General features: G+C 25.1%; 6 protein-coding genes across 6 annotated transcripts in view; 1 reads left to right on the forward strand and 5 right to left on the reverse strand.

Annotated features, from left to right (window-relative positions):
* LOC145841875 (peptidyl-prolyl cis-trans isomerase sig-7-like) overlaps window positions 1–476 on the reverse strand; it is a 10440-nt gene extending 9964 nt beyond the window's left edge. Inside the window, exons 1-2 of the mRNA XM_082949166.1 lie at window positions 293–476; window positions 89–190 (exon numbers count right to left, since the gene is read on the reverse strand). Coding sequence (XP_082805292.1) covers window positions 89–190; window positions 293–464 — 274 coding nt within the window. The 5' untranslated portion in view covers window positions 465–476. The remainder of the gene's footprint in view (window positions 1–88; window positions 191–292) is intronic.
* A 7374-nt stretch (window positions 477–7850) lies between these two features.
* Window positions 7851–9368, forward strand: LOC145842162 (BRISC and BRCA1-A complex member 2-like). Its single transcript, XM_082949559.1, has one exon. It carries the CDS (start codon window positions 7851–7853, stop codon window positions 8982–8984), a length of 1134 nt encoding a protein of 377 aa, XP_082805685.1. The 3' UTR covers window positions 8985–9368.
* Window positions 9369–18803: 9435 nt separating this feature from the next.
* LOC145841858 (E3 ubiquitin-protein ligase PHF7-like) lies at window positions 18804–34054 on the reverse strand. The gene is made up of 9 exons (XM_082949143.1): window positions 33965–34054; window positions 31161–31302; window positions 29781–29909; window positions 29173–29255; window positions 25360–25480; window positions 23609–23658; window positions 23287–23397; window positions 20622–20821; window positions 18804–20424 (listed from the first exon to the last, which is right to left on the reverse strand). The coding sequence occupies exons 1-9, from the start codon at window positions 34001–34003 to the stop codon at window positions 19995–19997; spliced, it is 1305 nt and encodes a 434-aa protein (XP_082805269.1). The 5' UTR covers window positions 34004–34054; the 3' UTR covers window positions 18804–19994.
* LOC145841859 (peroxisomal biogenesis factor 19-like) lies at window positions 34053–35811 on the reverse strand. Its single transcript, XM_082949144.1, has one exon. It carries the CDS (start codon window positions 35807–35809, stop codon window positions 34904–34906), a length of 906 nt encoding a protein of 301 aa, XP_082805270.1. The 5' UTR covers window positions 35810–35811; the 3' UTR covers window positions 34053–34903.
* A 15505-nt stretch (window positions 35812–51316) lies between these two features.
* LOC145843360 (beta-1,3-galactosyltransferase 6-like) lies at window positions 51317–53508 on the reverse strand. Its single transcript, XM_082950826.1, has 2 exons — window positions 52697–53508; window positions 51317–52466 (listed from the first exon to the last, which is right to left on the reverse strand). Exons 1-2 carry the CDS (start codon window positions 53271–53273, stop codon window positions 52063–52065), a joined length of 981 nt encoding a protein of 326 aa, XP_082806952.1. The 5' UTR covers window positions 53274–53508; the 3' UTR covers window positions 51317–52062.
* A 217-nt stretch (window positions 53509–53725) lies between these two features.
* On the reverse strand, window positions 53726–54825 carry LOC145843361 (gamma-secretase subunit Aph-1-like). Its single transcript, XM_082950827.1, has one exon. The coding sequence runs from the start codon at window positions 54814–54816 to the stop codon at window positions 54067–54069; it is 750 nt and encodes a 249-aa protein (XP_082806953.1). The 5' UTR covers window positions 54817–54825; the 3' UTR covers window positions 53726–54066.
* Window positions 54826–60340: the final 5515 nt, after the last annotated feature.

A 60340-nucleotide genomic window follows, 5' to 3' on the forward strand; every position in this document is an offset into this window, starting at 1 on the left:
TCTTAAACCATTATTTCATTTTATCTTATCTAACTTTTATATTTAACTAAAAATTATATAGTACTAAAAAAAATTAAACAAAACTAACCAATCATTTCATGTTTGATTTTTGGTTGTATTTGTGGTTGAAAAAACTTATAATCATCTCCCTGTAAGGATTGAAAAATTGATCTTCCTCCTTTTCCAGTACCTGCAATTAACTTTAATATCTAATATACTTAACTAAATAGTTAATTTGTTTTGAATAAAAAACATCTGTAAAGTTTTATTTAAAGGAATTAAAAGTTTTTACCTGTTGGGTCCCCAGTTTGTACAACAAAATTTCTTTGCACGAAATGAAAGAGATTCATATTGAAGTATTTGGTTTTACATAACTTAAGAAAATTGAGAGCACATCTTGGTCTTTCCTTGACAAAAATATCAATAACTATATCTCCCAAAGTTGTTTCAATTAAAACTGACATTTGTTAAAACAATCTAAAATAACTTTGATATGAAAATTAAAACAACGTTATCAAATCAAATAAGAACTAAATATATAAATATTGAAACAAAATAGAAGAAAATTTGTTATTTATAAACTATCAAAATAAGTCTATTAACTCTAACTCATTTTTAAATCCATTCAATAACTAGCAAACTTTTTCAAAAACGAAACTAGCTAACCTGAATTAGGCTTACTAACGCTTAGATTTTCAAAACTTAAAACTATCTGAGTAGCCTGAGTGTTAAAAAACACTATTATTAATACATAATTTGAACTTTTATAAAAAATAAAGTTTTTATATTTTTAATAATCATAAACTGTTACTAATATACTTTAATACTTTATTCACTTTTTTTATGCTGCAACTAAACTAGTTTAGTATAATAACTAATATAGTATATTAACTACAATATATTTAAGAAAGCTTTTAACAGCTTTTATTTTTATAACAAAAAAAGTTGCACCTTTAAAAAACTAATCATTTTGTTTTAAACTTATAAAAACATCTACTTTACTTCATTTCACTTAGCTTTTAACATAAACAAATTTTTACAGTGTATTGTAACTTTGTTAAACTTTTGAGATATAGTTACATTTTTTAGAACAAAAAAATATTATACTAAGTATTTAATTTACTATTAATATTCTATACAACTATTTTTTTTCTTTAATAGAGTCATGTAGTGCTTGTATACAGTCTATGACACTATTAAACCTAAAAATGAAAATTCATATTCTAAAATCTTCAATTTAGTTATTCTGTAAAAACTTAAATTGATTAACTATTTCTAAAATTATTAAACAAACATTTTTTCTCAATAAAATGTACTACACATAATTTCTAACAGACCTTTTAAGTTGCAAATTTATTATTTATATAACATATTTAAATTATTTTGTTATAACTAACAATTAATTTTTTTATTTTAAATATTATATAATTGATCAGTACACTGCTTATTCACTTATCTGGACTTCACTTATCCAGACAGTTTTAGTCAAGAAAAAATTCAAAAAATTTTAATATTAAATACAAACATTTTTGTTAATACAAATTTTTAAGCTTTTGTGCTGTAACAAAAAATAAAGTGAATTTATAAGTTCTGCAATTTAGTTCATTATTATGACATAATAATACTACTAAAGCTTACATTCAAACTTTGTTTAAAACTAGTTTAGTCAATAAAAACCTTGTATGTAAAGTAAGACAGTTTTCCTTTTTAAAGAATGTTGTTATTTAAAGTATGAGATAAAGCTTTTATTTAAACTTTTAAAGTTTTTCTGATATTTCATAAAATCAAAGTTTTTTTTATAAATGTATAACAGTCCTTTTATATTTGTTTATTAAGGCCATAGGGGGGGGGTAGAAGCCATTTTTTGACCAAAAATAACATATAGACTTATATTATAGTAAATTTCATAATCTTTCAGATGCTTTTTTTAGATTTTAAAAATATTAAGTAACTTTTTTTTTATGACCGGTTATATAAAGGGTTGTCTTTATAAAGGGTATATAAAGGGTAACTTTAAAGCCGTTTTTCTCGAGTTTTTAAAAACGGGCTTTAAAATCTATCTTCTCCTTCATTTTTCAAGCAATCTACTTCAAATTTTCAGGAAATGTTCCTTACATTATGAGAAAAAAACGTTATTTGTGAATTTTAATAATTTTAAAAAATAAAAATTTTATGACAAAAAAAAAAATAAAAAAGTGATTTTTTATCAAAAAATTTTTTTTTTTTTCAAAAAAAAGGTATTTTTTACTTGAAATTTTTTAAAGTCACAAATAACGTTTTTTTGTTATTGTATAAAGAATAGACTGTGAAAGTTTGAAGAAGATTGCTTAAAAAATGAAGGAGGAGATAGATTTTGAATGCATTAGTCTTTTTTTGCCGTTTTAGTTTTTCCTTCCCCATAAGGAACCTGTTATGCGGCCTGACTTTGGCCGGTCATATCTCAAAAACTAATTTGAATTTTTAAAAACGGTAAAAAGCAACTTGAAGCTTAGTAAAAACTCTATAAAATAAGATCAACTTGTAAAAAACATGGCCTACCCCCCCCTATGGCCGTAATTCAGACTATATTTCAAAAATTGTTAGTTTCAACAATTTTTGTTTGTGATGAGGTGCATGTTAAATTTCAAAATTTTTATTTATAAGTTATATAAGTTTGACACACTCAACATATTAGATTTAAGAAATAAATAAGACATCTTAAAAAGAAAAAAAGGAAATGAGTTGCACTAACTATTGAAAATGAACTAAAAGTTTGTAAAATTGTAAAAACCACTAAAATCAAGCAGTTAAACGTGGGCATATAGACTTTGTATGACATTTTGAAAAAATTTAAAAGGTTAGAGCAGAGAAAGCCCAAAATTATAGTTATAATAGACCGAGAATAAAAAATAATTTCAGTTTGATATTGGTGCAACATCATGCTAGGTTATTAATTACCAACATCAAGTAAAAAACATCAAGTTAATTACCAAAAGTCTTTCCTAACATGTTTGTATAAGTTAATAAGCACTGTGTTAGTGTTATTGTTATTAAGGTAATCTTTTTTTCTATTTTTCTATTAATCTATTATTGAAATTCAAACCCCATTTCAAAAAAGTATGCTGCTGTTTTTAAAAGTTAAATTAAAATCAAACTTAAGTATTAATGTTAAATATACATTACTAGTTTTACAAAAGTTAACTACACTTTTATAGTATACTACCGCTTAAGTATGCACTTTTTTTGGTACGCATCACGCCTTAAGTACGCACTTATCCAGAAAGACAAAGTAAAGGATGTTATACTGGAACTTCAAGAAATTCCAGTTTTTTTGCCTAAATTTTCAATCATCAAGTTTCTCCAGATTATTTTATGTTTCCAGGTAGAATGGCCAACCTGCTGAGTTAGCCTGAAACTTTGTTAACTTTTAAACTAGGGTGAGTAATCCTGAGTAGGCCAAGTGGCCTGAGATTGAGACAGTCCTGTTATTAAATGTTAACAAACTAAATACTTATGTAGTGGTTGCAGAAAAGTGAAAAGAATAATGATATTTGAGCTGTAATGCTATAAAATAAATAAATCTAGATGACAAAGTTAAAAAAACCTACATATACAAAATAGTTAAGTCATAATTTAATTTAAATGTACATACATTGATGTTTTGAAAATGTTTGGTAAACACAAAGTAGTTTTGTACTTTCCCTCTAACAAAACAAAATGTAGCTTAATATTTTTTTAAAATCATTGACTGACATTGACTTTCTATATTAAATGTATGTATTAATTATGTAGAAGCTTTTTATAGAAAAAATAAATCATTTTAAAATCTATTAAAAAATTTGCAAATTAGAATTATGTTTTAAATGTTATTTAAAATAAATGACTTGTTTATTTGGCTTAATTATTTGGTGGCTAGTTGTAAGAAAGAAAACAAACAACTAAATTTCATATTATACTATATCGTCAAAAAGTACGCACTACCCGTGCTAAGTACGCACTTTTTGGTCGGGTTCAATTTGCGTACTTAAGCGGTAGTGTACTGTATTTAAAACTTTATATGTACTAGTATGTTAAATGAAAATTGTAAATTACTTAAAATTACTTGTAATTCTTGTAGTAAAAATTTATACTTATTATTGTACTTTGTTATGCAGCTTAATTTTTGTATGATTAACTGGTCTTGAAGCGAAACTTTGAAACGGGAATAGAGTTTAAACAAGTTATATTATCAAGTCACATCAGTAAAAATTTCTTCATTAAAATTTTACACCACATTCTCATTTTTCATCTTATTAAGTTAAAATTTGAAAAGAGATTTTTCAATGGTATCAAAAGTCCCAAATGTGAAAGCAAATTTTTCAGTTTTTAGGTTATCTTACCAGAGTTTAAAAACTTCTAACTTAGGAATAGAGTAAAACAACAAACGTTTATCTTGTTTTATTTTTTCTTAAATTAATTAAAAATAAATGTTTTTTGTTCTATTGAATGGATTACTTTGATTTTCTGAGATTTTTTAAAATAAAAACTTAAGTTAGTGTTGTAATAGCTATATTACTAAAACTGTTGAATTTAATTTCAAGATAAAGTATACTGTTTTATTTTTTTTAATAAATATTCATTTTATAACATTTCTGTTGTTGATGCCGTCTAATCCTCAGGATTTTTATAGAGCTAAAAGAAAAAAGTATTTTTTTAAACATAATCAACTCTATTTATGTTTCTGATATTTACTGGGTTGCCACATACTCAGGAAACTATGGTTATTTTTAAATTAGATAAAATTTCAGAAAAATTCTGAGAATCTCAAGGTATTTTGAGTATTATAAATTCAGGGTGACTCAAAACAGTTTTAATGTTATTTAAAAATCTTAGGTAATTTTATTTATTTAAGCCCAGGTTTTTTTAGATTTAAATTATTTTCAGCTGACTTAATTTCAGTTTTTTTATTATTTATGGCTAATTGTGTTGAAAAACTATGTTTTTATTAAATTTAAAATGTTTCTAAGTTTTTTCTTAGCTTTGAAAAAAATCATAATGACTTGGGCAGCTTTTTTTTTCAATCAGAGTAGTTTTTTTGACCTATGAGTGGCAACCCTATAAAAAATATACCTATCGAAATTTATACGTTTATATCCAATTATCACAAAAATTCAAAAAAGTTTTATCTTTTTCTACAAATCTAAGCAATTTATTTCAAATTTTCAAAGTATTTTATTTATTTTAGTACAAAAGATTAGGGCCTGAATCATGTAAGAACTAAATTTCCTTTAAAAGTAACTTAAGTGTTAAGCTACAGAAAAAAAAATTAACACATTTTTTAGTTAAAATATATGCATAGCTTAAAAAACCTGAAATTCTACAAATGCTGAGACAGCAAAATAAATAAAAATGTCCATTTTTTTATTTCTTTTTATCTATACCACTACCCCTTACTCACCGTACCTGAAAATAAAAAAAAAAGAATATGTTTCTATGATTTTGATAAAAAATAATGTGAAAAATATTTTATAAACCTTGCTGATGCTGACTCACCAAATATGCAAACTGTAGGCTTTTCTAAACTACCCCAAAATATTGTTTTAGTAAGAGTTTCGTTATAGGGGAACTTACTATTAAATTTTTTTATTACCAGTGATTTTCTTAAAATAGAGAAACTTATGGTTAAAATATGATTAAAGAAGACATCAAAAATTACATATTTTTAGTTTGATATTGGTGCAACATCATCCTAGGCAATTACCCAACTTAGCACCTAAATACCTGAAGTAATTTAGGCCAAGCTCTGTTATATATTCTTCATTCTCAAAATCTCATATAGGACAAAAGTTTTTTGAAGTTTAACAAGTGAGTGACATCATATGTAATTCTTCTACTTATTTTAAAAGTTTACATAAATAGTCATAAAAAAACTAACAATCTAATAAAAAACCTTGGTTACCTGTCTCTGAAAAACATTCACAAAGTTAAAATCTCAACATTAAAAACAAATAAGTGTGAGATAGTTGTAAGGCTAAAGTAAATATTTGTTTAATGCTGTACAAAAAAAAATATAGTTATACGATTGCTGAAACCAAAGTAAACTTACAATAACCTTTTGCTAATTTCAGGGTTGCCACACACTCAGGGAATTTTGATTCTTTTTTAAACTCAGGGAAGTTTCTGGTCACTTAGGGAATATTTTTTGACTCAAAGAGTGGCAACCCTGTAATTTTAAATAAACAAAAATCAAGTTTTTTAAGTGAAGTTTTGATTGAATATTAGTTATGAAACTCATTCTTATTCAGCATAACTTATTACAAGTAAATAGTTGTTTTTTTGAACTCAAGTACCAAACTAAATTATTAATTTCTATAACAATATTTAAAAACTAAACTACTAAAAACAAAAAACACTATGCTAAACATTTGCCAGTTACTTTTTATAGGGTGGCTATCTAATCAGAAGTCCTTTATAATGCCTAGAATTAATGAAAAAAAAACTGAAAATTTTAATAAGTTTACGTATAAAATAAAGAACTTCTTTATAGATAAAAAATAAACAAAACACATATAGTATATAAAATTTTATTCATTGTAAAACAAATTTAAAATAGCATTACAGTGTGTAAATATTAATTTAAATTCTATTTATTACCTTGACTTTATTTTTTACTATTAAAAACTAGAAAACTTATTTTTTGAAAACCTGAAGGAAAATTAGATAACTTTAAAGATTTTTTTCTAATCAGTGCTACCCTGAAATGAATATAAAAGTTTATAAAACACTACTTCTGCTACTATCTTAAACTAGTATTAAAAAACTATTTTATCCAAAATGCAAACTGTTATTTGAAATAAGTACAGGGTTTTTGAAATTATCTGGTGTTTGACAATTTAGGCAAAAAATATAGAACTTGCATCAAAAATCACTAAAAAACTTGGAACTTTAAACCTTTTTTCACACAAAAACAACCCAACTTAGAGTATACACAAAAAATCTATTACATAATAAACTTGTACTATTTATATACATTTACTACAGAACACATTTAAAGTAGCATTACAGTATCTTTGGAATACTTATATACCATTTAAGACTTTAAATTTAACTTTATACTAAAAATAGACTAAAAACTTGTTATTTCAAAAACCTAGAAGAAATTTAGAAAGCCTGAAAAAAATTTCAAAAAACCTTAAAGAACCTTGGGGACTGAATAAATTTTGAACAGGATATTTTGAAGTTTTCCAAAATCTCAGGACAACTCAGAAAAACTCAGGATGTTTTGAACCTTATTTTTAAACTCAAGGTAGTTATTTATTTAATGAAAAACTCAGGAAAGTTTAAAGTTTTCTACTTTATCTTAAATAAAACTTCTGTTGTTTTTAATAACAGTTACTTGCAGTTTGATACGCATTTTTTAGAAAAAAAGAGGTGTTTAAAATGTGTTTTTTTTTAATTAATAAAAAACCTATAAGTACATTATACTATATTTGATTAAAACTTAAAAAACAAACAGAAAAAATGTTTTGAATTTACAAATTGTATATAAAGTATAATATTTAAAACAAACATATTACAGTTTATTAATTAAACAAAAAACTAACAGTGTAATTTGAATATGTATGCCTTAAAACATAGAAATAAAATATATTTAAAAGGTCATACAATTTTTTATAAACAAAAATAACAACAGTGTAATTAACATTTACATACCCCATGATTGAAACATAAATGTAAAAATTGTAAAAATAAATGTAAAAATTTACAACAGTAACCTTTGTTTAAGAATTTTTTTCAAGATGTGTTGCCGTTTTTAGAATATTTGCTCAATAATCTTATCATTTCTCTGCTCTCTAACAAATGCATTACATTTTTTACGCTTTATAGATATAATGTTTGATGAAAAACCAGATTACTTTACTATACAAACACAGCTTAATGGTCTAAAGCAGGGAATTGAAAACTTATGTGTACAAAACATTCACATTGATAAGAGGTGTTTTGGTGGTGCTGCAGACATCAAGGAAAAACAATGTGACAATTTTGAAATTTCCCTAAATATTGCAACTAGTATTGTGAAATGGAACCTGATTTTCGACAGTTTTGATCTAGATTCTGGTCCTGATTTTGTTTTTCCTCAAAATGAACTGAGTGAAGACTTCGATCCTGACTTTGAGCAAATTAAAAGCTTACTTAACTGGAACAAAAATGAGCCTAATGCATTAATTAATGTTTTAAAAGACCTTGTTGAAGAGTATAAAAATTACCAGCTTATAGAACTTAAAAAACTTGATTCACAGTTATACAACCAAGTGTTAGAGCTTATGAAGAGTTTTAGTAAAGTTGAAGTGTTTTGTTCAAAACAATACCATCAAAATAAGCAAATAACTATTCTTGTTGAATTTCCTATGGACATTGTTGAGAACACAATATCAGATTCAAACAAAAATTGGAACTATTCTAATCCAATGCTACAAATTAATTTTGAACTAAAGGGACCAACTGTAACTAACAATGTTTACATACACTTACCACCACATATTGAAAAAGTTGTAAGCATGAGCTTAATAACACCTGCAACTATGCAAGGAAGTAATGATAAAGTTGCCATATATGTATCAAACATGCAAGAAAAATGTTACTCTTACTTGAAACTTCTCTGTGAGAGCAAAATCAGGCGTAAAAAGTTTCTTAAAGCTGTACATGAACTTATGAAAACTAAAGTTATTGAGTATGATTCTACAAACTTTTTCAAGATGAGCCTGCTTTATAGTTTTGATGATTTTAGTTTTATTGTGCATCTAAGTATGTACAAAACATTTCCTAAAGATGCACCACTTCTTACTTTTGAGTCTACGTACTATTGCAAGGAAGGTGGTAAATTGTTTCAGATGGTTTGTAAAAAATACTCTTATGACATGAAATGGTCAGCTGGTGATATAGCTAGGAAAGTTAAACAAGTCATTGAAGAAAAAGCACCAGTTTTTAAGAACAATTGCAATACAAATGGTATGATCTGTATGTGAAACATGTATTTAATTGCTGCTCAATAATATAAATCTATTGACTATAAAATAATTACTTACACATGCAAAAGTATAAATGATAAAGTTCAAATGAAACACATAAGTAGCTTTGTCACTTATTAACTCGGTTTAAAAACTTTTTATTGTAACTACTTACAGTTTTTAAAGAAATAAATGAAATAACTACTAGTTTAATAGAAGATTAAATTTTAAACGTTTAAATAAAGTTTTGCTAGTTTTAACAGTATTTTAAAATTTTTAAAAATTATATTTACATTAAAAACAATTTTTCATAGATATACTTTATGAATGTTAAGTTGTTTAATTAAATAGAAAATTTTTACAGTTTAAAGTTATTGTTTTGCTTGTACTACTTTCTGTGTTTTTTACTACGAGTGCTATAATAGTTGCCTCAAAATACTTAAACTTAATGAGTGAATACTATTAAACTATTTTCTAAAAAAAATAATTGTTCAGCAATTTTTCTATCAAAAAGTTTACATAATTAGCCAAACTGTAAACTGTTACTTTAATGTTTTTAATAAATAATTTTAGTTTTTTATTTTGTTTGGCTAACTAAGTCTAATTTACGTATTTAATTTTTTTTTTTTTAATGTGATATGACATTATCTTATGTTTTTTTGTAAATGAAGTGATTTCATAAACAAAATACAGCCAATCATATACTATAAAAAAATACTGTTTTTATCAAAGTAAATCAGTTTTGTGAAAAACATAATATAGCATTTTGTTATCAAAATAATATAATGTATAACAATTACAACTATTGAATCAAACAATATCTGAATTTATATAATCTAGTTAAAATATAAGTAAAATTTAATTTTTACTTTGTATAATTCAATCTACCATTTATTAAATCATAAATATATAGTTAAACCTTTTACTTATTCATATATACCTTGTATCAGGGTTCGTGCGCATCTGGCTAAATCAGTTTTTTGAAAAAAATGTAAATTATCAGTTTTTTTGCTTGAAAATTTAGAATTTCAGTTCATGTCATTTAAATGCTTGAAAACTTCTGAGTTTAATAAAATTGATAATAATTTTTATTGAGAAAATCTATTAAGATATGAATTTTTTTCTTAATATAAATTTAGTTATTAAAGGCAAAATCCGTCAGTATCTGTAAAACCAAATGCTTGAAAACTTTTTGTTAAATCTCTTAAAGAATTTTAAGAATCTTCTGTATTTTGTTTTGATTAGGTTATATACGTCATAATTATGAAAATTCATAAATAAAAAAGAGTTTAAACATTACAGTTAAATTCAACAACTTAGCTGTTTGTTTGAATTAGTTTACATCAGCAATGTTTTTTAGAGCTTAGTTGGTTTAACTGTTTTAATTTCAAATTTAGAAGCTTTATACCAAATACTTTTTAAATTAAAACTCTTAGCATTTCATTCATATAGTTTACTGTTTGTTTATTTAAAGTTATTAGAGATGTTCACAAGACTAAAACATAGCTTAGATATATAACTATAAGTACTAATTCTTATGGGAGTAAAAATTTCAGGTAAAATTCATAAATTTACTTTATATAAAAAAAATCGCGCACGAACCCTGTTGTGTATTTAGTGTCAAATTATGTTTACAAGATAAATTATTGTACAGAAGTTGTTAAATTTTTGATAATTTACAAGTAACCAAGTTCATTTGCTTTACTATCATTGCTTGTTTAATGAAACTTTTTTATTTATTAATAAAATTACATTTTATTAGTCAATAATAAATTTGTACATTTGTGAGTTTTATAGTTCAGCTAAAGGAAATTAAAGATACTATAAAAACTCAAATTACAGCGAAACTATTAGCTGTATGCTAGTTATAGTTTTCACAATCAACTTTAAAAAATATTTCTAACTTAAGTTAAATCAATTATGTATTAGAAAAAAAAAAGTTATTCTTTATTTATAAGTACAGCATAATTTTTAAAACCAACATAATTGCAGTTCTGTATGTTTGGTTTATACGAAAAGTTTCTGAAAAGTTTATTGGTATATAATAAAAAAGATTATTTATTGTTATACCCATGTTTATAATTCGTACAGTTTCAATCATTTATGTAGTATGCTTGTAATGTTTTACAAGCTCAATATGCCGTACAACGTAGTAGTTATGTGTTGTAGAATGTATTTTAGTGTGTTTAAGTTTTTATTTTACAAGTAAGTCAGTAGTAACTTTGAAATTATTCATATTTTATAACAGTTTATCATTAAAAGCTAAGGTTTCTGATGATTTAAATTATTAAACAAAACAGGATCAGCCCACAGTCTTTAGAAAGAAGAATGAGTTACCTAGACTGCCTATTTGTACTGCTGACTAGAGAGATCTAGCAAAATTAGTTGAAAGTAATTCCATACTTTTCGTTTGAACCCTATACTACCGTTATTTTTTTCTTACTTTATAACCAGAACTAACGACTAATAAGAAAGATTACTTTATGGCAAAAACAACAGTAAATGACATGAGTGTTCTTAACGACGTGTTAAATTGTGCAGACTAGGATTTAAACGAAAATCATGGAATTAATTTTAACATGGTGTTAAAATGTGCAGCAATTTTTTTAAGAAATGGAGACATGTTTTAAAATAATCTTCAAACTATTGAAAAGCATAGGAAAAAGATCCAGACCTCGGAACAAAGCAAAGTTCAAGAACCAAACAATTTCATCAATTTGTTTCATTTTGTTTTTAATAAAAATATAAACTCCCAACGATTGCCTTTGCTTAAGGTACTTATTGAGGTATACTAAATTTTCCCACCCGATCAATTACTATTCGATTAATTCCCACCCAAGTTGTTCGTCACTTTTGCAAGGATTTTTTCTTTTTGCATGGCGTTATTTTTATACGGGCTTCGTTTTTTCACAAAGCGTCACTTTTGAACGAGTATCCACCTTTGCATGACGTCACATTTGAACAAGTTGTCACTTTTATATAGATGACATTTTTGCACCGTTTAAAACTTTACTTAAAATAAATTAAACTAAGCTGCATATAAATTTCATAAACTTTAAAAAAATAAATCTAAGACTATATTTTAATTTCATAACATTGAGATAAACAGTTTATCATAAGTTCACTGAAGACGGACTTTTGTCTAAAAGCGTTTTGAACTAAATTAGTATGCAATAAACTTGAAGATTTTTCAAACCATCGTTTGGATTTTTTCTTATTAATACAAGTTTTCCTGATACTTCTACTAAAATTAAAACACTAATATTTCCAGACAAATATTCGGGAAAATAGAAGTTACCTGCTAAGCCACACGATTTAAAAATAAATTCTTTACTATACCTATATAATTTTACAACGTTATGGTAAAATCTATGCGACGTAAATTGCGTATTTTATGTCACTTTAATTTGATGAGCGATCGATAATACTTAATTATATAATAATAATGATGATCTATATATATATATAATTAATAATAATTCTAAATACTTTATTTAGAAACATTGTTTTAAATTTGAGACTAAATTTGTAGCTATAAATAAATGTTTACAAGATTAAAAATGTTTCTTGTTTTTCAAAAACAAATTTACGTTTAACATTTTTTATAATTAAAAAATAAACATAAAAATTTACTCAGTTCGCTATTTTAACCTACACTCTTTGAATTATTTAAGAGACGTCTTATTAGTTCAACAAATTCACTCGTAAATCAGTAATATTTATTACTTATTAGTAAATAAAAAAAAAACTATCAACTTAAAAATGTACATACGTTAATTAAGTTATTGAATGTTACATACAATTGTTCACACTTTTTTTCATGAAAGGTGTAATAAAACAACAGAAGTCTATATTTAAATATGATTAGGTTTTTAATTAGAGAAGCTAAACTTGCTGAAACGCAGCAGTGAAAATCTAAAAAAAAGCAGCAAGCATAAATAAAAAAATCAGCTTTTTATATACTTTACAGAACTTCATTAGATACAGAAAAAGATTTATAAAATAAATTTACAACTTAAATAACTCTCATTAGCTTAAATTTTGACTTAAAACTCATTTCAGTTATAAAAATTTTAAGCTGTGTTAAAATTATAACTTTTTATGATGAAAAAAGTATATAGTCTCTTTTTTTTAAACACAAAAATCCAGTGTTTTAATGAAAACGATTATAAATCCAAGTTTTTTTAAAACAGAATAAACTTTGAAAGCAGTATGAAAATATACTTCAGGTGAAAAATATCTGCGACTCTTGAATTTCTAGAAAGTTGAATTCTTCTTATTCTGTTTATTGTTTTAAGTATTTATGAATTATATAAACTTAAAACAGCTTGTTGTACAACAATATAAATTTAAGGCAATAAAACTTTTAAAATTTTCTATCATTCAACTGTTAAACAGCTACATATGTTAAAATTACTTGACATGAAATAATATAAAAAATCATTGTTCTTTTTTTTATCTTTAGAAGAAGTAGGTTTTTATTTTAGTTAAATAGTTTTAGTTTAGTTATTTTTTCAACTATTCTAAATTTAGAAATATCACTTTTTTAGTTTAAATTGTAAAAGCATATTTAACAGTAACTATAATAAAACTAAAATTTCAATAAATTTTATAAAATCAACTTACAAAAAAGCTTTATGAATTGTTTCTATCCTTATAAAAAATAAGTTTGTCTGTCTAAACCAAATAAACTCCATACATATATTTCAAAACAATTTTATAGTCTGTCTAATCATTTTAAATTTAAAGCGAAAGTATTTTAAATACTGATTTTAAACCCAAATAAATTGTTCAATACACTTTTGTTTTAAACTTATATTGATATTTATTACAAGAAACTTTTCGCAAAACTCAGTTAAAAATTGAAAAAAGTAAGTGTTCAAATTTTTGTGTAACTTTTATAGTATGCTAAAGATTTAAATCAAGCTTTATTCTTTTAGTACACAACAAAAATAAATTAAAAAAATCCTAAAAAAAAAAATTATTAAAAATAAACAATAAAGAAGTTGTGTACGAAGACAAAATGCTATCATGAATAACTGCTATAAGGTAATTGCAAATAAACTAAGTTTTGCTTTTGCACCAGGTCCTTAGACCAAACTTTTTGAGCGCTTTTTTATCGTTCAATAAACAATATATTTTACGCCATATACACTATTTGTTTGATTTCATTATTTTTGCAATGAAAGAACAGTTTTGAATGATTTCATTTTGTATTATACTTTAAAATCAAAATAAAACAGTTGGAACTAATAAATTGATATCATATCCCTTAGTTTTTTGTCGTTATAAAACTTATTTTAAAACTATTTAGTACCAAACAGTGTGTTAAATTACATTTTTAAGTTTAAAAGAGTACATTTAAATTAATTTAATATCATAATTTTGTATAACACCTTCCATACTGAAAAATCTTTATTTTGAATCCATTTTGTATACAAATAATTTTCGGTTTCTTTTTGATAAAATTGCTTTTAAAAGTATTTTTTGAAGTTATTTAAAACTAAAACTGTTTACTAAATTAACTTCGGAGCGCGTCAAAAAATTATCATATTTTGTTTAACAAATATTTTCATGTCGTTAAATAACAGTGCATAAGTTATGATATAAATTTCAAACATTATATTAGAAAAAAGAACGATTTTAAGCACAAAAACAACTTGATTAAAATTGTAGTAGATCTTAAAAGTCATAAAACTTTCCAATTTTAATTTATTGACCGATCTTTAACTATTAGATTTTAATCGATAGTCATTCCAATTAAACCTTGAAACCGTAAAATAAAATACGGCCCATTTATTTGTTTAAATTAAAATGATTAAAGGTATAAGTATGCTTGAAAGGAAATAATTATAATCATTTTTAAATATTTATTTACTTTTTTTTCTACTCTAAGTTTTTAAGCACAAAACAAACTAACAAAATACATACTTAGTCTTCGTCAGATGAAATTAATATTACGTCATCTTCATCAGAAATAACTATAACTTCAGAACAAGAATCACTTTTTTTACGGACGGATGTTGTAGAAATGTTTTTTGTATTTCTTTTGAATCTGGTGACGAACCTGCTTTTGTGAGGAGTGGTAGCGACATTAGACCGTGAAAGTACAGAAGAAAGTTTGTTGTTGGAATAAGTCGATTTGACTAGTTTTTTGTCAATGTTTATTTTTCTCACATCGTCCAAAACGCGCGTTATTGCAATTGGAGTGGCTGTTACTTGTGTGGTAAATTTGTCTGAAAAATATCGAAATATTATTCTAAAATACTCGTAACGTTATTTTTTACTACTATAACTTAAAAAAAACATTACTATTTTTTGCAAACGTATTTTTAAAATACATCTTTAGTAACAATAATTTAATTATTATATAATTAAACTGTTTTAAAACTCCATAAACCATATTCTAGTTTTGTATTAAACTGTAACAACGTTTTTTTTTCATGTCCAGCTTAAGTTTAAAATTGATTCAGCAACACTATTTAAAAATATACCTGATTCAGATTCTGAAGAACTAGATAGAAATGGTTGGTAAAATCGCTTCCTTCTTCTCTGTACTTTTTCTAGAAAATTCATAGTATAGATTTATTAGTATATAGTTTGTAGATTTATTGTAAATTTTAAACACAAGTTGCTTATAACTTAATATATTTATTTTTATGAAATTTAAAGCATTTGTTATAAATAAATACAATTGGAATATACTATTGTTTTTAATTAAATGCAAGTTTGTAAAGATAATGTTATCACAGCACTATTTTTTGTATGTGTTTTAGACTTAATCTAAAACAGTAATATTTTTTTATTTTATCATTTAAATATAATGAAAAGCTCTATTTTTTTAGTCTCATGCAGTGGCAAACTTATATTACTAGTTCATAAAATATATTAGTTAATAGTACATTAAAGCTAGGGTGTCAAATTAAAAAAATATTTTATTTCCAATGTCTTCAATGCTATAGACTTGAAACTATATTAGATTACAGACAATAACTAGATTAAAACTAATGTAAATTAACATAGTAAAATATTAAGATTTAAACTTGTTTGTTATAAAATTAGTTTATTTTTCTTACTAAAAAGAAAAGTATATTGAGAGATATAAATTACTAAAGTTTCTGAAAGTTGACTTTAAGTAATAATGTTGGCTAATAAATTAAATTTTTGTCAATACAAACAAAATAAAAAGTCTTAACATTTAGTCGAATTAAACTTTTATTAGTTTTTATTTAGCTGTACATGGATTTCCATTTTTAAATATATTAATAGTGACGTAACACAATAACTAAATTTGTATAATTTTGTATTATTTTTTGTAAGTTTAAAGAATAAAATTTTTGTTGAGAACGCGTGTTGTACGCAAAAACAGCTGTCCAAGTTGAAAATTTGTTTTTGTGTTAATAAATTTAAAATGTTATATATACAAAAAATCACAAAAAGAATGCATTTATAGATATTCCTACATACTTTTGCAATTATAAGGTATATGTACTATAATTATTACAGACTCTCTTAAAATGTTTATGTGCAGAAAACTCGTCAGTCGAAAAAAAAAATACTATAAAAGTCATGTCTGTTTAATACTATTAAACATCTAGAAACGACTAAACTTGCTAAAGACTTTCTTAACAACGTGTGAATAAATACAATATTGAAAAAACTTACTTGAGTAAAATTTATGCCACAAAAATTTATTATAAATGTTCATATTTAAGTTAAAAAAAGCAACAAGGTAGACATAGGTGCTTTGAATTTTATTTCTAGGTTTTCTAAATTTCTTCCAGATTTTTGAATTACAAGTTTTTTAGTTTATATGTAGTATAAAATTAAATTTATGGTATAAAAGTATCGGAAAGATACTAAAATGCTAGTCTATAATAAAAATATCTAAATAAAACAAAAAATATATTCTATATGGTAGATTTTTTGTATCTAGTCTAAGTTTCACTTTTTTTCTTTTAAAAATTATTTGAAACTCCAGGTTTTCAATAAAAATTTTTAAATTCCAGTTTTTTGCCAACTGTATGTTTTCTGGCAACCTTTTAGCAAGAAAAAAACATTATAGTCTTATTTTGTTTTTGCTATAAGGTTATATGGCAACCTAAAGAATAAGTCACAATAACTAAAAAAAAACTTTCTTAAATTAAGTAACATTAAAACACTTAACTTTTTTTTTAATAAAATTACTAGAATATTACATTAAAAAAATAGACTGCTTTAAGAATATAATAAATCTTAAATAAATAACTATTTTCAACTTAATAGTTATGCTAGATTGAAAATCAAAGATGAATGTTGTTTTTTAATAAACCGTAGAGCAATGTATGACTATAATAACTAAATGGTAATTTTAATATACTTATTTAACTCATTTAATAAAAATTATTATGAAGCATCATAACAAAGTTTGGTCAGAAATATTATTTTCTACTTAAAGGCTAAAGACTCAAGGAAAAACTGTTTTGCCCTTTTGGATTAGAGGATTTTTTAAAAACTTTTATCTAAGTATCAATTACAACATTTAATACTAGGATCAGTTTTTCTTGAAGTCTAAAAATGTCGAATAAAATAATTATCCCTTAACAGAAAGCTTGTTTAATAATTTTGTTTGTATTAGATTAGTATTATTTATATACTTTATTTTGATTATATTTTTTAAATATTGCCTGATTTTTGTTAATCAGTTTAGCACATTATGTATCAGAAGAAGCATATAAGTACAAGAAGAGTAGCTTTTGTTAAAATATATATACGTTAAATAATATAGCATATTTTTCGTACTTATGATGTTTTTTTAAAGACTGTGGGCCACTAAACTAAATTATTTATAAAAAAATAGCGGACATTTTTCAGATGAAATACATTGAAAAATAATCCAACTGGTAATACTTTACAACAAAGCATATTTTATACAGATTTAAATCAATATATGTTTATCTCATTAAACTTCTGTTTTAATCCACAATTATAAAGCGATACATAGATTTCATTAAGTAACGTTTTTTTGGATTGTCACAGTCCTTCTTTGTAATTTGTTGTTACAAAGCTAAATATTTTATTTGACATACATTTGGTCCAAGATTTCAAGTTTATTTTTCTCAAAAAATATTAAATTCCAAGTATTTGTGATTAACATTTTTCAAGATTTGATATCAAATGGACTCGTTGATAACTTCCTGGAGGTTTAAAATGTGCTAAGAAATAACTGTTTAATTTTTGCTAATTTAAGTAAAAAAATAATCAATTTAAAGTAAAAAATTATCAAAAGTATTTTATTTACAATGTAAAAATGAATTTTAAAACTTACTTCTAACGTTTCTACATTTTTGTTTTTAACTTAAAACAAAATAAATTTTAACTGAAATCTCTTGGGGGTATATATCAATATTTGCATATACTGTTTTACTTTTGGTATAATTTAAATTCAAAACGAAAAGGGCAAAACAGATTGTATTATGTAATAAGTTATGGTTAAAAATCAGCTTACTAGTGAATTAAAATTCTTCATTAGAAAGATATTTTAAGTCTTTAACTACCAAGCATAAAGTTATAAAACAATTGTTCATTCTTAAAAACTATACTTCCACGTTCAGTAGTTAGCAATCAAACTAGTTTCGTGTATTGAATTCACTTAAAAATAAAGTTAATTTATTCGGTGTTTAATTTGCAAAACCTAATGTGGATAACTTAAATTGAAAAAAAGTTTAAAATTGTTAGCAAACCATTTAAGCACAACTAACATAAATTCAAAAATTAGTCAAAATCAACAATATAAATACATTTTTGACAGTAGTGTGTATCAAAGGTGACGCGTGGTATTTTTGTTAGGGGGTGGAAAATTTATTTTTTTTTTTAAAAACCCTTAATTTGGTATTTTTCAAAACTAATTTAGTAAGATAAAAAAAACTAAAACTACAACAAAATTGTTTTTCAACAAACATTATTTAGAAAATAACAATTTTAATATTACATTATTGTAATTTTTTTAATTTTTTTAGGCGGAGCATCTGCTCCAATGCTCTGCCCCACGCTAATTTATATATGTACCTTTCAGTAAACATATTTAAAATGCTATATTTCCAAACACCTAGCAAATAATAAATTTTAGAAAGAGATAAAATAAATTTTAAAGTCTGTTGTATATAGCAAAACCTCGACTGATTATTGGTGCTAAATTGATATAGAAGTAAGAAAAGTTTGACTAGTTAAATAAAATTAAGTACTTGATTTCATCTTCGCTAACAACGTTTGATTAAAAAATACTATTTTGGTTTTCTTGTTACATCTTAAATTCATCAATTTCTTATTAAAGTAAAACTATTTTAAAACATTAGTTTGTCATACCTATTTCTCAAGGTGCATACGTTAACGAAAAACTACAATACTTGATGAAGTAAGCAGTCAAACGTTGCGATTCATGTGAGGTATTACAATACAATAGTAAGTTTTTATATTAAGTTGTAAGTAGGTTTTTTTTATTTATACAAAAAAGATACATTTGTCTTGAAATGCGTTTTATTTGTAAAACCAAACTTGTATCTCAACGATTGACTAAAAGAAACAATTTAAACAACGAAAAAGCACTAAAGAAAAAATACAGAAATGTTTGTTGATGATATTTTTTCAAAAACTACAAAAAATAAGACAAGTATATATATAGTTCTAAAAACCAAAGTTATACAGTAGCAAACAAAATAAATTTAAAGACAGCAACCCTTAACTTAGTAAGTTAAAAAATAAATTAAATAACTCATTATTATATACAATACTTAATTTTATAATAATAATTAAACATAAATATTTATTTGATAAAACATTAATAATATACATTTATACTACATGGTCAAAAGCTGTTAGCACAAACTCTAAGGAATTCAATGTTATACATATCTATATCCTATAATTTTGTATAAGTCAATATTAGTTTTAGAACAGTTGTCAAAATAAGCATCTACAAAATTAAACTCATTTTCTTAAACTTAAAACTTGTGGCAATTTGTAGATGCTCTTTTTGTTAGATATTTAAATTTATACATAGCTCACAGTTTTGAGCCTTCTTAAATGTCGCGGGCGTCGCTTCGTTTTAATTTTCTTACCGTTGTTAACTTCTAAAGTCTTGCTCTTCGCTCGCTTTTTCCTTTTCAGATGGACTTTGGTTTTGCCTACTTCAACTTTAATGGGCGAACTGATATTTTCAACACTTTTCAGTTCAGGCGACAATTCATCGGAAATCTCCAAGTCATTTGACGGTGTTTCTGGTTGATCAGATGGAAAAATTCCTATTTTTCTCGCTGCCTGATAAACCTGCTGCTTCGTACCACCATAAATTTTCCAGTCTAGCGGGCAGCAAAGAAAACTGTCTTTGCTGTCAAGTTCGTCGTGGCATCCGACGTGAGCGCCATACGAACCGCAAAAGTCGCACTTGACGATGTGCCATTCCGTTCCGGTTGAATGGTAGCTGTAAAATTTTATAAAATTAGTTGCGCTGAATTAGCCAAATTTAATTTATGTGTTTACCTGAACAGTTTAAATTTTATTAGTTATGTTTTTCAATCATAAGTCATATTTTAAAATAAAAGTTAACTTTAAAAATTTCAACTATTTATTATTCATAACTACTAACAACATCAGTATATGAATCATTTTTCAACTTACTTATTTCCAAAGGGACATTTACAATTTTCCATGTCACAGTGCTGATGGGTGCGGTAAAGATCCTGATACGCACCAGACTCTGTTTCCCACGACGCATCTTTCTCAGGCAGATAAATTCCCATTTGAACGCAACTATCTTTGTACACTTCCTGGTTGTTACAATGCGGGCATCTGAAATGATGCTGCCCACTGTGCAATGCCTGTTTGAATATTTTTTTTCTTATTATAACTAGTAACTTATAGTTGCTTTCAAATTGAATAGCTAATACATTGATTGTTTAAAGTTAACTAAAAATTAATAAATATAATTTAAATTATACAGCCATTGCAGCTAATAGGCAATCAAAAAGTCTGTAGGATCATATTTTAAAATCAACAATTAAATGTGTTGATAAAATTGTTTGGTTAACAACTATAAATGGTATGATTATATATAAAAATCTTAATAAGTGTCAAAATTATTTAGTTTCAATTATTTCTATAAATAATAATTAACACACTTTGCATCTACTGAAAACTTTTTACAGGGTTGCCCAAGGTTTTTTGCAAACTTCTTAAAGGTTTTTGAAAAACAAGTATTTTAGTCCATTTTTTGTATAAAAATAAACTCAAGTTAAAAAAACTGTCTTAAATAGTATACCAACAATGAAAAGATACTTTAAATGTGTTTTTCAATGAAAAAAAAACAATTTAATTTTAATCTGTTTGATTAAGTTTTTGCATTTAATCGAAATTTTGTTTCTTTACATACAAAAAGAGTTTAAAATTATAAGTTTCTTTAGTGACTTTTATTCAAAATTCCAGGTTTTTTTGCCTAAATTGTCAAAATCCTTGTTTTTCCAGAACTCCAGGTTTTTTGGCAACATTGTTTTACTAATGTACGGTGATGCAAATAGAATACAAATAAGATTATTTTTAGTTTTGTGGAATAAAATTGACATATAGTATAGTTGTACTATATATTATTAGTAAACAAATTAAAATTTGTTTTTGAAAAAAATTAAAATTTATTTTTGAAAAATATTAAAAACAATATAATGTTTCACTATAGTAGTAAACTATAAGAGGTTTTCAGTTGTTGAATAATTCTGAAAAAAGTTTTTGGACAGATAAATGGTGTGCATCGTAATGAAAATAAGTAAAACAAAAAAGAATATACAAAAAACTGAAAAACTTATGGTTTAAAATTTCATGGTTAATATTTTTTCTAATTTGATTTTTTTAATATACAGAAAAATGATTGCTATTACCGTATTATGAAGTATAAACTGTATTGCTCAAGTAAGTATTTTGAAAGCAAAATTTCATAATACTAAACTTAAATTATAAAATATAAATAAAAACTAAAAGTAGTATAACTTTGTCTTGGATTTTAGTTGTAAGTTGTACTTATGTAAAATGTTTAAAAGCTTTTTACATGAGTATGCCTTATAAATATTAAAAAAAAATAAAGTTGTAGCAGTAAACAGAACTCACATGAAGGGCTGTTGTAAATTAAAAAAAAGTAACTTAAAATTTGTACTTAGTAAAGTTTTTACTTCATGAGTTGAAAATAAAAAATCAAAAAATTGCAACTCGGCTTCATGACGCAATTATCTTACGGTCTTGATAAGTATAAACTAGGCGTCGGCTGCAGTTCTAAGGTCGCTTCTGATTGGCTAATATTTTACTTATTTTTATGTTTATATTTAAGTGATAAAACTATTTTTGGTTTCTTTTTTATATATTTGGGTAAGGTAGGTTAGGGATAAGGGTATAAATGTTCTTGATATTCTGCTGTATTATCTATTTACCTCGTTTGCATAATGTTATGAATGAAAACATTTTCAAAAACTTACAACTGCAGACGACTCATGAATTAGTGTCAAATAGAAACATTTTCGTTTTAATTTGTTGTTGTTTAATATTTATCAGTTTTTACCTTATTAGCGGTTGCCAAAGGTTTTTTGTAAATTTCTTCCAGGTTTTCTGAATTTCCTCCTGGTTTTTTAAAACCAAGCTTTTAGTCTCTTTTTTAGTATAAAACAAAACTGAAGTTAAAAAAGCTGTTTTATTATAACAACATTGAAATGTACTGTAATTGTTTTATATTTATGATAGATTTTCTGTATCTAATAGAATTTTCTATACTTTACATGTAAAAATTGTCTAAAATTTCAGGTTTTTTAGTGAATTACGTTCGAAATTATAGGTTTTTCCTGTTTTTATTTTTGATCTAAACTGTCAAACTCCAGGTAATTCCAGGATTTGAGATTTTTTAGCAACCCTGCTTATTAGAGAAGATGTTTATATTCAAAGTCTATAAGCAGAAATCATAATTTAGAAACAAGTTTTTAGAGGTACAGATAACACTACCATAACAAATAGTTTAACTTACTAATTAACCAATGATAAATTAGGTTTTTAAAATAAGAGTTATTTTTTATAATCTGCAAAAATAAAATCTAATTCGTCTCCTTATTCAAAAAAAAACTTAAATATAGTTGTTATATCTTTAATGCTGAAAAACTGGTTTGAAATTTTTTATAAGAATCAGATTAGTCAACTAAAAAATGAGTATTACTTAAAAGTTTTATTTCAAGTAGTATCTAGTTAGATTAATAAACTTTTGAATAAAAAGTTATACGGTGTTAAAAAATCATAATAAAATATAAAATAATCTAACGTGATTTTGCAAGCAGTCTTTGTGCGCATGCATATTTTTGCAACAGGCAGCGACAACAACTTCACCTTCATTGTACGGTGGAATCAACTTCTCCATACAAGCAAAACATTCCTGTTTGTTGTTCGAAATTGAACTTTTTATATATGAAGTAGCAAGATTAGTAGCTGTGTGGTGAATTAAAATAACAAAATAAAAGTATTAAAACAAACCAGAGATTAAAAAAAGTTATAAGTAGTTACAATTTATTGCTAACTTATATGATTTAGTTATAAAAAACATAGTAGGTATACAAAAATATACTTTCATATAAAGTTTTACTAACTTTTAAAGTGTTGTCAGTATTTGTATTCTTCTCAGTTAGTATACCGCTGACTGCAACAAAAAATATTTTAGGCATAGTGTTAAAAAAAAATTAAACAATTACTCTAACAACAGTCCTTTATCTAAAAAACTAACCAATTAGCTGATGAAAAGTTTCAAATGGAGAGTTTTAAAACAAAGTTAGTTAGGTTAGATGTAAAACATAAACTCTTGTCTTTTATTAAAAATTCAGTATTTTTCATCAAAAAAAAAACTTTAAATTCAGTATTTTTATACTTTTTTTTCTCATAATTTTTATGTTAAAAAAATACAAAATGAATAAAAAAAAATCAAAATAGAACTCTTATATTAACTTTCTCTTCAACATTTTCAAATTGACAAAAACGTAGAAATCTTTAGTTATTATGATGAGTGTGCTTAACATAGATAAAATAGAGTTATAAGGTTACTACCCTTGATAAATTAAAGTTATTTAAACCTTTATTTTATTTTATTCACCAAAATATTTATAAGTTGATTTCATTTTTGTAGAGCTTTTAAAAAATACTGACTTGCTTTATTTAAAGAAAACATCAGCAAAAGTCTACAAAGCTAAAGCCTGGACTTTTTTATGCCGTGAGACAAGCTCAAGTTAACAAGGTTTGATCATAACAATTTGATCATCATACCACAAACCTCCGGTAGACTGCGACCCGGGTTTCGTTCTTATTGAAACTCCTCTGTCAGCCGTAAGCGAAAAACTGCAGTAAACTAGTTTTTCGGTTACGGCTGACAGAGGAGTTTCAATAAGAACGAAACCCGGGTCGCAGTCTACCGGAGGCTTGTGGTCTGATGATCGAATTGTTATGATCAAACCTTGTTAACTTGTTTTATTTAAAATATATTTTTAAGCCTTTTTATAGATACTAAACACATAATAGTTTTATAATGATTTATGCAGCAAAATATTTTACTTTGGAGGTTATATATAAATTATTTAAAAATATAAATACTTTCTTTGTTTGGTAAGTATTGAGGAATTTAAATCGTTAAGTTATGTAAATAAAAATGTTATACTTAAAAGACATACAGATAAAAAAGTCCCTTTTGTAAAAATTAAAACTACTCCATTTAAAGTTTAACCCAAACTTTTTTCGAATATTGACAGTCAATACAATATGTAAATAAAATGATTATATTAATGATCGCTGTATGAAAAATGTGACTTTTATATTCTTCAAATTTAAACATAAAGTTATTTGTTTATTCATTCTTAAATTTCAAACATTCAAAATATGAAATTAATCTGTTTTAAATCTTAAATATTCAAGCATTCAAACAATTAGAGATATATTCACTACAATATTTTGAGTTTCTAGGCAAATTTATATAGTTTATGCGATAAACTTTTTTTAACTTTCAACATTCTAAATGTAAATAATCTGCAATAGTAACATTTTTTTAACTTATAATTGATATTATTTATAAACAGACTGTTTCTAAAACTATAGCAATTAGTAGTTTATAACTTTAAAAATTGATATTTAAAAAAATTGTCTTTTAAAAATGTCATATTCTGCATCAAATATTAATTTCCGCAAGTATTACAAAAAAACAAAAAAGACACTGCAAATAAGTCAAAATTATTAAAATATTGAATAACAAAAATTAATTAACTAAAGCAACACTTATATTAAAGGATGTTTAGTCTGTAGTTTTATTTTAATTAAAAAGTATTTTACACGTGTTTCAAAAAAAAAACATAATTCTTACATTCAGGAAGAGCTCTGTAAATATCCGGACGAGGTTTATGAGCTGAACAATAGCTGCTGAAGGTTCCCGCGAAAACGCTCAATACTCCATGATCCCGTCCGCATGGGTGATGAAACTTCCCCTGTTAAACATATATGACAGTTATCTTCTTTAGTATACTGCTTTGAAAATTTTCAATCTTTTTAATGCTTTCATGAAATTCTTTATTTAATTTAATGCTTCTAAAAAAATATTTTCCCTGACTAAGTTATGTGAAAAAAGTTGTTAAGGGCCATACATATTTTTGAATGTGTTACAGGGGTAATATAATTTGATTACAACTTTTCATTAAAACTTAGTAAAAACAAATGAAATTGTACAACTTGTATAATCAAGTATAGTTGAATTACTTTTACACAAAGTTTGGAATATTTATCAATAAAACTCTATATATTAAATTTACTTGCTAAAAAACAGTTCATCGTGTTTTTTTCTTGTATTTTGTGTTTTTTTAATCTAAACAAACAATGGTTACTCTATAAAACATTTTTCAATTAAAAAAAAAACTTAAAATAGTTCAAATTTTAAATTTATATGTTTAAAACTAAAAATTTCTTGATGAATCTCATTTTGAAATATTAAATTTGAATGTAAAATTAAACATTTGTTGTAAATATGGGTGGGTTATAATTGTTTTTGTCAAAATAATTTGAAAAGGAAGCAAAAGGTAAAACAGTGACAAATAAAACCCAAAAAATGCAGTCCCGTTTGAGATTAGACAACTAAAACAAAACAGATAATATTTTTTTCTGATCAAATCAAAACTACTAACTTATAGAAGCAATAATAAAATACATACAGTACTATTTATTAGTTTCAAAAGTTTTTCATTTGGTTTCCATATGAAAGATGACCATATGTCTAATTTATTACAAAACTAAAAAATTTTACACATTTGTAATTACTATATATATTTCTTATTTAAAATTTGTTGTATGTGACCAACAAAAAATATTAATTAAAATTTGTACATAACCTAAAATTTATCAGTTATAATAATATTTACCAGGGTGGCCACTGGTTTTTGAGAAATTCCTTCCAGGTTTTCTGAATTTCTTCCAGGTTTTTTAAAATACACGTTTTTGGGTCTATTTTTAGTTTTAAGTTAAGTTTAAGGTTAAAAACTGTGTTAAGTAGTATAACAAAATTGAAAACAAACTGTAAAAGCTACTTTAAATATGTATTTAAAAAAAAAATTTAAGGCGAGAAAAAATCTATTTATATTAGTGATGTACCTAACTCACTACCCGGGTCCGGATCCGGCCGGATATTGCCATTTTTGTTTGATATCCGGATCCGGCCGGATCTTGATATGAAAAAAAAGTCCGGATCCGGTTCCGGCCGGATTATAATTTGAAAAAACAGTTTGGATCCGGTTCCGGCCGGATCCTAATTTGAAAAAAAAGTCCGGATCCGGTTGCGGCCGGATCCTAACAGAGATCCGGCCGATTCGGATCTAGTTAGTAAAAAAGAGCATACAGAAAAGTATTTTTTCAAAAACAAACCCTTTGTAAATTAAAAAGAGTCATTTTTGACAGTTAAAATTTAATACCAACCGTGATTGGCTCATTTTGAACACGTGACTAATTTACATTTGTTTACATTGAAACTATGAAATAAACATTTTAGAAATGCAACTCTTTACCTATGTTGTAAAATTAAAAACTTTACTACCAAATTTTTAGGCTAGTTTTAAGATTTTTTGAAAACTCAGGCTAGTTTTCCTTTAGATTTTAAATGAGTTTAAGCTGATCCAGTTTTGAATATTTTGTGATTTTCTAGTTGATTTTGTTCAAGAACTTGATTTTAATTGATTTTAGATTGGATCTTGTATATTTTTACAAGTTGATCTTATTTAATAGATTTAATCTTAGCTACCAGATATTGTTTTTGTGATGTACTTTATTTTTCTATCAATTTTGCTTATACTAAATTTAAATTTATTCATAGTTTTTTTTTAGCTTTTATAGAAATGAAACTTTGAAACTACAAATGTAAGCTCTACTTTTTATGTGAAAACTAGTGATGTACCCGACTCACTATCCGGGTCCGGATCCGGCCGGATATTGCCATTTTTGTCTGATATCCGGATCCGGCCGGATCTTGGTATGAAAAAAAAAGTCCGGATCTGGTTCCGGCCGGATTCTAATTTGAAAAAAAAAGTTTGGATCCGGGTCCGGTAAATCACTAATTTATATATATATGACAGATTTTTTATTTCAAATCTAAATTTTACTATTTAATATATAAAATTTGTTTAAAATTTTAGGTTTTTCAGTGACTTTTGTTCAAAGTTCCAGGTTTTTCCAGGATTCCAGGTTTAGCGGCCACCCTGATTGAATCAAAAACTATAAGTAAAGTTTTTTAAGTATGCTATGTTGATTAACTGTGATACAACTAAAGACTTTAATTTGTAAAGTTTACTTTATACAAAAATAACTAATTTGTTTGGTGAGAATATTGAAATTTAAATTACAAAAATTAAGACTTAGTAGTTTTTTGTGTTTGATTGTTTTGTTTAAAAAATTCAAGAATTTTTGTGAATAAAATATTGTGAAATTTGTGTCTAGTCGGATGTCTTCTTTGCAATGAAATTTAAGATGAATTTAATATATGTAATTTAAAATACAGCAACTTAATTGAAAGAAGTAGTAAAAAAGACAATAGGATGATGGAGTGAGCTGAAGGTAAATGTGATAACCTGCTGAGGATACTTGCAGAAGTTAACTTCTGATAACATAGATATAGTTTTAATTAAAAATGTTAATACAGTTTTAACGTTTAAATACTGGTCATTGAAAAGTAAACATGTGTTTTTTTTTATCAACTTAGTTTCATATAAATTACGTTTACAATGCATTTTAATTAAAATACTTTTTTATTCTCTCTTTATAAACTTATTGAGTTGGAAATATTGTAGTAATTATAAAACTATTATTTAAGGCCATAGGGGGGGTAGAAGCCATTTTTTGACCAAAAATAACATATAGACTTATATTATAGTAAACTTCATAATCTTTCAGATGCTTTTTTTAGATTTTAAAAATATCAAGTAACTTTTTTTTTATGACCGGTTATATAAAGGGTTGTCTTTATAAAGGGTATATAAAGGGTAACTTTAAAGCCGTTTTTCTCAAGTTTTTAAAAACGGGCTTTAAAATCTATCTTCTCCTTCATTTTTTAAGCAATCTTCTTTAAATTTTCAGGAAATGTTCCTTACATTATGAGAAAAAAACGTTATTTGTGAATTTTAATAATTTTAAAAAATAAAAATTTTATGACAAAAAAAAAAAAAAAGTGATTTTTTATCAAAAAAATTTTTTTTTTCAAAAAAAGGTATTTTTACTTAAAATTTTTTAAAGTCACAAATAACGTTTTTTTGTTATTGTATAAAGAATAGATTGTAAAAGTTTGAAGAAGATTGCTTAAAAAATGAAGGAGGAGATAGATTTTGAATGCATTAGTCTTTTTTCGCCGTTTTAGTTTTTCCTTCCCCATAAGGAACCTGTTACTTTGGCCGGTCATATCTCAAAAACTAATTCAAATTTTTAAAAACGGTAAAAAGCAACTTGAAGCTTAGTAAAAACTCTATAAAATAAGATCAACTTGTAAAAAACATGGCCTACCCCCCCCTATGGCCTTAAGATATATTTTATAAAACCATTTGACACTCTTTTAAGTTAGAAAAATTAGCTGTTTGTGATTTAGCTAGAAATTTGTTTGTATGTAAATCAAATTTTTGAAGCAAAAACTTCAACAGCTATGATAACTTACAGAACACTTTGATTGGACACAGCCAATTGTGGCTCCTTTCTTCTTGCAAATGCTGCACTTTAGTTTTTGTCCTCTTCTAATTTCTAAAAACACAATTCATCTGTTATGTTTCAAGTAAAAAGAAACAATAAATATAAACTATAATTTAAAACATATAAATACGAATATACAAACCCTGTCATCACCAAGCACTTAAATTACATTGTGGATGAAGAAAAATTATTTAATTAAATGTAATTCAAGATCTAAAAACCTAAGCTGCGGTAAAACAAATGCATCAAATTAAAAATTAAAAACTATCATTAACTTTTATTTTAAAAACTATTCATTTAACAATAAAACTACTTAGATTTAAATCTATTGTTACATATTTGGTGAAATTGTCTTGTTCTTGTTATTTTCAAACTTTTTCCCTTTAAAATAAACTTTGAGAAGGTTTGTACACAAAATTTCAAAAATTACAAAGAGTTTTTATATTCTTTATAAATGAAGAGAGATCTATACTTGATATCTACAAAGTTAATAATATATTAAGTGTTATTACCTAAAAACAGCAGCAAAAAAAATTCAAGTAAGATGATTTTCGGTTAAGCAAAAAACATAACAACCTTTTGCTATGTCCTTAATAGCAAAGCCTTCTACATGCATGGGGTGATTGTTTACATGCATTTCTTCATCTTGGTACTTTTGCTGCAGTCCACTTGATAATAACAGGCAGAACAAATGCATATTCAGACCTTTGGTTGAGAAAAAATAGTATTATACATTCTAAGATATTTTTACAGGTAGTAATATTATAATTGTAATATTCAGGGTTGCCACTCGTTTTTTTTTTAAATTTTTCCAGGTTTATCAAATTTCTTCTAGGTTTTTAAAAGTACACGTTTTTGGGTCTATTTTTAGTTTAAAGTTATATTTAAGGTAAAAAACTGTGCTAAATAGTATAAAAAGATTGAAAAGATACTGTAAAGCTTCTTAAAATGTGTTTTTTAATAAAAAAACTTTTGGTAATGACTTAAATTTTTTATCTATATAACAAATTTTTTGAGTCAAACCAAAACTTTACTACTGAAGATGTTAAAGTTCTTAAAAACTCCAGGTTTTTTGATCAAAATTCCAGATTTTTTCAAAAAATTTTAAATTTCAGGTTTTTCCAGGTGTTTTTTGCCTAAATTGTCAAATTCCAGGTTTTTCCAGGATTCCAGGTAAAGTGGCAACCCTGAATATTGCAAAAAGTCTTTTTACTCAATTTATCTACAAAGTATATACTTATTACAAAACTATTTTGGAAAAATAAAAAATCAAAAGTCAGTACTTGTAGAAAAATTCAATTCTAAACTCATAGAGTGTAACTAGTACTTTAGCTTTATAAAATCATTTAAACTAATATTTAAAAATATAAAATTGGTCATAAAACTATTTATACTGTAACAAAAAACTAGAAAAAACTTACGCTAAAGTATATATGCAAAACCAACAAAGTTTGAATCAAAACATTATGTACTTTAAAAACCAATAGCTATAAAACATCTAGTATACAAATCATTATTATTTACACTTATAAAGTCGAGTAAAAACTATTGCTATAAAAAATAGAACAAATAAATATATTAAATTCTCTTTTCAATTAAAAATACCCTACTATTTTTTAAACACTATTTTTAAATTGTTTTCTTTCTTAGGAAAAAATAAAAATAATATCTATTTCAATTTTGAAAAGTATAAAAAAATTATTTATTTTTTAATTATTTAAATTTACCATATAATCTAAATTAATACTTAAACAATAAATTAATTTATTAGATATCAATATACTGTAATAAAATAACTAGTGTAAGTAATGTAATAAAATCTAGAAAAATATTTATGATAAAAAGGCTAAAAAATTTAGTGATTTAAGAGTTAGTTTTACAATTAATAAAGTTTGACTTTAATAGATTATGAGTGACAATACAACTCTAAAGAAGTTTACCAAATCAAACAAAAACCTGATGGTTCATGGTGAATAAATTTTCCACACTTAGCTTCATCATTTACACACGAACCACAGAAAATGCAGCTTTTTCCAAAATCTTTCAGCATTAACACATCTTTAGTACTAACTCCGAAATAACTTCCCTTTTTATTTTTCTAAAAATTTTTTTTTGAGCACTAATGTACAACTAGTTTCCATTTAAAACTTACCAAACCTTTAATAGGTTTATCTGCTATTTTTGTTAGCTTCATTGATACTTTTTACAGTAGTCAGCCACATAGTTTTGTAAAATTTATTAAAAAATTGGGATGAAAATTCAGTTTGAAACTTAGTACATAACTATTTTTTCACAAAGTTGAAATAAAAACGTTTAAAATCATAACTTAAGTCTAGGAACTTTTTATAACGATCTATTCTTCAAGTTAAATTTTACAAACAAGGTATTTATGCATATATTACTAATGAGTGTTATAATTAATGATGTTACTATTATCAAAATTAACATTTGTAAATATACCAATTTTCACTAAATGTACTAATATAAGAAGCACAAACAATAAGTATATGAATGCCTTTTAAAAATATGTTTAAAGATAAAGATCATAATTGCCTTACCTTTTTTTACTTTTTTTTAACATGCAATGTTAGGCAGCAGGTTACTTGTACTGATTGATAAGTTAAAATTTATAAAATAGTATGAACTCAATTTCTTATTACTGAAGTACTAGTATGTAGTTGAGAAAACATTGCTTTTTTTAAACAATAAAGTTGTTAATTTAAATTCCAACATTTAAGTTATGAATGGTAGTGAGTTACTTCTTTTAGTTTTTTTATTCAACTAAACCATTTTGAATTTTTTTAATTACTACCATTTTTTAAGATATGGCAAAAAGTATTTATAAACATTTGTTTTAATATTTTTAGTCGAAGCTTACTTTTATCACCAGGTTTTTTTCTTTGAAAGTATTGAGTTTGAATTGTTATAATGTTTATGTAAGTGGTTTTTACTTTACTGATATTAAATACATTATTGTTAGCAGACTTTAGCTAACAATTTATTATTTTTAATGATTTATAAAAAAAATTAAATGTATATAAACCAGTATATAACTTTTATAAATAAAATATTACGGATATAGATTCAAAACTTAAGGATTTTTTAACAACAACACCACAATAATAGCAATGATATTATAAATTAAACATTGCTGAAGAACATTCAAATATATATACTGTAATGAAAAATTGTTAAAAATTCAATGAAAATATCATTACTTGGTCAATTGGTTTTCAACTTCTAGCTTCTGTTTTTTAATGTTCTAATTATGAGAACTTAATTTATCAAAACTTAAATGCTGCATTGACTTAGAACAAACCTTTCTCAGTGATGGCTACAGGATTTTTTAAGCTGATTAAATCTTTACATTTTATAAAAGTATAACGGATAATCAATTTGATTGTAAAGATAACTGGAAATTTCTCTATTCTTTTGATTAAATAACATATTATTTAAAAAATATTTTTTGTAACACAATTTAAAAACAAATTTGAAGGCTCATTTGTGACGTCCAGTATTATGGTTTTTTTATTAAGGGCATAGGGGGGTTTTCACTTTTTACACAATTGGATCTTATTTTATAGAGTTTTAACTAAGCTACAAGATGCTTTTTACTGATTTTTAAAACTCAAAATAAATTTTGATATATAGCAGATCAAATTCCGAGGCAACAATAGGTTTCTTATGGGAGGCACAAACTAAAACAACAGAAAAAGACTATTTTATTAAAAATCTATCTTCTCCTACGTTTTTTGAAATAAATACCTCAAACTTTCAGGAAACGTTCCTTACAATATTTAGAAAATTCTGTTCAGAAAACAATTTAGAAATCAGACGAAAACAAGCCAGGAGCTTCTAGTTTAAAAACTTAGTTGTCATTTAATTAGAATTGATTTATTCTTTTTTAAATCAGTCACTGCTAAGCTTTTTATGACCAATTTATAGACTATTTTTATACAATTTTTGAAACTTTGTAAACTACTTTATTCTTAAAATTTATTTGTATTTTGATAGTTAACTTTTATTTTAAACTATATATTGTATTTTTTGTAACTAGCTGTAGCTTCATTGAGTTTTCGTACATAGTAACTAATTAAGTTAAGTTAAAGTAAATTATAGCAGTGATTTATTATTCAAAGGAGCGTGTTAGTTTAAAATGAAGTTTTATTTTGACTGCTTTTCTGAGTTTTTATAGTAAGGGTTTATAAACTTACACTCAATACTTAACTTTATTTATAAGAAAAAGAAAAAAACTAAGTATGTTCAATAAAAGTTATTACCTACTCTGCAAATAATATTAGTTAAATTTTGTTGTTAAGTTATAAAAATAAGAAACTTGGTTAAACATAAATTATCAATATTATGAAAAATGTAGACAAGGCAAAGGAAAAAGTAAAAATAATGTTTAAAACTACTAAGAGAATAATTATAAATTGTTTTTATATACCTATATAATTTTTTTAAGTGAAAACATGATAAAATTAGTTCCAACTATCATGAAATGTAAAACAGCTTATTATTTAATTCATTTTTATACTTTAAATAGATTTCAGAGAAACAATTATTATTCATTTAGCCATCTATTGATACAACAATATATACTTGCTATAGTTCAATATTTTGAAATTATTTCAAAATAATTAAAAGTTATGCAATATATGTTATGATAACATTTACCACAAAGACCAAAACTTACTTAAGCAATACAGTTAAAACTTATGTGAATATTAAAACTAATAGATTTATTTTAACTAACTAACTTTTTGACTGGATGATGAGCTTAACTTTCTTTTTCCCATGCTTGTGTCTAATTCTTACATTTACATATGATTACATACATGTGCTTACTTCTGTTATTATTATTTTATTATTTCTTAAAAACAGCTTTAATTTGCATCAACTTAAAATACAAAAAGTAATACAAATATATAAACTGTATAGACTAAATAGTGTATAATAAGTTTTCTTTAGTTTAGTTTTTTGTCAATAATAGTCTGGGTTAAAGTATTGTTAAGTGCAGATAAAATTGCATAACTTAGTTAAGAGACAAAAAAGTAAAAAAATACAAGCTTATCATTTTAAACCCCAGGGTTGCCACCCTCCTGAAAAATGTAAAATTGTCACCCTGTATAAACTTATACTTTAAAATTTAAATCAACTAATAACAGGACTTTTCACACTTACGCATGCATAAGACTATGAAAAATACATTTGCTTTAATTGAGTAGAGCTAGATACAAAGCAGTTAAATTCAATTAATAATGAAAAATCAGTGCCATAAAATTAACAAAATTGAAATAGTAGAACTAATAGAAATTAGTAAGTTAAGTAGAAAATATTAAAAAACTTCATCAAGGACAATTCAATATAATCTAAAATTTAACAAAGTAACTACCCTGAATTTTACAAAAATTAAATTAAGACAGCCGGAGTTTAAAAAACAAAAACTAGCCTGAGGGTCTAGCAACCCTGATTCCAATATATACATAAATATATATAATTTAGAGCAAATATATATTTCAAACAAATCTCGATTAAAAACAAGAAAAATTTTAATTTTATTTAAAATAGGATCATAATAAATAAAAACTAGGTTATGCATGTATGTAATAAAATGTATTTTACAGCCTATATAAATGATTGCAGTAAAACTTTTCAATAATTAAAACAAATAGCATCATTTTAATAATTCATATGATTTATTGTATGCAGCACATTTCTGCAGGATTTTTCAATGGAATGCCATCTTGCAAAGTATCACCCATAAGTTCATGAGGTGGTTCACCATATTTTTGCAGTTCATCAACTAAACTTACAACTTTAGTCATTCTTGAACTTTTAATTTGTTCTGTGTCACTTTCTTTCTCCTCTTCAAAAACTGCACATATTTCTTTTAACAATTTTAGTTGATTACTATAGTCTGAAAACTGTTTTTTGGTAAATTTTTCTTGACCTTTTTCTATCCATGGCTCAAATTTTGAACAAAGTTCTTTCATAGGGACATACATCATTTCTTTTGACAGCAATGTAGACATCAAACCTTCCATCATACCACCCTGTTTGTTTAAAAAATCATCCATTGCAGGACCATCAAAATTAAGATCTCCCATCATGTCCTCAACTGACATTCCACCTGGACCAATATTTTTAAAATCATCACTGGTTTTCTTAGTTTTGTTGTTTTTAATATCATTACTAAGATTTACAAAAGTTGATTTAAGCTTTTCATTTACAGATTCTGTAGTTTTATCACCACCTTTTTTTTCTAGAGCTTCAGCTGAGCATGAATTCTCACCATGAATTTCTTTTTGTAAATCTTTTAAAAAGTCTTCTCCTTCTTCTTGTTGAAGTTCCTCCAAAGCCTTGTCCCACTCTTGTTGCAAACTTTCTGTAATTTCCTTGTCAAAAAACTGACCAAAAAGCTCATCTGGTTTGATTTTACAATCATCAGATAAACTGTTTGTATTTAGTTTTTTATTATTATTTGCAGATTTTGATTGAGTTTGAGATGAAACTATTGGTGCAGCATCAAAATCATTCAAAGCTTCATCTAAAAGATCATCTAAGTCACTATCAGTTACAATTTGTGCAGTTTCTTTTGACATTATTTTTAACCTAATAAAACAACATTTTTACACAAAAACTAGTTATATAAAGATACAAAGATCAGTTTGAAGAATAACAAGGAGTTGTTTTTTATTTTACAAGTTATACTATGTTTTATGTTATAAAATAAAAAAATATATTTTTTGCTGCTTGAGAAGCAGGGTTTCTGCCACTCTTTGAATCAAAAACTATCCTGGTATACTTTAAACTGTCTTGAGTCATCCTGAGTTCTTTAAATCCTTAAAAAAAAAATTTATTTTCTTTTTTTAAATTAAGGTCTTAAGGAGGTAAGCCATGTTCTTTATAAGTTTTTCTTATATTATAGAGTTTTTAATAAGCTTCAAGTTGCTTTTTCCTGTTTTAAAAAAATCAAATTAGTTTTTGAGATATTGTTGGTCAAAGTTGGGCTGCATAATAGGTTCCCTATGGGAAGGGAAAACTAAAACAGCCAAAAAAAGACTATTTTATTTAAAATCTCTGATACATTTTTCAAGGAATCTTATTTAAACTTTTAGTCTAATCTTAATACAATAACAAAAAAATGTTACTTGGAATTTAAAAAAAATTAAGTAAAAATACCTTTAGAAAAAACGCTTTTTTTATTTATTTTTTAGAATTTTTAAAATTCAAAAGAAATGTTTTTTTCTTATAATGTAAGAAACATTTCCTGAAAATTTGAAAAAGATTGCTTGAAAAATGAAGGAGATAGATATTTAGCAATTTTTTCAATTTCCAAGGAAACTAATCCCTAAAATTTGCGGTCTATCTGTTGCATCGGAAATTTTTACCACAAATTTAATATCTCAAAAGTTAAATAATATTTTTGAATACTTCAAAAACTGGCTTGTAGTTTGTACTTAAAGCTTTCATATAAATACCATATTCATTAAAAAAAAAAGTGTTGGACCTCCCCTTATGGCCATAAATAAACTTTTCAAAATCAATAAAAATCAAAACAAAACTGGTTATAAAATATCATAACATTGAAAAAAGAATAACTAAATCTTATTCAAGATTTAGAATAACAACTGAACTGAGAATTTCAAAAAATATTAAAATTTATAACTAAAAAACTGGGCTTTTTATAAAAAAACAAATTGGTCTGAGCTTTTTTTAATTTAAAACTAGCCTGAGTTATACTGAAGTTAAAAATTTACAAACTGTTCTAAGTTATTCTGAGTACACTGTGTATCCTGAGTGTAAGGCAATCCTGAATAAGGCCCTGATTTGTCAGTTAAAGGCATAGTGGGGAGTGGGGTTCCACCTTAATTTTTACAAGTTATCTTATTTTAAAGAGTTTTATCTGAGAGCTATCAGACATTTAAAAATTTAAAGTAATTTTTGAGATATAAACGATCAAAGTTGGTGACCTCAATAGGTTCCTTTTGAAGGCACAAACCAAAAACACAAAAAAAGACTATTTTATTAAAAATCTATCTTCTTTATTTTTTAACAAATCTTCTTCAAATTTTACAGAAAGACCATTATTAAATTTAAAAAAGATTGAATGCAGGATTTTCTAATTTTGAAAACTAAAACTTTTAATAAAAAAACACCTTTTTTGTCTTTAATTTTATTTTTTAATATTTTTAAAATGGCAACATTTAAAGTATTTTACTATAGTAAGAACATTTCCTGAAAGTTTGAGGTCTCCAGCTAAAAAAATGAAGGAGAAGGAAGACTTTTAGTGATTTTTAAAATTTCTGAGAAAAATGACCCCAAAAAACTTTGTGGTCCATACATTTCTATTGGAAACATTTTACAAAAATAACAATATATCAAAAGTAAATGATATTTTTTAATTCTATAAAACTGGCTGGTAGTTTGTACTTAAAGCTTTCATATAAGAGCCAATGTTATTTATATAGAAAAAATTTAGAACTTCCCCTATGTGCTAAAGTTATTACAACAAATATTTATGATAAGAAACTTATTAACTTTAATAGTACAGTGCGCATTTTTTTTTCTTCTAAAAACATATACTATGCGCAGTATTTTTAAGAGTTAGAGAACTGCTGAATTAAATAACTGTACATTATAGTTTCTAGATTTAAGGCCATAGGGGGGTAGAAGCCATTTTTTGACCAAAAATAACATATAGACTTATATTATAGTAAACTTCATAATCTTTCAGATGCTTTTTTTAGATTTTAAAAATATCAAGTAACTTTTTTTTTATGACCGGTTATATAAAGGGTTGTCTTTATAAAGGGTATATAAAGGGTAACTTTAAAGCCGTTTTTCTTGAGTTTTTAAAAACGTGCTTTAAAATCTATCTTCTCCTTCATTTTTCAAGCAATCTTCTTCAAATTTTCAGGAAATGTTCCTTACATTATGAGAAAAAAACGTTATTTGTGAATTTTAATAATTTAAAAAAATAAAAATTTTATGACAAAAATATAAAAAAAAAAAAGGTGATTTTTTATCAAAAAAATTTTTTTTTTCAAAAAAAAGGTATTTTTACTTAAAATTTTTAAAAGTCACAAATAACGTTTTTTTGTTATTGTATAAAGAATAGACTGTGAAAGTTTGAAGAAGATTGCTTAAAAAATGAAGGAGAAGATAGATTTTGAATGCATTAGTCTTTTTTCGCCGTTTTAGTTTTTCCTTCCCCATAAGGAACCTGTTACTTTGGCCGGTCATATCTCAAAAACTAATTTGAATTTTTAAAAACGGTAAAAAGCAACTTGAAGCTTAGTAAAAACTCTATAAAATAAGATCAACTTGTAAAAAACATGGCCTACCCCCCCCTATGGCCTTAAATCAGCAAATATTTAATTAATAACAAAGGTTTCATTTTAGTTTAAAAAAAATGTTTGTTTAGTACTCAGAGATCAGTTGGCATAACAACATTAGCATTCTGGCAATTCTGATGTACATATTCATCTTCACTTAATTTTAATAGAAGTCTATAGTTTTAATTTTTAGGTTTTTTTATAATAAAGCTTGCTTTAATATAAACATATATGTAATTTACAGCTTCTATAATAACAGGATTTGCAACAAAGATTATTTTCCCAAAAACAAATGCCATAAGGGGGTAAACTACTTATTTTATTTATTCATACTTTTAAATTTAATAACAAAGCTATAAGTTATTTTTCACTGTTTTTTTTTAAATAGCTTAGAGATAAAAACAATCAAATTTTGGAGTTTCATAGGATCTTATGGAAGGCACACACTAAAGTGTTGAAAAAAACTATTTCACTTAAAATCTATCTCCTTGGCAATTTTTAAATGTTCTTTTTTAAATATTCATTGTCTAACTTTTATAAAGCTTTAAAAAGTATTTAGCAAAAAATCCTTGAATTTAATTTTTTTTAATAAACAAATATAATAAACATTTTTTTTTGGTTTGAAAATTGTAATTTTTGAAAGATTAATTTTTTAAGAATCTTTTAAATAATGCTAAGAAAATTTACTGAAAATTCAAAGTCTACCTTAAAAAAATTAAGAAAAATTTATTTCTTTGTAAACACTTAAGTTTCCAAGAAAATGGTAATAAAAACTGCAATCTATAAGCTGGTATTAAGGGCATAGGGGGGGGGGGGGGGGGGGTAAACACCCTTTTTTGGTTTTTTACCTTATTTTATATAGTTTTTGCTAAGCTACAAGATGCTTTTTACAGATTTTAAAAACTCAAAATAATTTTTGAGATATAGCCGGTCAAAGTCAGGGACAACAATAGGAACCTTATGGGAGGCGCAAACTAAAATGGCAAATAACTAGAAATCACTAAAAATCTATCTCCTCCTACCTTTTTTGAGATAACTACCTCAAACTTTCAGGAAATGTTCCTTGCAATATTTAGAAAATTCTGTCGGAACAGAATTTTAAAAAAATAAAAAATAAAAATTTTATAACAAAAAAAATAAAAAAAAACTGTTTTTTTTGTTTATTTTTTATATAATTTATTTTTTTTTTAATTTTTTAAAAATTCCTTCTGACAGAATTTTCTAAATATATCAAGGAACATTTCCTGAAAATTTGAGGTAGTTATCTCAAAAAATGTAGGAGAAGATAGATTTTTAGTGAAATAGTCTATTTTTGCCGTTTTAGTTTGCGCCTCCCATAAGGAACCTGTTGCTGCCTCCGACTTTGACCAGCTATATCTCAAAAATTATTTTGAATTTGTAAAATCTGTAAAAATCATCTTGTAGCTTAGTAAAAACTATATAAAATAAGATAAAAAACCAAAAAAGGGTGTTTACCCCCCCCCCCCCTATGCCCTTAATAACTTTTTACAAAAATAACTATATCTGAAACTTTTATATTTTGTAAAAAATGAGTTTAAGTTTATGTCAAAGCTTTTGAACAGTCTAGGTCTTTTTATTGAGTAATATTGAATACTTCATATGCCTTCAAAGAAAATTCTCTTAGTTTTTGTAGATTAATTATATTTTATTTGTATCTAAAATAAATAAACTCTAGGTCAAATACAGAATGAAGTTATGTAGTGTACACTTAAGGTTGCAATTTGGAAACTTTGAATTTGCTTAATACCAAATATCTGATCATGTTAACAAACTTTAAATATATATCATATGTGCATCATATATGTTATTCTCAATGTTTTGTGTACGTGTCAACCAGTGACTTTCAATCAATTTTTAACTATTTTAAGATTTAAAAGCCAACATTAGGGAGATTTTAAAGCCATCATAAATGCCCCTACGTCATCAGGCCCACAATATACTTTTCCAGGTGAAAAACATCATGGGTAAGTTTGAATAAAATCAAATTTAGAATTTGAAGGCTATATAATAATTCTATTAGAAATGGATATGATGATCATTAAAATAAAACAACTTATGTTAATAGTATTTATTATCTAATGTCTTTTTTTTTCAAATGTAAAGCTACCATTAAGCTATAATCTTCATTTGCAGTAATGACATTTATGCAAATGAGCTTGGATTTAAAGTTGTTTTCAATTGGTGACTAAGTTAGGAAATTAAAAAAGGACGTTTTATCTTAGCATTGAGTAACCATGGATTATATTTAGTTAAAACATTATTTTGACAAAATATTTGTACTGTTTAAACATTAAAAAATTTATTAAAACCAAACTAATTTTGAATAAAAAAATATTTTTTCTGAGAAAAAATTCATTAAATAGTAGTAAAGTAATATTCATAAATTTTATATTTTGTTTAAAAAAGATTATTTCCAACTGACATAATTAACACCGATATTATCTGAATGAAAAGTAATAAATTGTAGTTTTTTTTTAATAAACATATAGCCTTTTTATTTCATGTTTAATTTAATTAGTAACTTGGACAAAACCGGATTTTTTTTTAATGATAACTTATTTATATTAGTCGTGCAATAACAATACAAATGCTTACATTAACTTTTGTTTATAACAGGGTTTCCCGAACTTTTTTTCAGAAGGCCGCCTTTGAAGAAATAAAAAAAAAAGCAATTGCTTCCTTCAACATGAATATTAATAATTAAACTACCAATAAAAACACATATGACCTTTTTTTGATCGTCATCATCAACTCCAAAATATCTAGTGTAAGTTTCAAATTGTGACCTCATATCTCTTCTGTTTCTCCTTTACTGCTCATGGCCCCCGTTAGCCCTTTTGCTGCTGGTGGCCCCCTGAACATTTTTCATGGCCCACTTTGGGAAATCCTTGTTTATGGTATACTCTTTTTTTACTTCAAACTAAAAAAAGATAAAATAAATTGAAAAAAGCTTTTACTAAAACTACTAAAATACAATTTTATAATTTCAAAAAAGTAATATACCAATAAAATGTGTAACTACAATTGTTTGAAACATTAGTAAAATAAAACTTAAAGAAGAAAAACACAACATCAGTTAGAAAATACTATAAAATCAATTAATCTTAATAACAAGCGTTAACTTGGCTTGAATGGCTTTTTTTGTAATTTTAATTTTTAACCAAACTATAAAACCAATTATTTTCAATTTCTTTAATGCTAACTTGTAACTTTATTTTAATTCTAAAGAACGTTCTTTTGCTTAGCTTTTCACAATAATTTTGATCGAATTGGGGTTTTAGTTTTGTAATGGAGCCCCTTTAAATATTAATGTTTTTTAACATTTTTTACATTGCAATTTTTTTCTCCAAAAATAATTATTTTTTTATTTAATTTTTTTATTAACAAACTTATTTAATTGAGTTTTATGACGTTTATATTTTTTTTTTCAAAAAAAAATTTTTTATATAACATATGCTTAAATAAACTTTTCAGAAAAGTTCCAAATATGCACGCTTTTGGTTCTATTTTTACATGGTTTTAAAGCAAAAGTAAATTATTTTTAAATTATTTTTTATTTTTAACAGACTTATACAATAAAGTTTTATAACTTTATTAAATTTTTCCCAAGCTTATTATTATTTTTCAAATATATGACTCATACAAGTTTTACCTAAACTCTTAGTATTTGATCAAGAAATCCCTCAAATTATGTAAACAAAAAGTTCAGGTAAAACTTGTATGGGTCATATATTTGAAAAATAATAATAAGCTTGGAAAAAATTTAATAACATTATAAAACTTAATTATATAAGTCTGTTAAAAATAAAAATTAATTAAAAAATAATTTATTTTTGCTATAAAACCATGTAAAAAAAGAACCAAAACCGTGCATATTTGAAATTTTCTGAAAAATTTATTTAAACATATGTTATGAAAAATAATTTTTTGAAAAAAAAAATTAACAACGTCATAAAACTTAGTTTAATAAATAAGATAAAAAAAAATTAAAAAACATTATTTTGGGAGAAAAACGTTGCTAAGTAAAAAATGCTAAAAAACATTAAACTTTTAAAGGGGCCCCACTACAAAACTAAAACCCCAATTCGATGAAAATTATTGTGAAAAGCTAAGAAAAAGAACGTTCTTTAGAATTAAAAAAAAAAGTTACAAGTTTGCATTAAAGAAATTGAAAATAATTGATTTTAAAGTTTGGTTAAAAAATAAAATTACAAAAAAAAGTCATTCAAGCCAAGTTAACGCTCGTATCTTAATAAAGATAAGCAAAATCGACCTAAATTAGAGATACACCTTACGGTTGTTAAGCTATATCTGATATATAATTACGTAAATACAGTTTTTAAATAAGTTTTATGGTATCATACTATTGCAAAAAAAATATATATTAAATGTTTACGATATTTTTCTTAAAGCAAAGTTTCTACAAATAAAGCTTTCTTAATTCAAAGGGGCTCTTTTTTTTTTTTTGCCTTTTTGGGATACCATGGTGTATACTCTGTCTGTAAAGTATTTTTAAGAACATAAAAAACTTCGGTAATGTACACTTTTGAATATAATGCTAATTACAAAATAATTACTTGACAAATATTGGCTTATTATTTAAACTTTTTCATAAAGAAGTACACTGATAAGATGACGTTGTTTTTTTAGAGTTTACTTTAATCAAGATATAGTAAGTTTTAGCATTTTTTTAAACATTAAGTTAAAAATGCTAAACTTACTACTTCTTGCCGAAAGTAAATTCTTCACTTTTTTGTATTTATTGATTACCAAATCGCTTTATTTTAGGACACTTTACGAAGTAAGCAGGCAAATAGAATTCAAAAGGCGAAAAATAGTTTTAAGGTTATAGAGTCTTCCTTACTTAAAATTATTTAGTTAAGTTTTCTGCCATTAGATGTCTTGATCGGCAAAGGAGTAGCAATTATCTACAGCGGCAGCATACACAAAAGGTGCCACAACGTAATATCTGCTTATTCGAATAAATTCGAAAGATAGAGAAATATTTGCTGGTTTTTCTAGTTTTCGTTAAATAAACTCATACTTCAAACCACAATACGTAAATTGTTTTGAGCAGAAAAGTAAATTTAATATGCTTTTTAGGATTCTTTATAATAAAACAGTTTTATTAAAGATTTACGAATACAAAACTAGTAAGATTCATTTGATTGTAAATTAAATTTGTTTGAATTGACGTTGCTTTATGTGTTGAGGCTTTACTAAAAAAGTTTATATAAAGATTAACAATTTAGGCCACTCATAAGTAATCTAAAGTATATTAAAAACTTAATTAGAAAGTTTGAAAAAATTGTGCTTTAGTTGAAAACTTTTTTCAAAACTTCGTTTTAATAAAGAGAAAACTAAAAACTATTTAATTATATGTTATTTGCAAATGCTAGCTTAGTAGAATAAATAAACAAAAATATAATCTTAATTATACAGCTAGATATTCTTTTAAAATGTAGAAAACTAAACGTAGCTGTTAAACAGACTGAAGTTTCGATTTAAAGCTGGAAGTATAGGAATAGTTGTCAAGCTAATTTTTTAAATTTAATTTAAATATTTATTCGATTATTAAGTTGTAAAGCATTATTGTCATTAAACTTGTTATGTCTTAACAGACTTATTCAGGTTCAAAGGTAAAAATATTTTTAAGTTAAACTGATCAAATCATACAAACTAAGGTGGGTGTTAGAAAAGCACAGCGACATTTTAGCACAGGTCGTCAATTTAGCACGGATGTGTCACTTTTACACGGCGTCACTTTAACACGGAGGTCACTTTTGCACGGCGTCACTTTAGCACGGTGAGTTTACTTAGCACAGTGTGTCATTTTTGCACGATAGGTTCTTTCTGCACGGCGTCACTTTAGCACGTGCGTCACTTTAGCACTTTTGGTCATTTTTGTTTGGTGGGTAATTATTGCAAAGCTTAATTTTTGCAAGGAGTGTCATTATAGAACAGTTGATCAATTTTGCACGGAGCGTTATTTTTCACGAACTAAAGCTTTTCAAAATGCTGTTTAAGATAAGAGGATTTATATAATTTCTTATTTAACTGATTGAAACGTAAATGTTAATACTTTAAACTTGTAGGAAGTTTAAGCTTGAATTAAAACTTTTTTTGAATTTTTCTATGAGTTTTATACGGAAATCTAAAACTTTGTAGGAGTTTGAGCATTCTTTTTAACACTATTTAATATATATACAGTTTATTGAACGATGAAAATATTTTGTCTTAAACCTGGTGCACGAAGAACCTTTGGGTTATCGAGTCGTACATCATGGATACCTTTTAATGTCTTGTCCAGGACAGTAAATAAATGTTAAAGTTTGTTGCTTAACAATCATACACATTTTACACAAATTAAAAATACATAATATAATGAAGATGATAACTAATCAATATGATAATATATTTAAAAAAGTTAAAAAAACACTGCGATTTTTTTAAAGTTCGTAAAAAACTCAATAATACAAAGTAGAAAAACTTTTTTACAAACAACTTTAAATTTTAAAGACTTTTAGTGTACTTATTATTTACTGAATTGTTATTAATGTAAACATTTTTTTGTTCTTTATACCATATGGTATTATGATATTTGCAACGTTTTAAAGCTTAAATTTTTATTTTTTAGACTAGAAAGTTTAGTAAAATTAAGAAAAGCCTTCAAGTATTAACAATATTGTTAGAGTGAAGCTCACTATGTTTTTAATTGTGTATGAAGGTCCAAACCGGTCACAAATAAAAAGGTAAAATAACAAGTATATTTTACTTTAAAACATAAAATGAAAATTAAGTTAAAGAGGTATTGTGAAACAAACATACCTTATAGCAGGGTTTCCCAAAGTGGGCGAAATCGCCCCCCTGGGGGCGATTTTAGTATTTTGGGGGGCGATAATTAGTAAGGGGGCGAAAGGGTGGGCGATAACTAGTAAGGGGGCGAAAAGGGGGCGATTTTAAAATTTTGGGTTGTCATAAGATTTTTACTTTTTTTCTTGCTATTTTACTATTTTTAGCTTGCTATTAATTATTCGACTCTGAGGTAAAACTTAAACAAAAAAGTTTATTTTATTTATGAAAAAAAAAGAAAAAAAATCTTGTGCTTATGACTCCTACTTTATAGTAAATATTATATTTTCATTTATATATTTCCATATTTAACAATTACATATATCATAGACGATTGGAATCCCTCTCACTATTTTATAACCTGACATATATGTTATTTGGGGTAATAAATTGTTTGTAAAAATCTATGTTATTTTTTACTAACTATCACCTCATGATATTTCCAGCTGCTTTTTGAAAATTCACTAAGTTAGACTAAGAAATAAAACTATACAGGGTTGCCAATTTACCTAGAAACCTGGAAAAACCTAGAACTTGACAATTTAAGCAAAAAAAAACCTGGAAAAAATCTGGAGTTTTTAACAATTTTAACATATTAAGTAGTAAAATTTAAATTTGACACATAAAAGCTATCCTATAGATAAAAGTATGAATCCCTTCGAGGCAAATACTTTTGAAGTATACGACTTACAGGAAACCTTCTCAGACTTACAAACTAACCTTGAACTTAAAGTAAATTCTTCCAAAAAACGATATGAAAGCTTTTGGACTCAACAAAAACTAAGGCAAAAGTATCCAATCATTTTAGAGGAATTTAGATTGTTGTTTATAGTTTTTCCTTCTAGCTATGTTGTTGAGAAAGCTTTTAGTTCAGTTATCAACATCTTGAGCAAAAGGTCTATTCTAGATATTTATAAAGGAGGTGACTTAAGGCTCTATTCTACTTATTAAGAATCAGATTAGAAAAACTTGCAAGCAGTCATATTCCTCATCCTTCACATTATATTAGACTTCAGTAGCAGACATTATTTTATGAAAGTTTTTTAATTTTATTTGATCTTTTGAATTATTTCTTATTTAACCTGGTTTGTATTGTATTTAAGTAGTCTTTTTATAATAACAACTTTATTAAGCTATTTATTCTACAACAGGTTTGCATAATGCCTAATAAATATTGTTTACGGTAGACTTCCTCTTGAGTTCGCACTTTTTACAAGTGCAAATTTATATTTTCTTAAATTTAACTAAAGTAAAGTCTATCACTAACTAAATATTAATAAAACAAAATATATATAATATTTAATAGCTTATATAGATCTTTTTTTTTTAATGAAAGTTTGTTTTATGTTTCAGTAGATTTCATGTTTATTCATAACATCATTGCGTATAACATATTGAAATTTGTCATTTTGTAAAATAAAATATGGTAATAAGTTTCTTAGATTTTTTTCAAAGTGCGAACTCAAGCGGTTTATTAAATGGTTTATGTTTTAAAGATTTTAATAGTTTTATTTTGACCTGGTTAATTTTGTAGTTGATGTTCGTTGTTCTACATTACACTAAAAGTTTTTATAGCATACTGATTAAAATATTTGTTTGAAAAACCTTTATTTGACAGGTTTTTGTTATTACTAGTTTAATCTGTGTACAACTTATATCACTATAAAACTATTATCTGATTGTAATATTTTGACAACCATTAAAGTTTTTATTTCTAAAAAGATTTTTTTGGTTTTAAAAGAGTATAAATTTGAGGTTTCTATTTGAAATGACTTCTACTTTTTCATTTAAAAGTTTCTTAAACACAATTTTATTTTCTAACTTGATTTATTATTGTTCAAAAGTTTATTATAATATAAGGAGTTTTAAATTATTAATACAAGCTTTTTGTATTAATAAAACTTTTTGTTTTATCTGAATTCAATATATATTAGCAATTAGAATATACTTAGTTTATTTTAATACTTCAACACTAGCTTTTAGTTTTTCACTATTTTCCTCTGTTAAATTATTGTAGGCTAATAGCTAGAAAAAAAAACTTTTTAAACAGAATTAAATAAGCCATCAAAAAGACTGCTACAGTTACAAAACAAAACTTAAACCTAGTTAAAAGTTTTTTTTAATTGATTACTTTCTGTTCACAGAATTAACTGTAAAACATTGGATTTTTTTTTCGAATTTAAATAAAGAAAAAAAATTGTTAGAATTAAGGTTTAGTTCCCTTAAGATTATTCCAAGTCAAATGCTATTTCATGGTATTCTACTACAAAACAAATAGTTTAAAAAATTAGAAATTAAATTTTTAACTTTACAACTAACTTGCTTACAATATATCTTAGCATTGAAATTAGTAAATTTACTGCATTAACTGAAGCTGTTGATGAAACCACTTTTCATGTGAGATAATCAACCAGTCGGTCAAACTTCCTTTAACTAGATCAGAAATAATATTTTTATATATTTCATTATGTGTAAAATAAACTGTTAATTCTTTTATAGTTTTTTAATCTCTGGTATAGATACTTTAAAAAAGCCTATTTATAAAGTAATTTAAGTATTTTGTGCGGCTAAAATAATTTACTTAGTATTAACTTCTAACTGTCCGAAATTTGTTATATGAGATATTATTTTATATGTCAGGTTTAAGTTAAGATTTCAGGTAAGTAGTGACGGCTCAGATCCAGTCGCAGATCCAGTCGAATTTCGACCCGCTAAGTAAATTGAAAACTACTTGTGCAAAATAAATAAAATTTAGTTTTTGATATCTAATATTTTGATATACGCTTTTATTTCGTTTTCAGTTCACAAAAGTATTTCTTAGATCACAATAATACTAAATCATTTTATTACAATTTTGCTCGAGTTTTTTAATTTTCTTATTTGTAATTTTTCTAAATCATGCAGCCCGCAATTACATTTTCTAACGAGTTGAAAATAGAAAATATTTTTTAGTAAATATGAATTGCTGACTACAAAAGTTGTCCACCACTGACCTAAAAGTTTCAGTAGTTTCAGAACAGATCATATTTAAACAGGATTGATTACAGGTTACTCAAGGCTTTTTAATAATTAAGTATTTTAATACACTTTACTGGGCTTCTAAGAAAAAAACTGTAAATTATTTTCTTAAGCCCTGTAAACTACTTTTAACACAAAAGTGCGTGCTTAAGAAGTACAAGACTAGATTACATTTCGAACACAACTTTTTTTAGCTCAAAGGTTTGTACTCAAAAGAAAAACTACTTTTTAAAATCGTGGGGGGCGATTTTTTTTTCAAGTTACTGAAAAGGGGGCGATTTAGTAAATGAGTTTGGGAAACCCTGCCTTATAGACTGCATGATTTACCTAAAAACATAAATTGTCACAATTATTATTTTTATTACTCAAAGACTTTTATTTTTTCCTTTGCATTTAGTTTTTTGACTAGAAAGTACATCAAAAGTCTTTTTTTTTTTGCTAGGCGGTTCACAACTTGTCCGTGGCTACAGTTTGCTGACCCTGGCTTAGAGCTTGTGTCTTTTGAGGGAACTTTTTGTTATAAAATTAATTCGATTATTCTTTTCAAGTAAAGACCATGTTTTTTTCTACAAAATTATTACTTATTTCAATTTGTTTGATTTTAATTCGTTATTTTGAAATCAAGGTTCTGCCGGGTTTAGATTTTACAAGAAAATATTGGATTAAATAGTTCACAACTTTTAATTTTATTAACGTTTAATCTTATTATAAATTAATTAAATACTCATAAAAAATATTTTTTCATTTAACTTTTTGTTAAAACTATAAGAATTAGAAAATTATAAACATACTTTCATTTTAGAAATGATCTTAAATGAATTAAAAAAGACCCAATTCTTTAGTTAATAACACATTTAGGTGAAATTTTTTTAAACACAGTTTTTGATGACTTTAAAAGAACTTCTTGCTTTTAAAGTTTTTGATTTTAAAGTATTAAACACAATTTTTTGGATGTTACTATTTAAAAAAAACTTTTATTTTAATATAATGTGGAACATAATATTAAAGCTAAAAATTTAAATATTAACTGCTTTTACCATACAAAATAAATTTAATTTAAAAAAAATTAGCTTGATTTCAAGCTCGTTAAAATTTTTGACTTTGTAAATTTAAATTGAAACTCGTACATATTTGTATATAGCAGGGTTGCCGCTACAATGCCAAATATTTAGTGAATTTAAAAATGTAGATGTTTCAATTGCATCGTTTGAATTTTCATACAAGTCCCGGACAAGACGTTAAAAGGTATCCGTGGTGTGCGACTTGATAACCGAAAGGTTCTTTGTGCGCCAAGTCCTAGGACCAAATATTTTGAGCGTTTTTTATTTTTGTCTTTCAATAAACTATAACAATACTATTATTCGTGACAGTTTAACTACATAAGTATTAAAAAAGAAGAAGAAAAAAGTATTTTTTTGTTTATAACGGCCCTGATTTAAAAACAAACTTAGTTGTGGCAATAGGCTCTTAGCCGTATAAGAAACAAAACTAAAAAGCTTAGTTTCTAGAATTTGACTAAAAGGTAAAGGTGTAATATGCTTTTTGAAGTTTCTTGAAAAATTAAGGAGAAAAAAGTAGAGTTTTCAAAACAGCTAGATTATAAAAAACTTCATTTGTATAGGTTCCCTTTGTAAAAAGACCTAAGAAAAAATGGTAGAACTAATTTAAAAAAGTTTGAAAATTCTGATTTACAACAGCGTTTCTGAAGATCTACTGAGTAGATTTTTAGAATCACTTACATTAAGTATTGGATTTTATACCTAGCCAATCTAAATATTTAGGGATAACTAATGTCTTTATAGGTTGTTTACTTTTAAGTTTATAAAAATATCTTTTGTACATAATCTATTTGACTTACGAGGTTTTTCCGCATAACTTATAGTTACAGTTCTACGAAGAATAAAACACAGAGTTACTTTAAAGTCACATATGTTAGTTAATTATTTGTAACATAAGTATAAACATACACGAACTAAACAGTTTCTAGTTTTATACCATACCTGCTAGAACACTGTAAACTAAAAACTCCGTATGCTATTCCGTCATTAATTGAATGTACATTTGTTACCTATTTATCTTTTTTTAAAAGGCCAGTTTAAATATTTAACATTTGAATTAAAACATTTACTTTAAAAAAGTATCATAATTTCCTAAAACTTGTCTTTTATTTTTTAGCAGTACAGGATTTCCGCCAAATTTTACAATTACTTCAGGTATTTTAAATGATAGAAACAATTTCTAGCAACATTTCCATAGCTAGGATATTTATTTGAACTAGAATGTTAGCATTATCACGTCAAATAAAATATTTTTATATTGCAAACATTAATAAAAGTATAAACCTATAAATTTTACTAATTAAATACTAACAAACATAAAATTAGACTTATTGTTATTATGGCTTATTGTTTTGACACTGTTATATTTTCTTATCCAAGGTTCACAAATGTGCAAAAAGTCGCCCGTCGTCTGCTCAATGATTACATAAACACATATTTTGTTAAATAAAACGTCAAGTACTATTTTGTCACATTACAATAACTAATAAAGAAACATGTTATAAGGGAAACAGTCATTTGGTTATAGGAAAGCTTTTAGTAATTAATCTTTAACTTGACAAGTTTAGTAAATTCCTTATTTTGGCTCAAGGGATTAACTTACGTAATTTAAGTATATCGTTGTTCTCGATTATATTTTGCTTTTTTTTATAGATAATTTTATTAAATATTTTCATTTTATAACGATTAAATTTAAGATTTTATTTCTAGATAAAAAAAATAATGTCTTGCTTGTTGAACAAAAAACACTTAATTTAAATTAATTTTAATACTAACGAACAAAACTATCATGTTATAAAATATAATCACATATTAAGCAAAACTTATAAAACATAGTTATTGCTTTCGATTTAAATAAATATCCATTTTAGTTTTTAATGAAAATGAGTTCCTTCAATAGTTCTTACTTAACTGATTTGCAAAAAATTGCAAGTGTTTACTAATTCCTTTAAAGTTTTTAATGGCCAGTAAGGTAAAAAAAATATATAAGATTCAAAGACACATGAACTTTAGTATTTTCATGTTTAAAATGAATGTTTTAATCGATAATAACAATAAAATCACAAAATGCGTATTTTTATTTAAATTAACTAAAAACCTATTTTGTAGAGAAAATATTTTACAATCTATTTTGAAAAAATTAAACAATTTGAGAGTCACTATTGTATAATTCAAAGCAGATAACAAGTAAAAACAAAACTGATGATGATAAAATATAGATGAAAAAAGTGAGCAGTAAATAAGAAAATAATTGTAAATACACAAATTAAAAAAAGATCAAAAATTTATTACTTCTGTTGCTGAAGTACTCTAGTAAGCAGTAAATCTTCACCTGCATTAAGAACAAAAAAAGAATTACACTAAATTACTTTATAAAAATGAGTCTCTGTGTTTGATAAACTTTAACTTTGAAAAAAAATTTTTTTTTAATCATTTTTTATAGTTAATAATGTTTTCATAATTCCTTTTTTGGAAATATTATTTGAAAGCTGTTTTGGTGTTTTATACAAGTACCTTGGAGTTAAATATGAATTGATGTGTAGGACTAAACAACTTAATCTTTTAAAACTAAGGTATGTTAGCGTTTCTTGCACAACATTTAGAAGGTTTTACCTCCCAATTATAAACATAACCATTAATCAATGAAAATTCTTTCTTACACATCACATTTGTAGTACGTAAATTGGTAGACTTTTCCATTAAGTCTTGAATAGATTGTTTGTGGGAAATTAAAAATGTGTTAGAACATCCTCTGGTTTTGTACTCCGTATCAAACCTGTGGTCATGAATTCTATTTATTTTCAGTGGTGCCAACCATGCACCCAAAGAAACATCTTCACTTAAGTATAATTCAAAGTTCTTCCAATTTCTTGCAACAAAGTCCACTACTTTTTTTGAAATTATGTAACCACCTCCTCTGGCATAAGGCAAGTAGTAATCACAAATCTTCCAATTAAGTTCTTTCCAAGGACCTGTGTAATGCACAAAATTATTAACAGCTAGCATTATTTGAAAAAAACCTTGTGTAATCAAGTATTTAAATAGTTCTAAACTTCAAAGTGTTTTCAAAAGTAGTGTTTTATAAACGAACTCATGGCTAGATAAAATAAAACATTAATTATAAGAACTTGTTTAAATTACAAAACCAAAAACTATTATTTTCTACATACTTAACATTAATTATGCTATTTAAAAAGCTAACCTTTAGTTTTAACATTACCTCTTCCATAGAAAAACCCCTTATAAATCATTTCAGAAAAACCATCTAAGTGTTCAAGGTCTAATAAAACTTTTTTAACGCGAACAAAACTGTCATCATCAACTTTTAGAACAAATTCAAAACTGTTCATTAAGTTTACATTTTCAAGCATCATGGCAAGTTTTAAAGTGAGATTGTTGTAGCTGTCATGTAAATTTTCAAGTAGTAGTAAATCTTTATGTGTATTTTCTTCTTCTAATAACAAACGTTTATCATCATCAGATAAGCCTCCACTTCCAATAACAAACTTATAATCAATCTTATCTTTTAAGTTATCTACTTTTAAAGCATCATATATCCATGACTTTCTAACTGCATAACGTCTTTCAGTATTTTTAGGTCCAGTTACTATTAATATAAGTAAGTTAACAAAGCTTAATTTCTGTCTAGAATCAATTTCGTTCGGATTTTCATGAGTTTTGTGTTTTATTAAAGTTGATATTGTATAACTCTTTTTTAAACAGTACATAAAAGCAAGCAAAACCAAAAAAATCAAAATTTTATTAGTTTTGAGTCGCATTTAATTTTACACAAAAATTTTAATTTTAGACATCTGTATAAGGTACATTGTTTATTTTAGACTGAATGTTAAAAAAATAGCCAACACTAAAGTTTTAAGACTAAAAATAATTAAAACTTAACAAAAGTTTTATTTCAGTTTGTTTTTATGTTTTAGTAGATTCTTCAGTATTAAGTATACTAGTTTATTAAACATATTTTGCGTTATGACAATGCATAACAACTCTCAAAAGTTATTTTTTATATTTCTTTACTATCCAATCAGCATCTTCTATTGAGCGTTGTATTATCTGTTTAACTCTTTCTTTGTCTGTTTCATCTCTATGACTTTTAAACTCCTGTCTCACCATATTTTTGTAGTGATTGCAAGCAGCTCTTGGTAGCATTTCACAACTTTTCATCAAATATTTGTATAACTTAATTGGTGTATCTACTGGTGTCTTAGATAACATATCTAGTAAAAATAATACAGAATGTTAGCTTATCTTTAACCATATAAATGTTATATGAATTTCATTTGGTCATTAATAAAAATTACTAAGAACATTGAAATGCAGGCATTAAACCATTTAAGTAAAATAATCTAAATCTTTACTAATTATGTCTTTATAAAATCAAATTTATTTTTATAATTATTTAACCTTTTTAAGGAGCAGCTAAAATAAAAAGTATTATTTTACACTTTAAATTCATGCATTGAAACAAAACAAAAACACAGAAATGCCAATAAAAATATTAAGTTAAGGCAGAAAAATTAAACACAAATAGTACAAGTTAGTAATTTGGAAAACTTATTACGCAGCAGCTTGAACTGGTCTGATGCACTGCTTCAAAAAGTTTGAAAAGCTTAAACAAGATCCTCCAACAGCTTTAAAAGATGCGTATCCAAACAACAAAGCAATTACATTTTGAACAACCAACTTTGTAACCATGCCACCAACAGTTGGCTGTAGAAGTGTCAAGTATGTAACTAAAAAGTGGCTTAATGGTACTAAGCTGTAAACAATGTAACTTCTACTTCTCCACAACTTGAAAGAAATAACGGTCCAAAATATGTTGTTGAAAACTACTGTGTTTGTAATCCACGCAGAAATTAAAAAATAGTTGGACACATGACCCTGTATTCCAACAGTTGCTGTGCCACTTAAATGCATCAAAACATTGTCAAATGATACAAACGCATTCATAAAACCAAATCCAAACCCTAATACATAAGGAAGTTTGTTACCTGATATTGATTCAGATTCTGCATCTGATAGAACTTCTTTAAAACCTTTTGCAGCCCTTTGAAAAAGCTTGTATAGTGTAAAACGCGCAATTTCTTGGAAAATAACACTAAATGCTAAAACAAAGGCAAGATGTTCTTTTAGTGGTGAAACTATTTGCCACACTAGAGCTGAAAGCAGAAGTGAAAAGAGCCAGAGAAAGCATCCAACAACAAATAAGATTATTCTGACTGGACACTTGGAAATGGTAAAAACAAATAAGGCAGCTGAAGGCCCAAATGCAATCATCAAAAGTCCAAAAAACAACAGTAAACCCATTTTTTTGAAAATATCTGTAAATAACTGTTTTTGTAAAAACTATAAACATAAAAAACTTTGTTAATATAGTCTTAATTAGTAGCAAACTAAACATTTAAGTTCAAAAGTTAAATCTTTACCATACCATACTATTAAAATTTAAGCAAACAATTTCTTTTTCTCAATGTTAGTATTTTGTTTAGTTAAATTTAGCAACTTAAAATCAAAAATATTTAGTAATAAATATATAAAATATATCTACCACAGATGTTTTTGTGTCAAAACTTTATTCCAACTAACTGCGTTTCACTGCTCTCAAATAAATTTAAGAACAGATCTACGGAATCTATAAAATATTAACACACATTAGCTTATCAGAATCTCCAGGATTTAACGCCTTTTAACGTTATATCTTAAAATATATCTACAAATATTTAAATAAGTTCCTTTGCATTTAAAGTATACATTTTAATGAGAAACCAACTAAAGCGTAAAGCAAATAAATCTCATTAGTAAAAATGTTTTTTATTTTGATAAATAAACTTGGTATTTAGTTTACCAACAAAAATACGATGATAAAGATAATATTTTGGAGTTTTTACCATAGAGGTCTTTATTAACAATTTTTCAAATCATAAAAAATTTGCTATCTATTTTCAATAGTTTAAAAAAAAAAATTATATTTAAAAGTATTAATATTATTTATTAACAAGCTTGTATTAAATATTCTTGGTAGATATTGTAAATAAGGCATTTACGCTGATGTCTATTAATTTCAATAACTTGAACTTAATGCGCGCTTAAATTTAGGCAATATGAAACATAGAATCTTGTGTTTTCTATTTTGTTTTATTTTTTCTTAGTAAAGATAAGCACTCACTGGGTTTATTAACAAAAACTAATATTGAACAACCTGAAATCAGTTCAAATACCTATAAATAAGTAGTTTGTGAGCCAAAGTTAACATAGTTTGAAGAAAAAACTAGCCAGAGTTATTAATTAATCCCAAATCATTTAACTAGTGTGCATTGTGCAAAAAAAGCTTAGAGATATTTAAGTATATGCATATTCAGTCTTGTTCGTTTTTCATTAATTCTTTAATTGTTATAAACTAATCTTTATGTCATGAGACTAAAGACAAAGTCTTTAAAAGCATTTTTTACTAGCAAAAAAGTTCAACTAAATTATCTGCTATAGAAAAATTATCAGTGATCTACAGTGAATTATTTTTCAATAATTCTAAGTGGAAACTTTTTAAAAGATGTTGAGAACAACTGCTTTTGGTTTTTATTTATACTTGTACTTTATTATTAGATCATGAATGTAAATAGTTGCTCTCACACTTAATGTTTATAAATAAAGCTTTGAAATACTTTATTTATACTAAAGTAGAGCAGAACACAAGGCAGGAGACCTCATCAAAATATTAAAATTGTTAACAAAAATAAAACAGTAGAAAATTATAAAGTAACAAAATATTTAAAAGTAAATGTTTTTAAGTTAATCTTATTTTATAGAATTTTTTTTAAGCTTCAAGATGCTTTTTATGGTTTTAAAAAATTGAATTACTTTTTGAGATATGACCAGTCAAAGTCGGGTCGCATAATAGGTTCCCTATAGGAAGGGAAAACTAAAACAGCAAAAAAAGACTATTTTGTTTAAAATCTATCTCCTCCTACATTTTTGAAGCAATCTTCTTCAAACTTTCACAGTCTAATCTTTATACAATAACAAAAAAAAACAGTATATGTGAATTTAAAAAAATTCAAGTAAAATTTCTTTTTTTTTGAAAAAAAAAAGATTTTTTGTAATTTTTTTGCTTCAAATTTCATTTTTTCAATTATCAAAATTTATAAGTAACATTTTTTTCTTATAATGTAAGGAATATTTCCTAAAAGTTTTAAGAAGATTGCTTAAAAAATGAAGGAGGAGATAGATTTATAGTAATTTTAAAATTTCTGAGAAAATTGAGCACCAAAAATTTGCTTGTATCGGAAACTTATTACAAAAAATAAAATATCAAAGTTAAATGATACTTTTGAATTCTATAAAAACTGGTTTATAGTTTGTAATTAAAGCTTTCATATAAAAGCCAAAGTTAATTTCTGTAAAAAAAAGTGTTATAAAAACTTATGCCATCAGACCACAATATAAAAAAAAAATTTGTTGTATATTTAAAAATTTTGGTAGAATAAAAAATGAAGTAGATAGACTGTAGACTAATTTCCAACTTGAGAAATTTGACAAATAACTTGAATACTGCAGTCTACACATACATGTTTTTTAAAATAGATTTCAAAAACTAAACGGTAACATTAAGGGCATAGAGTAATAACTTTTATATTATTTTATAGAGTTTTAAATAAGCTAACAAGTTGCTTTTTACAGATTTTTAAAACTCAATATAATTTTTTGAGATATAGCTGGTAGAAGCTGGAAACTATACTAGGTACCTTACAGGAGGTGCAAACTAAACCAGCAAATAACTAGAAATCATTAAAAATCTATATTCTCCTTTGTTTTTTGAGATAAATATCTCAAACTTTTAGGCCATATCGCAAGGAACATTTCCAAAAAGTTAGAGGTATTTAATTAAAAAAATGTAGGAGAAGATAGATTTTTAGTAAAATAATCTTTTTTTGCTGTTTTAGTTTGCGCCTTCCATAAGGAAGCTATTGTTGCCTCTGTTATTTTAAGTTTTGAAATCGGTAATAAGCATCTTGTAGCTTAGTTAAAAATCTATAAAATAAGATCAAATTGAAATAAGTAATTTCCCCCTATGCCCTTAAATTCTGTAGAAAGTTAATTATAATTCATAATTCACAGGAATCACAATACACTTTTTTTGAGAAATTTCTTCCAGATTTTTAGAATTTCTTCCAAGTTTTTAAAAGTACACATTTTTGGGTGTATTTTTAGTTTAAAGCTAGGTTTAAGGTTAAAAACTGTGATGAGTAATATAACAACATTGATAAAATACTATAAAGCTAATTTAATTGTTTTTTTTTTTAATCAAAAAAATATTTGATGATGACAAAAATATTTTATCTGTACTATTATTGTTCATATAATGGACCTAGGCATCAAAACCTTGGCCACTCAAACAGAAAGACACATAAAAAAATTAATCAAAAATAAAAATAACAAAAAAATTTCATTTGGTTTAAAACAAAGATAAAAATATACTTTAATACAATACATATAAAACTTATATACCAACATAAAAAGCAAAATTTTTAACTACAAACTTACATTTATTTACGCTTTGATGTAAAACAATCAACATGAAATATTGAAATGCATTGACTAACAACAAAAATAAAAACCTAAAGCCCCAAGCACGTTAACAATAGACTGGCCAGAAAATCAATTATTTAACATATTAAAAAAAGACTCATCATTAATCATTAAAAAAGGCAAGGCACTGCTTTAAAAAATGAATTACGGACTAAGCTAAATATCAAAATTAAATCAATGGTTATTATAAACTACTTATTAATTTTAGCAACAAACATTTTATTTAAATCAAACTTTTTTAATTTTAATCAAAATTTTCAACTTTTTTGCAAGAAACTAATTCATTTGCAAAGTTTGTTCCATATTTCAACTGAACATTAAAAGAAGAACTATGCTAAGCTTTATTATTGAAATAAGGCATGTAAATTTTTTGCTATTTCCTCTCAGTAATTAGTTCTAGGTTCAAATATTGATTGTATATTAATTGTAATTTCACCTTTAACTAGTTTAAAAAAGTAATGAGGTCAAATTAGAGTCTTTTGTACTCTAAAGATTTAATACTAAGTTTTGTTAGTCTATCAAAGCAAGAAGTACAATTAATATTCCAGTCGTTTAAGATTAATCTGGTATATTTTCTTTGAACAGATTCTTAAGATTACTATATTTTTTTAAGTATGGAGACCAGATTGATGAGTTATATTCCAACTTAGGACAAATGTATTTGAGAAACATCTTTTTAAGGATGTATATACCCGTAGACTTTGAAAACTTGAAAAGATGTAGCTGATGCAATTTGGTAAAGGCAATTATTATGGTGCCTCCATTTTAAATTTTCAGCAACAAAAGTTCCAAGATCTTTAAACATTTTAGTTGAAGATAAATTTGTATTGTTTATTTTAAAGTCAAAAGTAGAGATAGCAATTTTTTTTAGAATATCTAGAAGTTGAAATTTACTAGGGTTTAAGTTTAATTTTCTTTCCTTTAACCAGTGGTAGATATGGTATACTTTTTGTGTCAAATAAAAATTCTAATACTTAACATGTAAAAATTGTTAAAAACTCTAGTTTTTTCCAATTTCTAGCTATTTTTTGTTTAAAATTCCAGTTTTTTCAAAATTTCTCAAATTACTAGTCTTTTAGACTAAATTGTCAAATTCCAGGATTCCAGGTTTTTTGGCAACTGTTTTATTTTTGCAAAAAAAAAGGTTTAATTGAGCTTACAATGTCATAATTATTTAACAATTTATGAAGAAAACACTGAAAAACTAATTTAACTAGTAAATAATTACTATAAAAGATTTATCTAAACCATTGATAGACTTTTTTAATAATGTAACATGTTTTAAATTAAACAATTTAAAGTTCTCGACTTAAATACCTTTAAGGAGATTTATATCCAATATTTATTTTAACAGTTTATTACTAACAAAACAATGTTTCACTCCTATACTTGCATATAGGAGATCCTCAGTTGTTCTAAATAGGTCTGAAATACCTATTTACCTTTTCAGACCTACTTACAACAACTGAGGATCTCCTATATGCAAGTATAGGAGTGAAACATTGTTTTGTAAGTAATAAACTGTTAAAATAAATATTGGACTTTTTTTAATGAGTAGTCTGTGCATATGCATCCAAATTAGCACTTGTAAGATAGTTTTTTTTACATTTCAGCTCAACTCTACTCTAAAATAGTTGATACAATTACAGAATTTGATTTTTTTTTTTGAAAAACAAAAACATAGAATATTTTCAAGTAATTTATGCAATTGAATATGGAGAACATAAATTTTAATTAAACTTTTTTAGTATATGTCTCAACCACTGATTTTTGATCTTGCAAGGTTTAACTCAGAGAATCAACTTAGTCAAATTTTAAAAATTGATATTTATTTTTGCAATAATGTGATAAAAATTCATATTTTTCTTAAAAATTAAATTAATTTTTTTTTCATATTTTAATTTTAAGACAAAAATTATTTTAGTTTAAATAAATTTGTTGTAACTCACATTCTGATTATTTTTTTTTCCTTTTATCAATTTTTTATCTAGGAAATGGCCAAGGCAAATGATAGTGTAATATACATCATTTTACTTTGGGGCCAAATTGTAAAAGATATTAACATTATTTATAAAATAAACATTTAAGAGTTTAAATAACATGCAAAATAAGGGAAAATAAAAATTAAATAAAAAAAAATATTGTTTTTGGTTCTAAGGCAATAATAATGAAAAAACAAAAAAAAAACAATTTTGGAGGGACCCCATGAAATAATTCCAACCCTAAACCAAAATTTTTTTTTCAAATT

This window comes from Thalia democratica, chromosome 8, assembly GCF_965202585.1.
Source record: "Thalia democratica chromosome 8, ktThaDemo2.hap1.1, whole genome shotgun sequence".
In the NCBI taxonomy this organism is placed as follows: Eukaryota; Metazoa; Chordata; class Thaliacea; order Salpida; family Salpidae; genus Thalia; species Thalia democratica.

Bases quoted from the DNA above. Each gene is read 5' to 3' on its own strand.
- LOC145842162 (XM_082949559.1), top strand. From the start codon at position 7,851: ATGTTTGATGAAAAACCAGATTACTTTACTATACAAACACAGCTTAAT.
- LOC145841858 (XM_082949143.1), bottom strand. From the start codon at position 34,003: ATGGGAAAAAGAAAGTTAAGCTCATCATCCAGTCAAAAA. The intron at 31,303-33,964 runs GTTAGTTAGTTA...AAAAATTTTTAG, and splicing joins GCTCATCATCCAGTCAAAAA to AAAAATAAAAAGGGAAGTTA. The intron at 29,256-29,780 runs GTTGTTATGTTT...TTGTGTTTTTAG, and splicing joins TATTAAGGACATAGCAAAAG to AAATTAGAAGAGGACAAAAA.
- LOC145841859 (XM_082949144.1), bottom strand. From the start codon at position 35,809: ATGTCAAAAGAAACTGCACAAATTGTAACTGATAGTGACTTAGATGAT.
- LOC145843360 (XM_082950826.1), bottom strand. From the start codon at position 53,273: ATGCGACTCAAAACTAATAAAATTTTGATTTTTTTGGTTTTGCTTGCT. The intron at 52,467-52,696 runs GTTAGCTTTTTA...TGCATTACACAG, and splicing joins AGGTAATGTTAAAACTAAAG to GTCCTTGGAAAGAACTTAAT.
- LOC145843361 (XM_082950827.1), bottom strand. From the start codon at position 54,816: ATGGGTTTACTGTTGTTTTTTGGACTTTTGATGATTGCATTTGGGCCT.